Here is a 72,089-nt window from a genome sequence, read left to right on the forward strand (position 1 = left end):
ATAATCATATTTACTAAACCTTAGTAAATCATGAAGAATAGTCTTATCCATCTTTTGTGGTGGACTTTGACAAGTGTACAAGAAAGTGTACTTGATCCCTTAGTCCTTCTCTTGAGTCACATATACATATGAACATATAACTAGTCTTAATTTTCCAAAGTTGAAAATTCTCACACATCACACTCAACACCTTGTATGATTCCAAGTTTCGGTCCAATTGAAACTTGGGTGATGAGAATATTTCCTTATTTGGTAAATTTAGACACTACCACGAATGAAAGAATCAAATTCATATTTCCAATATTGCTATAAACATACAAACATCAAGTTTTCATGAATGTCATTGTAAGGAGACAAAAATAAAGTAAAACAAACTTTTATTTATTTTAAAATGCGGAAAAAAAAATTTCCCTTACAATGTAACTTGAAATGAAAACTATGTTATTACATGTTTCCTAGCAATCTATCATAACTCCTAAGAAGTAGCTCAAGAATCTGATCTTCAATCAAGCGATAGAAATCCATCTTCACGGTCAGATTCAGTATACTCTTTCTTTAAGTTTCCTTCATATTTCCTTTGATTCTTAAAACATCAACATGTGACCTAGTCACATCATGTAATAAGAATCTCGGAATAGAAACTTAATAGAGTTTGATAGTGGACTTTACCTGAAGTCGAGTCAAACTTATTGACTTTACCAGCCTTATGATCTTTCAGGTAAATTTGGCAGCTTCACAACCAATGCCCTTTCCTTTTTGGCAATAGAACCATACGGATCCTTTGGAATGGGGATTGGGATAATCTGAAACTTAGCCTTTCTATTTACCATTTGGTCAACCGAGTTGACTATGGCCGATCCCTTTCCATTGGGAAGAGAATGCTTTTTCTGGATTTCCGGTGTCACCATTTTCAATGTCCATAAAGTTTTGGGAAGTCGATCTTCTAATCAAATATGCTTTACAAGCCTTCCAACTCATTGTTGATTCAGTAGCACCAAGCAAATAGATAAGATCATTAAGGGTCTTGTCATAGTCTGTTTCATAGGAGTCCCAAAGGAACTCACTATGTGACTTAAAAAGTGATTGAACCACTAACTTTCTCAAGAATTTGACACCCAACTCTCCCGGCTTGTCAATATGTGACTACATCTCTAAGATGTGATCACACATAGACCTTTCCTTGCCAATAGGGCTTGAGCGACATTGAACTTGTGGGTTAGGTCGAATAATTGGAGGAGGTGGAGGAAGTGAAGTTCCAAGAGATTTGGGAAGATCATAGATGTCTGACCTAGACAACTTTTGGGAGATATTCAAGATAGTTGATTTAAATTCCTTAGTATAACACCCAATATGAAATATTAAGGCTAGGACCCAAAAAACTATTTTATAACATGGAAGAGGGATGCCTTAATCCAAGCTATAGAATATTTGAAGGTAGGTGAATAACGATTCACCAATTTCCACCATGAAAAACAAAATAAATTATTAGGTTTTTAATTGGATTTGAAACTCCTAGTTCTTTTGAGATTCATTGAACTTTACAATGGCATGTTTCAATCTCGAGTGTGCTCTTCAGGTTTTGTGACTGGGATGCCGAGGATCATAAAACAAGGTGTGAAGTAACCTTGCAAATTACATGGTACCCTTAAGTGTTTACCCTTCAATCGATGTGTCGGTTAACCACACACGCTCCATCGATACTATGATAAACATTAAGTTACCCTTTGCCTACCTTTTTAAATACGAGTTAGTGTGCCGGTTAACCACACACGCTCCACTAACTGACTTAAACAAAGTGTAAAGTGTAATTTCATGGATTAACACCTTATTCACATTTTCCTAAGTAACTAAGATTGGGTATTTATAAAAGGTTTAGTTACTTAGTATTTATCATTAATACTTTTAATAAAAGTACAATTTATAGTATTTATCATACCCGTTCGGCTAATGACCCTCCACCAGTTAAGGAAGCGGTGGGTGAGAAAACTTTTCATAAGAGAAAACTTGGAATTAATGTATTCATAAGAGAAGACTTTTCAAATTCCAAAACTTGAGGATAAATTTTGTAACTTTCAAAACTTTTCAATTCCATAACTTATGTGTTTAAAGTAGTTTTAATTAAAAAACTCTTCAAGTTCCATAACTTGAGGACAAGTTATGGAAGACTTTAAACTAATTAAGAAAGTGACTCTTCATAATTCATAACTTATGGAAGGTTTATGAGATTAACTAAGTTTACACATAATTTATTTAATGAAGAGACTCTTGAACCTCCACAACTTGAGGACAAGTTATGGAGTCATAAAACCATTTAATGGGAACAAGACTCTTCATTTTCTAACCTATGACAACTTTTATGAGTTTTAAGAAACTTAAATGTGACTTTTCATGTAACTTGAGGAAAAGTCACACAAACACATTTTAGAATCAAGTTTTAGATTAAAATGGATTGAAAACAACTATTCAATTAACTTATCTATTAATCTAAGCAACTCATATGAACAAAGATAATACACATCAAACTTTTTCATGTAATTAACATAACTTTTAAACTAATACAAAACATGAATCTATTGACAATTACCTTTGAAATTGGATTATCATGAACATTACCACATCAAAACAAGTTTATAAGTTCAAAAACAGCTTAGGGTAACGTTCCTAGTCCAATTCTAGCCAAAAATGTCGAATATATGCTGTCTGGGGGTCCAACTCGCCGAGTGCACGAACCAACTCGGCGAGTTGGATGTATTTTGTCTTGGACTCGGCGAGTCCATCAGTGGACTCAGCGATTCTGCTGAGCATACAACATAAAACTCGATTTTTTCAGCCAACTTTGCAAGTATAACAAGAAAACAAGCCTAGGCTCTAATATCACTATTGGGTTTTGAGCATTCTAACACTCCTATGGTGTACATGCAACCCTGTAAACCTTGGATCTATGTTTTCTCTATTATACATGCAAATAAGAACTTTCCAATGCTTTAATCCTAACTAGCATATTATGAAGCTAGCATACTACAAAGTAGTAGTTAGATGACATACCTTTTGAGGTAGCTTGATGTCTTCAAGCTTTAAGAGCTTAGCCCCAATAGTGTGGAAGCCTCAAGTGGAATCACAAATCACCAAAACACCTTGGATTCCTTTGAGAATAAGAATACTTTGGTTCTCTCTAGTGAAATCGGCTAGCCCTCTTAGTGTACCCACACTAGTGCCCATTTCACCAACCAAGGACATCTCTATATAGTATGGAGACTAGGGTTAAACCCATGACCTTTCATTTCATATGATCCAAGGGTTAAACACTCCATGGACTATCCATGAAAGCTTAGCCTAACCTAAATGAACTTGGCCCATTCCATATATATAAGAGTCCATATTTAATTAGTTCATTTTGATCACTTAATTATTCTAAATTAAGTCTTGATCAATACTAATTAAATAATATGATTCCATATTAATATATTAGAACTTATAATATATTAATATAAATCATAAATATACTATTCTTAAATGACTATCCATACAAATTGTGTCGGTGAAGTGCAACCCAAATGGACCATGCCGGGTCAGGTCAAGTACACACCAAATATAGTTATGGACTTAGACATTAATCCAACAGGAAGGTCATAAGCCCCCGACTATCTGTCTCAAACACATGAATTTGTCCGATCACCCGCTCCCTCTTGTGGTTCTCCAGTTTTACAGCCTCCGCCTAGGCCTCTCGGATGGTATCTAAGACTGGATTCATCACCGTCATCCTGATACACAAGTCTCGGATCGGAGCAGTCTCTGCTCTACGGCTCAAGGCATCATCTACCACATTATCCTTGCCCGGGTGATACAAGATCGCGCAGTCGTAGTCTTTCACTACATCCAACCACCTCCTCTGTCTCATATTCAGGTTGGGCTGATCCATGAGGTACTTCAGGCTCTTATGGTCCGTGTATATGGTACACCGGACACCATAAAGATAGTGGTGCCAAATCTTGAGGTCGAACACTACCGCCCCTAACTCCAAATCATAGGTGGGATACCTCGTCTCATGAGGCTTCAGCTGCCTCGACACATATGCTATCACGTGTCCCCTCTGCATAAAGACGGCACCATCCCTGATATAGATGCGTCATAGTAGACTACAAAGTCCTCTACTCCATGCAAAAGGGCTAACACCGGAGCTTCGCACAATCTTTGTCGAAGAGTCTCGAATGATGCCTGCTGCTCAGGCCCCCCAAATAGAAGTAATGCCCTTCCTGGTCAATCTGGTGAGAGGAATAGCAATCATGGAGAAATATCTGATAAAACTCCGATAGTAGCCGGCCAAACCCAAAAAACTCCTGATCTCGGATGGGGATTTGGCACCTCCCATCTCATAAATGCCTCAATCTTTGCCGGGTCGACCAATATCACATTCTAGTTAACGAGGTGTCCTAAGAACTGGACCTCTCGTAACCAGAAATCACACTTAGAGAATTTGGTATAAAGCCTCTCCATCCTCAACGCCCCAAGAATCTCCCGAAGATGCTCCTCGTGCTGCTCTCTGGACCTTGCGTATACCATAATATCATCGATGAACATGATCACGGACCTGTCCAACATGGGCCTGCACACCCAGATCATGGGATCCATGAACGATGTCGGTGCATTGGTGAGTCCGATAAGCATCACCACAAACTCGTAGTGCCCCTAACGCGTTCTAAAGGTCGTCTTTTGGATATGCTCCTCACAAACTCTCATATCGTGATACCTAGATCTCAAATCAATCTTCGAAAACCAAGACGCCCCAGCAATTGATTGAATAAGTCGTCAATCCTCGGTAGTGGATAACGTTTCTTGACCGTCAGCTTATTCAACTCTCGGTAATCGATGCACATCCGGTGTGAACCATCTTTTTTTTTGACGAAAAGGATCAGTGCTCCCCACAGTGAGCTAATCGGTCTAATAAAACCTTTCCCCAACAGCTGCTGGAGCTGCAAGGATAACTCCTGCATCTCAGGCAGTGCAAGGCGATAAGGTGCCTTGGCAATAAGCGCCGCACTCGGAATCAAGTCGATCCGGAACTCCGCCTGCCTCTCGAGAGGCACACCCGACAATTCCTTGGGGAGAACGTCCTGGAACTCGCACACTATTGGAACCTCGGAGATAGAACTCGGCCTCTCAGTGGCAACTCGTGTATCCATCACGTACGCTAAGATTGCTATTCCTCTCAAACAACACCAAAGCAGAGCATGCGGTTCTTGTGAATTCAATGCCTGCTTTAGTGCTGTAGACTCTCTCTCGCTCTAGCAGCAGAGCATAAAGCTTATCCAAATCTGGTACCCTCGACGTACACAGTAACCACTCCCCCACTAGGGTCTCGTATGGTCACCATCTGACGCTCATAGTTGATCATAGCTCCAAACCAACTCAACCAATCCATGCCCAGTATGACACATACATCACCCATCGCTATCGGCACCAGATTTATCGGGAACTCAACACCCAAAATATCTAATACACATCCACGGAATACATCAATAGCAAAAACCGCATGCTCGTCGGCTATAGAAACCCTAAGAGGTCGACTCAACGCCTCACGTCTGACACTAATGTGACAAATACAAGATAAGGAAACAAAGGATTGACTCGCACCCGAGTTAAACAACACCAAAGCAGGCACAAAATTCACAAGAAAAGTACCTATATACAACACAGTATAAGCACAAACAAATCTCAAAATAACAAGAATAAGGAAATACGTACCAGCCACGACATCAGGTGTTGCGCGGAACTCCTCCGCTATCAGCTGAAAAGCTGTCCCACGAGCCTCTGTTGGTTTAATGTCTAAGTCCATAACTATAATTGTTAAGACTTGACCCGACCCGTCAAGGTCCATTTGGGTTGCATGGCATCATGCACTTGGATAGACTAAATGAGAGAAATAACACACTTATGGTTATTAATATATTATAAGTTCTAGTATATTAATAATATTAATAAGATTATTTAATTAGTATTGATCAAGAATTAATCTAAGATTAATTAAGTGATCAAAAGAAGACTAATTAAATATATGGGTTGATTGTGTAAATCATCCATACTTATATAGTGGGCAAATGCTCCATGGATTATCTAGTTGGGCTAAAACCCATATGATGCTCCATGGTGTATTTGTACCCATGGATCATGGAAATGAAAGGCCATGTCAATTAGGGTTTACCTGGTGTTACCCTAACTATATATGCATCTTATTCTTGACCAAAATTGGCACTAGTATCATTCTAGAGAGGGCTAGCCGATTTTAATGATGTGTAGAATTCTATCAAGTTATTCCAAGTGTATTGGGTGTTGTGTGAACCATTTGAGGTGTCACACTTGAGGAACTAGGCACTCAAGCTTCATGAAGACATTATACATCAAAGAGGTATGTATTCTATCTTGTAATATTCATTGTTTTGTATGCTAGATTAGGATAATACCTTGAATGTTCATATTTGTATCTATAATAGAGAAAACATAGATCCAAGGTATTTAGGGTTGCATGTACACTTAGGAGTGTTAGAATGCTCAAAACCCAACAGTCGTATCAAAGCCTAGGCTTGTTTTCAATTATACTTGATGCGAATTGCTGAAAAATGCTGAAAAACTCGATTTTCTGGCTTTCTGGGCACTGGACACGCCGAGTCCACTGATGAACTCGCCGAGTCCATGAGTAAAATAATCCTACTCGTCGAGTAGGTTCATGCACTCGACGAGTAGGAGGCCCAGACAACATATTTTTGAGGTTTTTGGCTAGAAATGGACTAGGAACATTACCCTAAGATGTTTTTGGACTTATAAACTTGTTTGTGATGTGGTAATGTTTATGCTAATCCAATTTCAAAGATAATTGTCAATAGATTCATGTTTTGTATTAGTTTAAGGTTTAGACTAATTACATGGAAAAGTTTGATTTGAATTATCTTGTTCTTATGAGTTGCTTAGATTAATAGAAAGTTATGTGAAATTAGTTGATTTCAATCCATTTTAATCTAAGAGGTGATTCTAAAATGTGTTTTTGTAACTTGTCCTCAAGTTATATGAAAAGTCACATTTAAGTTTCATAAAACTCATAAAAGTTGGCAAAGGTTACAAAATGAAGAGTCAAGTTCTAATTAAATGGTTTTGTGACTCCATAACTTGTCCTCAAGTTATGGAGGACCAAGAGTCTCTTCATTAAATAATTAATAAAAAAAGAGTGTAGCCTTAATTAATTCCATAAGTTATAAAATAAAGATAAGTTAATTTTTTTTATCAGTTTAAAGTCTTCGATAACTTGTCCTCAAGTTATGGAACTTGAAGAGTTTTTGGATTAAAACTACTATAAACACATAAGTTATGGAATTAATTAGTTTTGAATAGTTTCAAAACTTGCCCTCAAGTTTTGGAATTTGAAAAGTTTTCACTTATGAATACTTTAATTACAAATTAGCTCTTAGAATTTTAAAATTTAAAATTCAACCCTTATACTTTATAATATTATAAGTTAATAATATATATATATATATATATATATATATATATATATATATGTATGTATGTATAAGAGCAAGTCAGTCTTACCGGTAGTAGGCGTCATTCACGAAGCCAGTCTATAAGGGGGTATAAGGTTACTGCCTATAAAATGACAGTTTACTGGGTGTCAACTCTCACCCACCGCTTCCTTGATTGGTGGAGGGTCGTTAGCCGAATGGGTAGGACAAGGACTGTAATTCTCCCTTCATTAAAAGTATTAATGATAAATACTAAGTAACTAAACCTTTTATAAATACCTAATCTTATTTACTTATCAAAATATGAATAAGGTGCTAATCCACGAAATTACACTTTGCACTTTGTTTAAGTCGGTTAGTGGAGCGTGTGTGGTTAACCGGCACACTAACTCGTATTTAACAAGTTAGGAAAAAGGTAAATTAATGTTTATCATAGTATCGATGGAGCGTGTGTGGTTAACCGTCACATCGATTGAGGGGTAAACACTTAAGGGTACCAAGTAATTTGCATGGTTACTTCACACCTTGTTTTGTGATCCTCGGCATTCCAGTCACAAAACCTGAAGGGCACACTCGAGGTTGAAACATGTCATTGAACAGTTCAATGAATCTCAAAGATCTAGGTGTTTCAAAACCAATTAAAACCTAATAATACATTTCGTTTATCTTGGTGGAAATTGGTGAATCTTCATTCACCTACCTTCAAATATTTTATAGCTTGGATTACGACATCCCTCTTCTAAGTTATAAAATAGTTTGTTGGGTCCTAGCCTTAATATTTCATATTGGGTGTCATATTAAGGACTTTAAATCAACTATCTTGAATATCTCCCAAAAGATGTCTAGTTTAGACGTTTATGATCTTCCCAAATCTCTTGAACCAAGCTTTCCTAAATGAAAATGATGTCCCATGGAAATCATAATTTTTTCACCTCCTCCAATTATTCTCCCTAACCCACAAGTTCAAGGTCACTCAAGCCCTATTGGCAAGGCAAGGTCTAGGTGTGATCACATCTTGGAGATGTAGTCACATATTGACAAGCCGGGAGAGTTGGGTGTCAAAGTCTTGAGAAAGTTGGTGGTTTAATCACTTTCTAAGTCAGATAGTGAGTTCCTTTGGGACTCCTATGAAACAGACTAAGACAAGACCCTTAACGATCTTATCCACTTGCTAAGATCAACTTCCTAAAACTTTATGGACATTGGCAATGATGACATTGGATATCCAGCAAGGCTCTCTCTTCCCAATGGAAAGGGATCGGCCATAGTCAATTCAGTTGACCAAATGGTAAAGAGAAATGCTAAGTCTGTGATAGTCCATGTACCATTATCAAAGATTACATATGTTTATATTGCCAAAGGAAGGGGCATTAGTTACGAAGCTGCCCATTTTACCGAAGGACGGTAAACTCAATAAGTTTGACTTTATTTCAGGTAAAATCCACTATCTAACTGTGCTAAGTTTCTATTCTGAGATGCTTGATACATGATGTGACTGGGTTACATGTTGATGTTTTAAGAATCAAAGAAAAGTAAAGAAACTTAATGAAAGAATATGCTGAATCTGATCGCGTAGATAGATTTCTATCACATAGTTTGAAGATTGGATTCTTGAGCTACTTCTTAGGAGTTATGATATTTTTGCTTAGGAATAGACAACAACAAGTTTTCATATGGATTGTAAGGATAAGTTTTTCCGCAATGTTTTTAAAATAAAAGGAAATTTTCTGATTTTATTTATTTTAAAATATCCTTACAATGACATCTGTGAATTTTTTTTGTTGCTTATAGGATTCCATTAATAGCAAGATTGGAAATATGAAATTGATTCTTTCATTTGTGGTAATGTCTAAATTTACCAAATAAGGAAAGATTCTCATCACCCAAGTTTCAATTAGACCGGAACTTGGAATCATGCAAGTTGGATAGCATGATGAATGAGAACTTTCAAGTATTGGAAAATTAAGACCAACTACTTGTTCACATGGTTGTGTGAGTCAAGTAACAGACTAAGGGATCGAGTACACATTCTTGTGCACTGATGAAGTCCACCACAAAAGATCGAAATGACAATTCGTCATACTTTACTAAAGCTTAGTAAATATGATTATACTTACAAGCTTAAGTGTAACTCTGAGACATTGGAAAAGGTTCCAAAGTATGGCAAAGCGAATAAGAAGAATCAACTTAGGCAGAAAGATAAAAGTTTCTCAAATCTGAAAAGATGGGAGAGTACTTTAGTATCAGTTTTATGATCATCTTAATGATTATGAAACCATAGCACAATTAGTTCTCAAAGGAAATCTTAGTACATTCTTATGACTAAGAAGAGGAACTTGAATTGTTGAAATGGTTAAATCAAGAAGATGAGTCATACTTCGTTCCAAAAACAATTCTTAGAGTCATACTCCGAGATTGTAACTTGAGTGACATGTCTTAGAGAAGGTTTAAAACACTTGTCAAATGTAAGAGTAAAAGTTTTCTAGTCTTGTACATTTGAAATTGGTAAGTTGTGATGTTTTGGATAAAACAAAGACCAACTTAGGCCAATTGTGTGAAGTGTTTGTCTTGATTAGAATCCACACTATCTCTTGAATATCTGACAAGAAAGTCTTATATGTCAAGAGGACAGTGGGAATCTTAAAGGTCTTGAAAATTTCAAGAACTAATCAAGAATAAAACCTGAAGTCCTTCACTAGCACACGACTTGAGGATTATAACCTATCGTGTTGACATATTATGTGCTCATTCTAGTTAAAGTTGGCTTTGCATATGAGTTCTTAGAGTTCTCAATTTGTTGCACAACAACATGGAAGCAATGGCAGGCCCTTGAGCTGCCAGGTGGCAAGAAATTAAGATTGAGTTTAGTTCATATGAGTTTGGATTTGTCATTATCCTTGTCTTGTGACTATGGTTTTGAAAATTCACATGGATGAGAACACATACACCTATAAATCTAAGTGTCATAAGGTTTCTCTCCGATTCATGAAAATGATGGTGAGGAAACACTTTCACTAAGTAGATTTTAGCTAGATAGAAATTGTAATATTTCCATTCTCAAAGTCGTTAGTGGAGCGTGTGTGGTTTACCGGCACACTAACCTGGACTTGTGAGAAGTGGAAAAAAGGTCTGACCATTATGATTACGGCATCTCTCTTCATAATTGTTTAGACACACAAGTGTGCTATCTAACGGAAGGTGTATGATTTTGATAAAGTTTTATCAAAACAATCTAGTATCAGAAATCTGAACTTTCGTAAGAAAGTCAGATGATTTATGAGTACATGTCAAAGCTAGTGGGAGGATAAGTGTTATGCTAATAATCATCATGTTAGTGGGACCATGATAATTATGATAAGTATTGCAAGTTAGCTATGTTAATTATAGAAAACAAAAAGTTTCAATTGGGAAAAAGTTGTTTGCCTATAATTAAGGGAGAGGAAATTATACTTCATCTCAAATCTAAAAGCTTAGATTGAGGTTTTAATCATATTTGGTAAAGAAGATATATGAATGTTATGTTGGAATGGCTCAACATAAGAAAATTCTATATATGGGTCCATTATTTGCGTTCTAAAATTCGATTATGATTACAACATCCCTTTTCATAATCTGAATTATGAGAACTTGCAAATAGAAATAAAAATATTATAGCAAAAGACTGGTTTAGGATCGATTACATGTGTTATATTCATCCTTTCTAAAATTTTCCAAATGCCTGGGGCATTAAGAAGGGAAAAGGTCTAGAATTGGATATGACTAAAAGGATTAAACAATTGTCGAGGACAATATAAGGTTTACCAAAGATTGGTTGCTCAAGGACAGTTGGAAGTATAGTGACAATTCTGGAAGGACCATATTGACATAATCTTTAAGGAGGCAACTCTTGTTCAGAAGTGATAGTCAAAATGGAATCTGGAAATGTTTCAAAGTTAGAAATTATTCAATCTGTGTAAGATTAGGAAACTTAATGCAAGAAGGATGTTTCCAAGGAGCTGATCTCCTTTGGAATACTTTGTAATGCTTTATGTGAAGTCCTTGTGACGTTGTCCATAATCATTACAATAGGATCAATGCATATAAGTTTAGAATCTAACAAATTTCAGTAAATGGTATGAATTTGGAATTCTTGCATTTGCAGTAAGTATTTGGGACTGTGAAAGAGGATCATTGGAGTTATGTTCAATTGATCTAATTCACAAATTGAAGATCATAGACAATCATAGTATGCATACTTGTTGTGGGGCATGACTAGTGTTTAGAAAACATAGTGTACATGCTTGGAGCATGGGACTACTATTGTTTTAAATTCAAGAATAAAGTTGATAGTTGAAATAGTATACAATGAATAAAGTGTAATCATATGGGATAAATAAAAGGTGTTTTATTTATGTTCATAGGTTTTGATACCATATTAGATTCTATTATTATTGTGTTTCATTTTGCATGTTTTGACTTCCAGAATAAACTAGGTTATTCTTCCAGAATAACTAAGTTATTCAAACCATCCACAGTCGGTCATATGTTGGAAGTAGATATGAATCAAGATTGTCCTGGGTGGGCTTGTAGAGGTGTAAGATGTTGGACAAAGGGCTACAACACTCATGAGTGCTCATAAGTTCTGAGTATTGGATTCAACCCGCGCTCATTGGAATCACTTCATGGATTTTATCACGAGTGATCATGAGACGATAATATCTTATATTCTTCAAACCTAGAGATATGAGTTGTTACTATGAGTTGGTAATACATTGATTGCACGAAAACGCATTGGTAACTCGATGTTATAAAACGTGCCTTTGTGTATGATTCAACAAGTAGTAGAACAAGCCACATGAGTCGAAGTTTATCCATTCGTTTTACCTTCGGGATAAAAGCGATATTTGTGGGCCCCTCGATGATTTGATGATGACAAATGGAAGTGCTCGGCCGGGCCAGGACTGATTTGATTTCTTCAACTAGTCAGTCGTCATAAATCGGAAATTGGGAAACAACAAATGGACAGAGAGAATGATTATAATCCATGTCTCAGTCCATATGATATCTAGAAAGGAGGAATATATGATCCCTTATCTAATGGACAATTCATCGACAAAGGTCAGAGTTCATCTACAAGGTTAGAGTTCGACAGAAGCTTTTGAGAGCTACGATTGCCAGTCGGTTCTTGAAGTCATTCACAATAATAGTTTTAGACTTATCCAAGTGGGAGACTGTTGGATTAATGTCTAAGTCCATAACTATTATTGGTAAAACTTGACCCGACTCGGCATGGTCCATTTGGGTTGCATGGCATCATGCACTTGGATAAACTAAATGAGAGAAATAAGACACTTATGGTTATTAATATATTATAAGTTCTAGTATATTAATAATATTAATAAGATTATTTAATTAGTATTGATCAAGAATTAATCTAAGATTAATTAAGTGATCAAAAGAAGACTAATTAAATATATGGGTTGATTGTTTAAATCATCCATACTTATATAGTGGGCTAATGCTCCATGGATTATCTAGTTGGGCTAAAACCCATATGATGCTCCATGGATGCTCCATGGTGTATTTGTACCCATGGATCATGGAAATGAAAGGCCATGTCAATTAGGGTTTACATGGTGTAACCCTAACTATATATGCATCTTCTTCTTGACCAAAATCGGCACTAGTATCATTATAGAGAGGGCTAGCCGATTTTCATGATGTGTAGAATTCTCTCAAGTTATTCCAAGTGCATTTGATGTTGTATGAACCATTTGAGGTGTCACACTTGAGGCACTAGGCACTCAAGCTTCATGAAGACATTTTACATCAAAGAGGTATGTATTCTATCTTGTAATATTCATTGTTTTGTATGCTAGATTAGGATAATACCTTGGATATTCATATTTGTATGTATAATAGAGAAAACATAGATCCAAGGTATTTAGGGTTGCATGTACATTTAGGAGTGTTAGAATGCTCAAAACCCAACAGCCTCGGGGTCTCGTCCTTTGCCGACTGACTGTCAGTAGCAAGTAAAACAATAGGAGCAGAACCCTAAGTTGATCCCTGAGTGAGCTGAGGGCACTCAGCCTTCCGATGGCCGTTCTAGTTTCAGTGAAAGCAAAGTGCAAATCCCTTAGGGTAGTCCTTCGCCATTTGCCCATCTTTGCCACACTTGTAGCAAATCCATGCCCGACATGATCCCTCATGACTCTTGCCTCACTTGCTACAAGTGCGGCCCTTCTCCCCAGCTCTCGTATCAACGGGCTTAGCCCACTTCTTCGATGTATGCAATTGTACTGGTCTTCGATCCCTCCCCTGAGACTCTCCCTCCTCCCTAGCCTATAACTCTAGCTCGATCTCCCTCCTCCTGGCATTGGTATGAAGCTCAGCCAATGTCTGGTATGAAAAGTGCGCCATGAATTCCTGTATATCTCTCCTCAATATGCTCAAATACCGGCTCACACGTGCCTGCTCAGTAGATACATGCTCAGGGAAACACAAGGCCCTCTCATGAAACATCCTCATGATCTCGGTCAAATTTTATGTCTTATGCTTGAGAGACAAAAGCTCTTGGGCTAATCGTTCCCTCTCCACCTAGGGAACATACTCATCTCGGAACAACCATGTAAACCTCTCCCATGTCACTGCAGCATGATTTGCAAGAGTAAAGCTAGCAGTCAAAAACTTCCACCAGTCCTTCGCTCCCAAGCGAAGCTGGTTCAACGCAAACCGAACTCTCAAATGCTCTGGGCATGAACACATGTAGAAACACCCCTCAATGTCGGAGATCCATATCATGGTCGCAATTGGATCCTATGTCTCATCAAACTTTGGTGGCTTCGTGTTGTTAAACTCACGAAGCAACAACAAGTCACCTCCATGCGGCCTAGCAGCAGCAACGTCTGTGTTGGCTACAACAACATATCGCTCATCGAATGTCTCAATCAACGTTGTCTTAATAGACCCAAACATCTTCGGCATAGCCTCCCTAATGGATACAGCCACCTCGTCCGCAATGATCCTGTAGATCTCCTCATCATTGGTCCCACTGCTCCCCGGGTTGTGGCGTGTACCCACCATAATGTCTCTGAAACACAACACGAAAATCACTAGAGACTAGCTGAATCATACACACGCTCGATTACTCGTCCCTACATGCTCCTTAGCATCATAAGGAATTTTACTTGGGTCGCATACAGATCCAGTGCTTTTAGTTGTACTGGCCCAATACAACATTCCACACTAACCTATAGTCACCCCAAGTCCTCCTCCTAGGATCATAATTCTCAAGTACTTTATCACTCACAAATATCAGACTACTCTCTAAGTAGGCTGCTCATATGCTTATCTAGGTATCTCCCCTAGATTATCCCTGACTCAAAATATTTTCTAAGAGATTCCTGCTAGATACTACTACTCATCACATACTCAGGGAAAATAACAGATAACATCGATCAACATCATCTCCTATCCTAAGGCATCACAAATCAAGTAACTCTATCCCTAAATTATGAAATACCTAGCCTATCCTCTAGCATGGATTCCTAATATCTCATAATATAAACAAATAACGGTATTTTGGGAAATCACTGTTCGGGCTCTGTCTGATTGTACACGCCGTTTCATCTCATTTTCTCTTGAAAACTCTTACTCGTTTTTGAAAAAGCATTTCTTTTTAAATTTTTTTCTCAAATCCTCAGTTTGAGTTCAGACATACCCGAAGGTACATCCGAATCCCTCAAGGCAAGGCTCTGATACCAACTTATAACACCGTAAATTTTCAAACATTTTTTTTGTTTTTAAAACTACATAATTCTCAACAATAAATTTCAAAAACCACACTGGTTATATTGTCAAAAACACAATCCGTAAATATTTGAATAAAAATCCAGGATCCTCAAAAACATAACTCCATCTTGTGTGTACAATGAAGCCGGCGCCTTCCCGCGATCCTAGGAAGTACCTGAAACACATATCACATAACACGGTAAGCACGAAGCTTAGTGAGTTTCCCAAAATACCACACACATCTCATTAGCCTCTCATGGAAATATCTCGGTAAAGACCCTCCAGTCAATGTGTCTCAGTGGAGATCCTCTGGTCCCATAACTGGGGTTGGACTCTCCGGTCTTAACTCGATAAATCTCAAAATAAGACACAACATAAATCAGAAAGACATAATGCAGGATATCACATAACTCAATATAATCATACAAGACCCTCCGGTTGCACAATATTTCCACTCAAGGTAAGTATATTAAGAAGACTCACCTCGTAACTTGTAAGTAAGCAACTAAACCTCGTACCCCTCGAACTTTCTAATCCCCGCCTACATGTCATAATCATCTCTAATTAACACTTATAACCACAACTCTAAATAAATTAAGTTAACCTCTCTCTCTAACTCTTGGAATGGGTAAAAGACCATTTTACCCCTCCATGGTCTCCATAATCCATGTCTTGACCAAACCTTAAAAGTCAAAAGAAGTCGACACTTGAGTCAACATTCCATGTTGACCTAACCCGTTGAGTGTATCTATGCGAGTCGTCGAGTTCCTTCGTTTTCTTATAATTATCGTGAAAGTCCAACTCAACTCGTCGAGTTGTCTCATCAACTCGCCGAGTTGTAACGCGTCCAGACTCATCGGGGTCGTGTCCCTCTAGACCAATTCTCATTCAAACGATTCTAAGCAGAAATATTGTCCCAAAATCTAGATCTAGCCTCCCAAGGCTGAAATACCACATAAAGCTGCAAGCTTTACGTCCATCGATGGCATCTAGGGCTCGAAATGCCAAAACAAGCTCTATATTGAGTTTAATGCATAACAACTTGCCACCAGCTTGATCAAGCTTGGATCTTTGGGCTCAAGGGACAACATATGGTCCAAATCTGAAATTGCAACTCCATGGCAAGCTCATAACACTCTAGAACTCAAAGAAGGATGGGAAAAGGCTCTAAACTCCCTATAAACGAGATCTAACCAAACAATGAGCAAGATGGTGACTTTTTATATTTAAGCAAAAGCTAAGAATGAATGCGCACCGAATCCAAAACCTCCCTCTCGTCCCAAGCCTTTTGCTCCTCAACTATCCTCAAAAAAATGCAGTAAAACACACAATATTAGCCTCTCTGTAACATCCCGAAATTTAGGTGCATCTCTTAAACCCTTCTTCTTTACCAAGTTGTCAAGTTTAGCCCATAAAAGAAAGTTATGGCAAATGAGTACGTTGGGCGTACTGAAGAGTACGTTGCGCGTACTCATGCGCTTATTTTGGACGCAGACTCGATTAGGTATGCTGGGCGTACCAAGGTTACGTCGGGCTTAACCGGCCCAAATGCAAAACCCTAAATGTGACTTGAGGACTATAAAAGGAATGATATGGTCTTTACCTCAGCCACCATTTTTAGAGAGAGAAACCCTAAGAGAGCAATATCATCGTTCAAAACTTGTGTGTGTGTTTTTAAGTTAGAAAGTTCCTTTGTGTGATAGCGAAGAAGAAGAGGTGGCTCTTGTGGAGGCTAGAAGTTGGAGTGCAAGCTTGGATCTGAGTTCTACAGAGGGCGGAGCTTCACTTGGAGGTAAAAAGCTCAAAGCTTCCCTTATCATTTTTTATTTGTGCTTAATGAACCAACTTTTAGGGTTTTTGGTCCCAAGATGGAGATTTATGAGTAGATGGTCTCCATAAGCTTAGATCTGCCCTGTTTCAGTTTTATATGTGTTATGAATTCATAAAAATCCATTCTTGGACGTTAAGATTAGGTCATGCATGAGATTAGGGATTAATGGGAAAAAAGGATATGTGTTTGAAGTGGTTGGTGACCTTTATAGCCATGGAAAGGCTTAAAGGTTTCAACTTTATGACTTAAGAGATAGTGGAGAGCTTAGATCTGAAATATGATGCTAGGTATTAAGCTATTCAGACCAAAAATGAAGAAAGTATGAAACTGGGACTTACATTACGCGTAATCCCAGTACGCGCCGCGTAGGGGGTCGAGTTCCCCAATCCTGGATGATCACGGAGTACGCCCCGCGTACAGATCTGGTACACGCCACGTACCACCCTTCAGTTAACTTTCGTTGACTTTTAGGGTTTGGTCAACTTTTGGACTTTTGGACTATTGAGGGGTAAAATTGTCTTTTACCCTTATGAGAGGACATAGGAAGGGGTTAGTCTAGACTTGAGAGTCGTTAATGATTTGAGATAATTACTTTATGTGATTAGGCGGGGCTAGGTCGTTGTTTCGAGATTCAGGGATATCGAGCACATGAATTACTAGACATCATACGAGGTGAGTCTTCTCACTATACTTTACATAGAGTGGTAATATATGTGACCGGAAGGTCTTATGTGCTATGAGGACTAGGTGATGTATGTTGTTACTTGATATGTATGTGCTATGTTATGTTATGAGTAGTATGCTATGGACCAGAAGGTCATGATGATATGGACCGGAAGGTCAAGATGATGTGAACCGGAAGGTTGCTACGGGTAGGACCAGAAGGTCTACCAGTATTGTGGGACGGAAGTCCCTTGAGACACATTGACCGGAAGGTCTTATAGAGTTATAGCCTTGAGTGGCGTATGTGCGTATGTGGTATTTTGGGGAACTCACTAAGCATTTATGCTTACCGTTTTATGTGAAATGTGTTTCAGGTACCATCGAGGATCGCGGGAAGGCGCATGCATGATTTGTACGCACTGGTGGAGCTTTATGTATTTGCGATTCTGGGATTGTGTATTTGATAACATATGATACAATGAGTTTTGAATTTCTTTTATGAAAGTTTAATATGATTGGAAATGAAAAATTGTTTTGAAAAATTCACGTCGTTACAAGTTGGTATCAAAGCCTTGGTATGAGGGATTCAGATGCACCTTCGGGGGTATCTGAACTCAAGCTGAGGATTTGAGAAACTTTTTTCATAAAAGAAACAATTTTTCTAAAAAGTAACATAATTTGAGAAAAGCAGAAAGAAGTAGTGTGTACGATCAGTCAGCGCCCGAATGGGGATTTCCCAAAATACCCTTACATTATGTGTTATGAGATATGGTATGATATGCTATGTATGCTAGAGTAGGCTAGGTATTCATATTAGGACTAGAGTGGCCTGATTTGTGATGCCTTAGCCTAGGAGATTTCTGCTGCTATGAGATACTTCGAGAATAAGTAAGTAGCAGTGAGGAGCTTATGAGTGATCTACCGGAAGGTAGCCTATGCTTAGTAGGATATAGAGTACTTGTGATTTGGGATCCTAAGAGGAGGACTTAGGGTGAATGTTGATGCGGTGAGGAAGGTAGTATAGGGCCCATACTATTGGAAACACCAGATCAGTACGCAGTCTAAGTAAGAATCCTTAGGGTACTAGGGATCATCGTTGGGACACGCCACAGACCAGAGACTAGCGGCGTGAGTGACGAGGGGCTTCGTCAAATGATCCACGATGAGGTGGTTGCGGCTATCCGCACAGAGATACTGGAGATGTTTGGGTCTATTAAGACCACTCTGATTGAGACTTTTGATGAGAGATACGTTGCGGTTACTAAGGCTGTAGCCACTATAGCTACTGCAGGTGTTGCTGATGCTAGACCTCAAGGGACTGACTCGTTGCTATCCCGGGAGTTCAACGACACGAAGCCACCAGAGTGTTAAGGAATGCAGGATCCGATTGTTTTGATGAGAAGGATTTCTGTAATAGAGGGATGCTTCTACACCTGCTCGTGTCCGGAGCATCTGAGGGTACGATTCACGCTGAACCAGCTTTGCTTGGGAGCGAAGGATTGGTGGAAGTTTTTGACAACAAACTTCACTCTTGTAGAGATTTCAGAGGTGATCTGGGAGAGGTTCACCACCCAGTTCAGAGACGAGTATGTTCCTCCGGTGGAGAGGGAACGGTTGGCACACGAGTTCTTGTCCCTCAAGCAGTGGATGGAGTCTGTAACTGTGATTACACGGATGTTTCACGAGAGGGCGTTGTTTTGCCCTGAGCACGTGCGTTCTAAGCATGCACGTATGAGTCGATATGTGAGCATTCTGAGGAGGGACATTCGTGATTTTGTGGCGAACTCGACGTACCGAACATTTTCCGAGCTCCAGGAAAATGCTCGGAAGAGGGAGATCGATTTGGAGACTCAGGCCAGGGAGGTGGCTGAGTCTTAGAGGAGGGACAGGTGACCAAAACAGGAACAGTCGGCAGCCAAGCGGGCTATGCCCGCCGATACGAGATCTGGAGGCCAGAAGGGCCGCACTTGTGGGAAATGTGGCAAGGGACATGATGGAGTTTGTCGATCAGGTGCTTGCTACAAATGTGGAAAGGAGGGGCATACAACCAAGGACTATCCCAAGGGATTTATTGTTTGCTTTCATTGCATCCAGACGGGTCACCGGAGGATCAAGTGCCCACAATTGTCGCAGGGATCAACGCAGCGATCTGCCCCTACTGCTGCACGAGCTACTGAGGTTCGGCCAGTGAAGGCCAATGTACCGAAGGCTAGCAGGAGAGCCTTCTAGTTGACAGCGGAGGAGGTCCGCACAGCGCCCGATGTCGTGGCTGGTATGTATTCTTTCATTTATTTATGCTGAGTTTGAGATATTGCGCTTATATTATGGTATGTGTAGGTACTTTTCTTGTGAGTTTTGTACCTGCTTTGGTGTTATTTGACTTGGGTGCGAGTCGATATTTCGTGTCTTTAGCATTTAGTCAGCACATCAGTGTCCGGTGAGAGGCGTTGAGTCGACCTCTACGAGTTTCTATAGCTGACGAGCGAGCAGTTTATGCTATGGATGTGATTCGAGGATGCATACTCGAGAAATTCGGTGTTGAGTTCCCATTTGATTTGGTCTAATTGTGATGGGGAATGTCTGTGTCATTGTGACATGGATTGGTTGAGCCGAGTTGGAGCTGTTATAGACTGCGAGCGCCAGTTGGTGATGAGACGAGACCCTAGTGGGGGAGTACTTATGGTGTACGGCAAGGGTACCCGTTTTGGGTCGGCGTTTTGTTCGGATGCTAGAGCGAGACAGAGCCTACAGCAGGGTTGTATCGGGTTTGTGGCCTATGTGATGGATACACGAGTGGCCGCAGAAAGGCCGAGTTCGGTTGGTGATGTACCGATAGTGCGTGAGTTCCAGGATGTTTTCCCCGAGGAGTTGCCGGGTGTGCCTCCCGAGAGGCAGGTGGAGTTTCGCATCGATTTGGTTCCTGGAGCGGCGCCTATCGCCAAGGCGCCCAATCACCTTGCGCCACTAGAGATGCAGGAGTTATCCTCACAGCTTCAGGAGCTGTTGGGGAAAGGATTTATCAGGCCTAGTAGCTCGCCTTGTGGAGCACCGATCCTTTTTTCAAGAAAAAGGATGGTTCACACCGGATGTGCATTGATTACCGGGAGTTGAACAAGTTGACGGTCAAGAACCGCAATCCACTACCGAGGATCGATGATCTGTTCGATCAGTTGCAGGGAGCATCTTGGTTCTCCAAGATAGAATTAAGGTCTAGATATCACCAAATGAGCGTGCGTGATGAGGATATCCATAAGACGGCATTTAGGACTCGTTATGGGCACTACGAGTTTATGGTGATGCCTTTTTGGCTCACCAATGCACCAACAACGTTCATGGATCTCATGAACAAAGTATGTAGACCGATGTTGGATAGATCGGTGATTATGTGCATCGACGATATTCTGGTGTATTCGAGATCTAGAGAGCAACATGAGGAACATCTGAGAGAGATTCTCAGAGTTTTGAGATCGGAGAGCTTTATGCCAAATTCTCCAAATGCGAGTTCTGATTACGAGAGCTCTAGTTCTTAGGGTATTTTGTCAATCAGAATGGGATATTGGTCGATCTGGCCAAGATTGAGGTTGTGATGAGTTGGGAGGTGACGAGTGTAGAACCTGGTTCCTGGTATGTATTTTAATCTAAGTATTTTTTTCATTTTTAGCTGGGACTCAACGAGTTGTAGGCCCGACTCGCCAAGTAGAGACGGGATATAAAGGACGTTTAAGTTGGCGACTCGACGAGCCCACATTCTGGACTCGGTGAGTCCGCCATTCTGGAGGAAACCCTAATTTCAAGGGTTTGCACCCTATTTAAACCCCCTTTATGCGCCCCAAGCTCGCCCCCTTCACCCTCCGAGCATCCTTTACCAAATCCTAACCCTCATCTTTGTGATTTGAGTGTTTGTGTGCTTTTCCTTGAAGTTTGAAGAAGAGAAGGAAGGATTGACCAAGGAGAAGGAGAAGAGCAAGGATCTAGAACTCAAGCCAGAGTCCATTGAGGTATATTTCAGATCTTTTTTATTGCCATGATGATTTTCTATTAGAAACCCCATTTACGCCATCTTTACCCATTTCCTAGCTTGATTGTAATATAGAGATCATATTAAGTGGAATGGCCTATGAATCTAGCTAGGTTTGAGCTTCAAGAGCCCAGATCTATTGCCTTTATGGAGCCATATTGCATGAAAACCCTAGATCTACTCTTTTAGTGTGATTTGAGCCTTAAAACCTTCATTGGTGTTTATCGACACGTAAAGTTGGAAACTTAACGTGATAATTGAACCCTAAGAACCCAGATCTTTGGATTGAATGCACTGGATTCAAGCAGAATCGAGTATATAGTTATTGCATGCATGGGACTCGGTGAGTCATTCTTCAGACTCGCCGAGTCGAGTCATGAGTCCCCGATTATTCCCTTTTGAGTTATACCAAGTGGGATCAATGAGCTATAAGTGGACTCAGTGAGTCGGAAGCCAGACTCAGTAATAGAGGGACTCGGCGAGTCAATGCCCTGACTCGGCGAGTCCAAGGCAATTTTCTTGCCTCTAGAACAGACTCGATGAGTTGTTCATACAACTCGGCGAGTCAAAGACCAGAGTGTTCTTCGGATGAAGATGAACTCGACGAGTTGTTCATACAACTCGGCGAGTCGAATGAAGGACTATTGGATATCTGTATAGAAGGAGAATTCATCAAGTCAGTTCCTAACTCGACGAGTAGGGACGGGAGTGAGGACAACCGACAGGATTGGAACTCGATGAGTTAGTGAGCCAACTCGGCGAGTCAGGTCAACTGGAAGTTGACTTTGACTTTCACTTTTGACTTGGTCAGGGGTAAAATGGTCATTTTACCCTAAGGACAGTTAGCAGTGTTTGATTGAGTGTTTCGTGGGAATTACAGCCGGAGGATTTTCGGAGCAGCAGCAGCAGACAGGCAGTTCTCGCGCAGATCAACAGCTACTTCGAGGTGAGTTATCTTCCAGTAGCGGTGGGTCTACGGCCACAATGCCGGCCCACCGGTAGGAGTTGTATGTTAGATGATTAACTTTGTGATATTCATCTAGGTATGTGAATACCTGATGTGTTCATGTGCTAGTACGTTCTAATGTTATGTGATAGTGGTACTAGGGGTGAAATAGTCCCCGGTTACCGGTCGATAGGACCGAAGGGGTAGTTTAGTACCCAACCATGCTAGCCAGATTATGATATATGTGATATGATATTATGTGGTAGTAGTAGGGGGTGAACTAGTCCCCGGTTACCGGTCGACAGGACCGAAGGGGTAGGCCAGCACCCACATATGCTAGGCAGTATGTGAGTTATGTTTATATGCTACGGTTTTATATGGTAGGACTAATAGTCCCCAGTATCCGGTCGAGAGGACCGAAGGGGAGACCAGCACCCAGATATGCTAGTCAGTATCCGGTCGAGAGGACCGAAGGGGAGTCCACCACCCAGATATGCTAGGCAGTATCCGGTCGAGAGGACCGAAGGGGTAGATCGGGCACCCAGATATGCCTGAAAATATGTACATGTTATGTGATTATATGGTATGTGGTATTTTGGGGGAACTCACTAAGCTCCGTGCTTATAGTTTTCAGTTTTTGTTTTAGTTACCTCTTCTTCGAAGGGGAAGGAGCTGGCGCGGTAGCTGCACATCATGCACACACCCTATTTTCCACCTTCCTAGATTGTTCTGGGATTTGTACTCTGAATTTTGGATGATTTCGTATTTTGGTTTTCAAACACGATGTATGAATGTGAAATGATTTGATCAGACAATGTTTTATTTACAAATGTTTTCCAAAGTATTGATTTAAAAATGAAATTTTTGGCCTGTATTTTTGGGGATGTTACAAGTTGGTATCAGAGCCCTGGTTTGAGGGATTCAGACACACCTTCAGGGGTGTCTGGACTCAAATCGAGGAATTAAAAGATTTTATAAGAAAAAGGATTTTCTAAAGAAGAAGACAGAAGAGTTTTTTAGAAAGAACAAGTGTGTGATGTGCGCGACCGGCCGAGCTCAAGTAAGTATTCCCCAAAGTACCCATATAATGTTATGTCATGTTTATCAGTTCAGTAGAACAGCATGCTAGTATAAGACTAAGGATCTAGGAGTGATGCCTTATGTGCCTGATTTATGTGCTTCAGCTTATGTGAATTGCATGCTAGTATTGAGTAGACAGAAGTAGGATAGACTGTTTAGGTTATGTCTGATAGTATGAGCTTAGCATTGTACGCTAGTGCAGTTTCTCACTATGAGAACAAATTTGCTTGAGTAGTTTTCCTGCATCCGAATGCTGCTTGCTTTGTGCTTTGTGGGACTCTGAGTGATGGTAGTTAGCCATTAGGTGAATACGTCACGTCACATGTGGTCAGGGTTGAATAATCTCAGAGTGCTAGATTTGGCCGTATTGCATAGCTCTTGTCTAAGTCTAACCGTTGTAGGGACGAGTCTGTTACTCGAAGGATTATTTGAGCCTCACCACATGTGACGGTATTCAGGTAATGGCTAATTGGCATTACAAGGAGGCCTTCAGCAGCTGAGGACCGGTTTGGGTGGGGTCAGAGATTTTCCTTAGGGCAAGCCTAGAATGGGAATAACAGAGAACCAGCAATAGTGAAAGGGACTTGGTGGAGTCAAGGCAAACCTTGAGGAAGGTAGGGATAGATGTGGAAGGTAGTATGGGCCCATATTACTGAAAGCAGAGGATTCGTACCCAAATTAAGCGAGGCTGCGACAAGACTAGGGAACTTGTAGTGGATGTGATCCCTCTAGAGGTATCGGTATCCCTAACGGTTGGTATTATGTTTTACAGAATGGTGGTACTACGACAGAGGCCAGTAGTTGGCAGTTCAGGAGAGGGATCATGTTCGGGATCAGGTTCCGCACCAGTAGATGAGAAGCTACGCGAGTTCATCGTGTCAGAGATCACTAGAGGCATCCTTGAGTCGACACCCATCATCTTCGGGTCGATCAAGGAAGGGATAGTTGAGCTGATGGAGGATCGCCTCAGGGCGTTCAGGAGTGACATGGCATCTGGCTAGTCAGGATCTCGCACACTGTCCTTTAAGGACTTCAGGGGCAGTGGTGCGCCGTATTTTCATGGGGTGAAGGACCTCATAGCTATCAGACGATGGATTGTAGACATCGAGTCTACACAGTTGACTAGCTTCTGCCCCGAGGGGTCGAAGGTGAGGTTTGCAGCAGGGTGTTTGAGAGACAGAGCTAGAGACTAGTGGGAGTTTGTTGGTGACTCATTGGGAGCCTCGGCTATTGAGGCTATGACATGGCCAGACGTTGTGACCCGGTTTCGAGCGGAGTTTACCCCTGCGGTGGAGCTCTAGCAGTTAGCTAGAGAGTTTCTGAATATGAGGCAGATGACGAAGACTGTGGTGGAGATCACCGCCAAGTTCCGGGAGAGGGCGTTGTTGGTGCCCCAGTACGCGGGTGACGGGGATATGAGGAGGACCTGCTATCATGACATGCTACGAGCTGAGATTCCGGAGCATGTCAGTTTTTCCGCTTGCCCTACTATGGAGTCCATGATTGCCAGGGCAAGGGAAAGGGAGATCGACCTGGAGCACATCTGGAAAAGGAAGGCAGAGGAGGGGCAGGTTACGGGGGCTTCGGGGAAGAAGCCCAAGGGACCAGACGCAGGGCCGAAAGGCCAACAGGGGCGAGGCCGCTGCAGGAAATGTGGCAAGATGCACGAGGGAGCATGCAAGTTGGGATCGTCAGGCTGCTATGAGTTCGGCAAGATGGGGCACTTCAGCAGGGATTGTACCGCCCCTGCACCTATGATACAGACGTCAGAATTGTTGTGTTTCCAACACAATATTCTACAACTCGGGAGAGGGATGCCGTAACCCAAATTGCAGAACATTTGAAGGTAAGTGAATGACAAGTCACTAATTTTCCACCATGAAAAACGAAAAACCGATTAAGTTTTAAATTCTTTGAAAAACCCTAGATTCTTTGAGATTCATTGAACTTTTCAATGGCATGTTTAAATCTCGATATGCCCCTCTAGTTTGTGACTGGGATGCCGAGGATCACAAAGCGGGTGTGAATAACCATGCAAATCTACATGGTGCCCCCACATGTTACAGTCACCTATTCGATGTGCCGGTTAACCACACACGCTCCACCGAACTATGACAAACATTGAGTCACCCTTTGCTACCTTTGCTTAGAACCATTTAGTGTGCCGGTTAACCACACACGCTCCACTAACATCTTCGCAAGGGCACAAAGTGTAATTTCATGGAATTGCATCAATTCACTTTTGCCTAAAGTAACTAAGATTGGGAATTTTATGAAAGCATTTAGTTACTTTTGTACTTCATTATACTTGTAATGGAAGGCTTCTGTCCTATCCAACCCATTCGGCTAACGACCCTCTACTAGTCAAGAGTGCGGTGGGTAAGAGTGGATACCCATTCACTCTCCATTTTATAGGCAATTTCCTTAAACACCCCTTATAGACCAGCTTCGTGAATGAGGCCTACTAACGGTAAGACTGACTTTTACTCATATATATATATATATATATATATATATATATATATAATGTTAGACTTTTAATGTTATATATAGTATAGGGTGTATTTTACACTTTTAAAATACTATGACGTCAAATTTAATAATTATACTTTTAATTCAATTAAATTGCAAACCAAAACTTTTATGGATTTATTAAATCTCTTTTAGTTATACACTTTAATTAATTAATGAAACCATAAGGGTGTAATTTGAACTTTTCAAAACAATACTAGGGTTTTAGAATTTAACATTCCTAAATTAACTTTTAATGAACTTTTAAATTCAAAAAACTTGAGGACAAGTTTTGAAACATTTCAAAACATTAGGGTTTAGAATTTAAATATTTCAAAATTAAACCTTTTAATCAAAATTTAAATTCCAAAACTTGAGGGCAAGTCTTGAAACTTTTCAAAATACAAGGATCAAATAGAAAATAACTTAAATTAAACAATTAATCTAATTATTATCTAATTTGACCTAAAATCAATTTCTTGCAAGATAAGTCACCCAATTAATACAAATAATCAAACTTTAATCAAATAAGGAAGTTATTATCTAATCAATTGGTAATTATCTTTTGTTTAATCAAGGATACACTCAAAATATGATTAAAATTCGAATTTTAATGACCCAAAACAGTTAAGGCAAGTATCCATGACCAAAACAGCAAGAAATCCCGAAACTGCCTCCTTCTGACGCTCGAACTCGCCGAGTTCCTCTATGGACTCGCCGAGTAGGAGCCAACTCGCCGAGTTCAGCAGTCAGAAAGCCAAATTTTCGATTTTGCAACAAGAATGAACATGCAAGGCATCAATACAATAGAAACCAATCAAGGCTCTGATACCACTGATGGGTTTTAGCAATAAGAACATCCTATGTGCTCATGCAACCCTAATGCTTGGATCTAGCTTTCTCTATTGTACATGCAATTCATCCAAGACTTTAAACCCTAGTTCTAGCATACAATTAATCATATTAACATGTGAAAGGGTTTTAGATCTTACCTTGATTGTTATGTAGCAATAATGTAGGGTCCGCTGGGTGTTGCGTCTTGGGCTCGTTCTTTAGTCCAATTTTGTTTCCGGATTGGGCCTGTCCATCCGTGAGTTATATTCTAGGGTTTAGTATTTATTGATGCTTGCATGCATCTTAGTACGTAAGATTTGAAGTCGATCATTCATAGATATTATTTTATTGTTTGTAACCCTAGTAGCCTCTACAGCGGAAGTTCTTTGTCGAGCTCTGCTGAGGCTTGAATCTATTGAATCATTCGACATATTTTGATTCACTCTTGTGCTTGATATTTCTGTTTTATGTTTTCGTGATTAACCTGTTTAAAGATCTAAACGATCAAGAGTTATTCAACTCATCAATTGGTATCAGAGCAGGAGACTGTGTAATTCATACACATCTCTTCTGTGAAAGAAGTGATTAGGGTTAATTCCGCAATCATTGATATTTATTGATCTGTCACTCATAATTGACGTATCTCATTAATTATTCATCTTGCCCTAATATTATGTATTACAAAGTCTGATCTTATAACAGGTTACACGATCAAGCATGGACGATTCTCAATCAAATCCCATCAACATCTCTATCAGCATCGGATCAACCAACAAGATTCCAATTCTCTATACTCAAGACTATGAAGTATGGACGCACCACTTTGATGATTACGTTATTGGATCTGAAGATAACGGGTATCTGATATGGGAAGCTATCACTTCTGGCCCATTCGCTCATTCAAGCACGTCCAGGATCATTAAAACTCAAAAGGAGTATAATGATCTATTAAAAGATGTGAAAGACGTCACTCATGATGAAAAGGAGAAGTTTCAATGGAACATTAAGGAATTGAGACTAATTTGATTCACTCTTCAGTCCGACACGTTTCGATTAGTTAGTTCTTGCAGTACAGCAGAAGAAATCTAGGATCGGCTGCGAGAGCTATACTCCACAGATGAAGATCTAGAGCATTCGATTTAGACCCTACTTCTCTCTGAATTTGGAGAATTCAAGCATATGTCGGATGAGGTTGTTACACAAACATTTGATCGGTTCAATCATCTTCTCAGGAAAATGATCAAGCATGACATTGAAAGAAAGCTTATCGAACAGAAGGTCACATTCTTAAATCGTTTGAGACCCGGATGGAGGGCTGTTGTGTCGACGGTTAAAGCGCATGAGCAGTTTAAATCATATTCCTTGGCAAAACTGGTGGGGATTCTGAAATCCCAAGAAAAGATTGTGCTGCAAGAGAAAAGCATGGTTTCAAACTTGGGGTGTTTGGCGCTTTTGTCCAAAGGAAATGCAAAAGAAGAAGAAGATTTGAATCTTGGAGATTACGATTTAACAGCTGAAGACTATGCTATGATGGTATCAAATCCCAGAAGGTTCATTAAGAAGAAGTTCCCTACCAAGAAGAACCGAAATTGGCAGGGAAGCTACAATTCTGAGAAAGTGAAAGAGGAGCCGAAAGTTGAAGAATCAAAGAAGGAAGCGAAAGGTGAAGCTGACTCTGGTGTCAGTTGCTTCTATTGTGGTGGGAAAAATCATTACGAAAAAGATTGTGTGTTGAAGAAGATGGCAGAGAAAGATGAGGAGAAAGATGAAGAAGCAAGTCTTATGAAAAGACTGGAAGAGATAAAGAGGAAGAAAGTTGCTACTAATCCCTCTATGAATGCTCTTATTGTGTAGGGTTCGGTAGATGGTGATGAGTTCGGTGGCGTACATGTGTGGTCAATCGACTCAAAGGATGATGAAGTGAGAATGCCTTCTCATGGAAAGGCATATGTGGGGAAGAATAGTGATGTGAGTGGAAGATGTCTGATGGTGTCAGATGTATCCCAGATGAGAGGATACAACACTGATGGTGGAAACGAAGAGGCTAAGGAGCGAGAGGACTTGTCCTTTACAGCGAAACCTCTCAGTGTACAGATCAGTGAGCTAGATGAACTGATCAAGAAGGTACAATCTATTTTTGTTTCATTTAAAATTCCACAAAAATCATATGAAAAGGAATTAAATAACTTGAATTCAAGAATTTAAAATCTAGATAGTTATTTAACTCAAACACGGTTCACGGATTCTAATCTAACTGACCAAATAAGCAGGGTGTCATCCAAGATTGAGGAGCGAAGGATACGGATAGAGCAGAAAGAGTTGGAGCTGGTTATGTCTAGGGATGAGAACATTTATTTGCAAAGAGACAATCTCAAATTATTAAAACAGAGGAATATTTTTTGTTTAATTGTCAAAAGGCTTTATGCTAACATTACTCAGCTGCATTTAAACTGTGAAATAGGACAAAAGATACATCGCATGATTTTACCCTTCCTTGAGTTTAAGGAGGATGAAGTTGATGTCGAAGCATAAAACTGTGAAAGTGTTGTATCTTCTGATGATGTTAATCCTACTTATATGTATGGTCTGGACAAAATTGAGTCTTTTATAAAGTCCAAAGACCATAAGGACATGCTTAAAAATCTTTTGTATGAAAATGATAAGTTGAAACTCAGGGCCGAAAACCATACAAAAATTTGACTCATTGAGTACCAAATTGAGTTTAGAAAATAAAATTGATGTTGAAAATGCATCTGAACTTAATGAGGACGATGACATGAGTGAAATTTCTGTAGAGGATGAAGTTGACTGTTCCGAGTTCATTAGAAGCGAACCTGAAAACCACAAAAATCTGATTTCTGAAAATTTTGTGGAATTCGCTCGTTTATCCAAAACTAAGTCCCCAATCCTTAAAGAAAAGGCCGTTGTGTTTCAAAAGGTTAGAACAACTCCCAATCAGGTTTATAAGGTCACATGAGTAACCGAACATCAGACAGCCGAACTCACTGCTATAGTGAATGAAGATAATGTAGATGGCTGTGATGAGTTTTTCTGGTCTGCACCGATAGACAACGCAGATGAAACAGTCGGTTTGTCGGAGCAAACATCATGGAAGGCCAAAGGAAGATATGTGCCCGGACCTCTGAATAAGCCTACCAATTTTGACGTACCAAGTTCCAGTGGCACAAATGAGATTCCAGTGGAAGAAGTCACCTCAACTAGCGAAACCTCTTCCATGAAGAGTGAACATGTTGCTAAGAAGCCGAAACAAAAGGAAAATATCCACAGACAACCGAAACAGGTGAAAAATCAAAAGCAGCAGAGAAACTTGAGATACAAGAAAAATCTCTTAGAGCGAAAGTAGTTTTGGCGCTCCCAAAATCCTCACTACACTCTCTTTGACAAACATTCTAAGTCAAAAGGAGAAGAAAACAGGAGTAAAAGGAACTTCGAATCACCAATTCAAAAGAACCAGAGGAAGACTTTCGGGCCACAGGAAGAACAAAACCAAAAGGATAGGTTCGGTCCTGAAAGCAACAACAACCGAAGAGCTAGTTTCGGTCCACCAAACAACAACAGGAAAAGACCAGATTTCAGCCCGTCGAGCTTTTACAATAAAAGACCCAGTTTCGGGCCACCAACCTACAACACCCGAAAATCAAGCTTCAGTTCATCATCAATCAGCAACCGAAAGTCCAGGTTCGGTCCCTCAAATAACCACAACCGAAAGGGTCATTCCGTACCTCAAGTCAGGAAAGATTCTCATTCTAATTTCTTTTCCTCTAATTCTTCTCGTTCTCAATCTTCTTCTAAGCCTAATTCTGGTCCTACACCAAAATCAAGATCATCAAAGGATTTGAAACAAAAAAGGAAAATTGCCTCAGCTAATGAAGATCGAAAGAAGGCTAAAGTCCAAACAACAGAACCTAAATCCAAAACACCTGCATCTAATTCTAATAAAATCAAAGTCCTTACTATTAAAAGAAAAGATGAAACAACCTTAATAAAACGAACATATCTCTTTGATGTTTCTCTTACTATTCCTGTTTCTGTAAAAGGCTCACGTCGACCAAAGAAACTTTGGGTTCCTAAATCTGCCTATTTTTTGCAGGTTATTAGTGATGAGCAGTTTGATGACGAATAGTACATAGACAGTGGCTGCTCACGTCACATGACAGGAAGGAAGGAAGAGCTAAGGGAGTTTCGGTCTCTTCAAAATGGTGGCAATGTCAAGTTTGGTAACAACTGTTATGGAACGATAAAGGGTTATGGGATGATAACCAATGGAGATTTTACAATCAGAGAGGTGGCGTATGTAGAGGGGTTGCAGCATAACCTCATCAGTGTGTCTCAACCGGTGGGAGGAACAAGTCTCAAATTCTCATTCGATGACAAAGGTTCAGAGATAATAGAGAAGAAATCCAACAAAGTCATTCTCAAGTCTGAACGAAAAGGTGAAATGTTCCCTCTGAATCTCAAACAATCAAAGGGAATCCAACAATATGTCTTTTATCCAAAGCTCACTCAGACGAAAGTTGGTTGTGGCACCGAAGGCTCTCACATCTCAACTTCAAAGACATCAACAAGCTAGTTATCGGTGGTCATATTCAGGGACTTACATTACTCAAGTTTGATCGTGAACACTTGTGCGCTGCATGTGAAATGGGAAAACAAAGTCGGCAAAGTCACCCAACGATTGTAAACACAAAAGTTGTCGAACCACTTGAGTTGCTTCACATCGACTTATGTGGTCCATCATCAATCGAGAGCATTGGCGGTAACAAGTACATTCTTGTTATTGTTGATGAATTCTCACGTTTTACATGGGTGTTCTTTCTAAGGCACAAATCTGAGGCGACTCCCAAACTGAAGATCTTTATCAAGCAGGTCGAAATGCAACTGAGGAAAGTCTTTCGAAACATTAGAAGTGACAATGGACTGGAGTTCAAGAACAAAGAATTCGAAGACTTCTTGGCAGAAAAAGGCACCAGTCACAACTTCTCAGCCCCTTATACACCTCAACAGAACGGAATTGTCGAAAGATGAAACCGATCCCTGTGTGAGGCGGCCCGAACCATGCTATGTTTTGCTTCCCTTCCTTTATATTTTTGGGCTGATGCCATTGCTGCAGCGTGTTTTACTCAGAACAGGTCTTATCTCAACAAGCGATTCTCTCTCACTCCTTATGAGATAATCAACAACAGGAAGCCAAATGTCAAGTTCTTTCACGTGTTCGGTTCCAGGTGCTTCATCTTCTACTCCAAAGAACATCGCAACAAGTTTGATGTTAAAGCTGATGAAGGTATCTTTCTGGGATATTCTCTTACTTCAAAGGCATACAAGGTTTTGAATAAGCGTTCTAAAAGAATTGAAGAAACCTATTATGTGACGTTCGATGACAATTACGTCAAGAAGTTGAAGTCCACTGAAGAAGCAATAGGAGAAATCTTCTCTCAAACAGGTCAAGTCACTGCTTCTGTCGCCAATCTCTTTGATCAGTTCATGTATCTATTTGATGAACCTGAGAAAGCAACTCACCCTGAAGCCATGGCAGCAGACAACAAGATTGATCACCTTAAGAAGATCGTTGAAGATGCAGCCAAACAAATGGGAGCGGAAGAACCAGTTCGAAAAGAACCTCCCCAGAGAGGTACTTCGGTCGAGGGGGAGAATCTATCCTCTTCAAATAAGCAGGACTCACATATTCAGGGGGAGAATCCAATTTTTGACGCACCCGAAAGCCCCTCTGCACCCAAAAGTCATGTTGCACCCGAAAGCCCCTCTGCACCCAAAATTCCAGTAACACCCGAAAGTCCAGTGACAACCGAAAGCCTGGATAAACCCGAAAGCCCAGTTGAAGAAATATTTCTTAGCTCATCATCTGTCGAGGGGGAGAATTCAGATATGCTCTATGACGATGATATTCAACCAGAGTTGGAAGAAATGGTAAATGTTGAATTAGATCCATCCTATGATGCAAACTATCATCCTCTCACCAAATGGACCAGAGATCATCCTGTATCTCAAATAGTGGGTGATTTATCTAAAAATGTTCTAACTCGATCTCAACTGAAGGCAAATCAAACTTCATTATTCTCCAAAGTAGAATTCTGCATGTTCAACTCTTTCCTCTCCAAAATTGAGCCGAAGACCGTCAATATTGCTCTCGATCATTCTGATTGGGTTCAGGGAATGCAAGACGAACTCAATGAATTCGAAAGAAATAAAGTCTGGAGACTCATTCCAACACCAAAAGATGCCTCGGTTGTCGGTCTCAAGTGGGTGTTCAGGAACAAAGTGGACAAGGAGGGGAATATAATCCGGAATAAGGCTCGGCTAGTGGTAAAAGGATACTTCCAATAAGAAGGAATTGATTACGAAGAGACATTTGCTCCGGTTGCAAGGCTGGAATCCGTTCGAATATTTCTTGCCTATGATGCACACAAGAATTTCGAGGTCTACATGATGGATGTGAAGTGCGCTTTTCTGAATGGGGAACTTGAAGAAACTGTGTACGTGGGGCAACCTCCTGGTTTCGTGAATGAAAAATATCCTAATCACTGCTACATCTTAGATAAGGCAGTTTACGGTCTGAAACAAGCACCTAGGGCCTGGTATGAAACACTAACTATGTTTTTAAAGATGTCTAAATTTAACCAAGGTTCGTTTGACCCAACCTTTTTTCGTAAAAAGGAAGGTAACCACCTTATGATAGTTCAGATCTATGTCGATGATATCATCTTTGGCTCAACGAATCCTAGCCTAACAGCTGAATTCAGAAAGTTGATGGAGACAAATTTTGAAATGAGCTCAATGGGTCCGATTAACTTTTTCGTTGGTTTAAATATTAGACAGGGACCCGAAGGCATCTTTATAAACCAGGAAGCATATACCAAGACTCTTCTTGCTAAATTCAGCATGATGGGAGATTCAAAGGTCAAGGTCCCTATGGCGTTCGGTACCAAGGTCACACCATCTTTGGAAAAACCGACAGTTGACATAACACTATATCGCCAAATGATTGGTTCACTGATGTACCTCACAGCTAGCAGTCCTGATATAATGTTTTATGTGTGCTATTGTGCCAGGTTTCAAGCAAATCCTCGTGAACCACACATGCTGGCAGTGAAGAATATACTTCGGTATTTGAAGCGAACCACCTCTCTCGGTCTCTGGTATCCCTCAAACTCAGGTTTCTTTGTTCAAGCCTACTCAGATGCAGACCTTGGAGGATTTGGTTTAGACAGAAAAGCACTACAGGAGGCTGTCAATTCCTCGACAGGAAGTTGGTGAGCTGGCAATCTAAGAAACAAACATGTGTTTCTCTGTCTACAGCCGAATCAGAGTACATTGCAGCCACCTCCTGCACATCTCAATTGATTTGGATCCAAAGCCAACGTCGGGACTATGGACTCAATATGAAAAAGATCCCTCTATATTGCGACTCAGAAAGTGCAAAGTGAATCTCTACGTTTCCGTCTTACACTTTTTTATTTATTTATTATTTAATGAAGAGACTCTTGGTCCTCCATAACTTGAGGACAAGTTATGAAGTCATAAACCCATTTAATTAGAACTAGACTCTTCATTTTTGTAACCTTTGCCAAATATTATGAGTTTTATGAAACTTAAATGTGACTTTTCATATAACTTGAGGACAAGTTACAAAAAACACATTTTAGAATCAACTCTTAGATTAATTTGGATTGAAAACAACTATTTCACTCAACTTTTCTATTAATCTAAGCAACTCATAAGAACAAGATAATTCAAATCAAACTTTTTCATGTAATTAGTCTAAACCTTAAACTAATACAAAACATGAATCTATTGACAATTATCTTTGAAATGGGATTAGCGTGAACATTACCACATCAAAAACAAGTTTATAAGTTCAAAAACATCTTAGGGTAATGTTCCTAGTCCAATTCCAGCCAAAAAAGTCGAATTTATGCTGTCTGGGGGTCCAACTCGTCGAGTGCACAAACCAACTCGGCGAGTTGGATGCTTTTTGCCTTGGACTCAGCGAGTCCATTCATGGACTCGGCGAGTCTGCTGGGCAGACAACATCAAAACTCGATTTTCCAGCTTCTTTTGCAAGTATAACAAGAAAACAAGCCTAGGCTCTGATACCACTATAGGGTTTTGAGCATTCTAACACTCCTAAGTGTACATGCAACCCTAAATACCTTAGATCTATGTTTTCTCTATTATACATGCAAATAAGAACTTCCAAGGTATTATCCTAATCTAGCATACAAAACAATGAGTGTAACAAGATAGAATACATACCTCTTTGATGTAGAATGTCTTCATGAAGCTTGAGTGCCTAGTGCCCCAAGTGTGACACCTCAAATGATTCACACAACACCAAATACACTTGGAATAACTTGAGAGAAATCTACACTTCATGAAATCGGCTAGCCCTTTCTTACACACACACACACTAGTGGCCAATTTTGTCAAGAATAAGATCTTTATATAGTGTTACAATTAGGGTATACCCTAATTGTCATGACTTTCCATTTCCTTGGATCCATGGGTTCAAATACACCATGGAGCATCCATTGACCATCCTATGGGTTTTAGCCCAACTTGATTATCTATGGAGCATTAGCCCACTATACAAGTATGGATGATTTACACAATCAACCCATATATTTAATTAGTCTTCTTTTGATCACTTAATTAATCCTAGATTAATTCTTGATCAATACTAATTAAATAATCTTATTATTCTTATTATTAATATACTAGAACTTATAATATATTCATAACCATAAGTGTCTTATTTCTCTCATTATAGTCTATCCAAGTGCATGATGCCATGCAACCCAAATGGACCATGTCGGGTCGGGTCAAGTCTTACCAATTATAGTTATGGACATAGACATTAATCCAACAGTATGTCGATGACATACTACTCATAGGAAACGTCGTGCCAACCTTGCAGGAGGTTAAGTCCTGGCTTGGGAAGTGTTTCGCTATGAAGGACCTCGGAGAGGCTGCTTATATTCTGGGGATAAGAATAGTAAGAAATAGGGAAAAGAGACTGATAGGACTCAGTCAGGATACATATTTGGATAAGGTACTAAAGCATTTTAGTATGGAAAATTCAAAGAAGGGGGAGTTGCCAATCCAAAGTAATACCAAGCTGAGTAAGACTCAGAGCCAAAGTACAGAGGCAGAGATTGCTGATATGAGCCGAGTACCTTATGCTTCCGTAGTTGCCTCGATCATGTACACTATGACTTGTACTCGCCCTGATGTGGCCTTTGCTTTGAGCATGGTCAGCAGATATCAGGGAAACCCTGGAAGGTCACATTAGATTGAAGTTAAGAATATTCTTAAGTACCTGTGAAGGACCAAGGAATGGGTTCTAGTCCTCGGTAGGGGTGATGACTTAAGGGTACGAGGGTACAGTGACGCTAGTTTTCAGACGGATCAGGATAATTATCGATCGCAGTCGGGCTGGGTCTTTACCCATAACGGAGGAGCAGTGACTTGGAAAAGTTCCAAGCAGGAGATTGTAGCTGACTCAACGTGTGAGTCAGAGTACATTGCAGCAAGTGAAGCGTCAAAAGAGGCTATATGGTTAAAGAACTTCATTGGAGACCTTGGAGTTGTGCTATCCATAAAGGAGCCCATGGAAATTTTCTGTGATAATGAAGGAGCGGTTGCCTTAACAAAGGAACCAAGGGATCACGGTAGATCCAGGCATATCGACAGAAAGTACCATTTTATCAGACATGGGGTAGAAGATGGACTCCTCGTTGTGAAAAGGGTATCATCAGAAGAAAACCCAGCAAATCCCCGTACGAAGGGACTGAGCAAGGTTAAGCAGTTGCAGCACGCTAGGAGCATTGGGCTGAAGGATGATATAAGTTTGGATTAGATAGGAAACGTGTAATAGATATTTTCTACTTAACATTTGGTGAATAAATAAAGTTGTTTTACTTATGAGTAAAGATACTATCTTGTGTTGGTAATTTATCTATTGTTTCTGTTTTGTATGTTTTGACTTCCTGAATAATAAGATTATTCAAACAGTCCACAGTCGTTCATATTTTGGAAGTAGATATGAATGAAGACTGTCACGAATTTGTTTGTAGATCGTCTAAAAGGTTTTGGGCATAGAAAAAGCTTGCTACAAAGTTCGTGAGTGCTTATGAATTATGAATTGAGCATTGGAGTAAATCCGCGTTTGCTGGTATCACTTCGTGGTGTTTAACCTTAAGTGGTCGCAAAGCGATAATATCATATAGACTTAGAGATATGGTTTTTGTTTATAAAAAGGTGTGAAGATCCGTAAATATATGCATGATGATCTCAACACATGTATAATTGAAAAACTTTGTATCAACTGCACAAGTGCCAAATGTTGAACTTCCCTCGGAAAACCCAATGTTTTCCAAAAACATAAAATACAGTTATTTCTCAAATTGTGATACCGCCACGATGAATGATTTTTGATTACTCTTCCTTGATTACTCGGGTGGTGTTGGGTTAATTAAGGGTTGTGATTCGTTATAATCATGCATTGATAATGACTCGTTATAACTACAGACTTACGAACGATCCTTAGAGGCGTCGCCCGTTATCTCTCACTTAATTCAAACAACCTTGATTACTATTGATTGATTACCTAAATTTGTTTACTTTGATTGCTCATAAGCCTAACAAATAAGGAGAAGAGGAGTATGAAGTCCTGCTACTTCCGTGAGTTATTTTAGGCTATCGGGGATGCGAAAGATACGTTGGCCAATTCGCGTTTGATTACTTTGACCTTATGACAACACTAATGGATCATTAGGGCCCAATAGTATTTAAAAAGACATTTTAGGTCCCTTTACATGGAATCAGGTCATAGAAGCCCCAATAACATATAATCATTAGCCCTTGGGCCCAAAGATCATGTTAATGGACTTGCAAGGTCCAACAAGCATGATTTGAAAACATTCAAGCCCAAGTGTTGAATGTTTACTTGTCTTAGGTATCGCGTATCTACTAGAGAGTTCGATTCAACGATTGTTATTTTGTATCGACTCGAGACCGATCGATTCGTTTATAACAATGATTTGGAGTTCTACGTGTATTTGTATTTCGATTTTTGGTAAGCTGTAGGTTGTTATTTTTGACTCAATATTTTATAAATAAAATATGTGGTTTGACCCTTTTCAGCCCCTTTTCTTTTTATAAAATAACAATTTTAGTCCTTTATATAAGAGAAAAGTCATTTTAAGCCCTTGAAACATTTTTCTTAACACTTTTGCATCATAGATTTGTTGAAATGATATTTTTAACCCAAAACTTATTTTGTTGACAGTTTCAATCCTTCAGAATAGTATTTTTCGGTTAAAGCCCAACTTTTGCAATTTTTACACTTTTAGCCTAAAATCCAAACATTGTTCATTTTCGATCCTTTTTGGAAATGAAAACCATCTTTAACCCTTGAAATATTTTCGTTACACTTTTATTCTCTGTTTTGAAGAGTTTACCACTTCAGCCCTTTTAAATGTCATATTTTCGCAATATTGGGCCTATTGGGCCGAAAAGCCCAAATTTTAGCCCATAAAGCTAATAATTACATTTTAGGTCCTTTGAAGATTATAATTTTTAGAAAAATAATTATTTTAACTGTTTTGTATAACTTATATCATGTTTTGATTTCCTTCTTATGTCATAGATCTCGAGATTTCTTCCCTTTTTGTTCACATTTTCAACACAAAAACACATAAAATCATATATACATGCATAAAATCATACATAGCATACACATACACATAGATCTACACATTTTGCTTGTATTCTCCCCCATAAAACTCATGAAAACAGAAAAGAAAGGGGTATGAAGCTCACCTTGAGTTGTGGGTTCGGTTTTGAAGGAAGAAATGAAGAAAGTTTCGATCCTAGCAAGTCTTCTTGGAAGATCTCGAACTTAGAGGCTTCTAAGAGAGTGATCATGAGTTTGAATAGATTAGGAAGAGATTTTGATGAAACAAAGAATCAAGATCGTAGATCTAAGCATGATCTTACCTTAGATGATGAATTTGTGTTATAATCTCCTTGATAAGCTTCCTAAATCTCAAAAACTTGATGAAGAATGGAGAGAGTTTCTTTGAGAGTGTTTAAGTGAGATGTGTGTGTGTTTCTTTGTGGTTCTCGGCCGAAGATAGAAAAGAGAGAGGAAGAGAGAGTGTTGAAGTGATGTGTGCATGGAAACATGAGTTATTGCATGGAAATCCAAGAGGAAATAATGAGGTGGTATATGGAAGTCAACTCTCTTCCATTTTGGGTTGTTGGGCCGAGAAAAGGAGAGGGGAAGGAAGGATTTGGGCACTTTAATGCTTAAGCCCAAATTACAAACCCATTAGGTGATTTTTGACCCAAATAAATCAAAGGATGATTTTTTATGACCCATTAGGGCTAATTAAATTTGTTGTGATTCAATGAGGTCCATTAGTGTATTTTATTTCATTCTAGGCCCAATATGGCCCAAAATGTTAAAATAAATGAAGGTGCGTCCAAATTAGAGCCCATATAAGAGTTCTAAGCCCAAAGTAGTCAAATTGGAAGCGTATTGGTCCATTAGGCCCAATAAGGAAATCCTAGCCCAAAATGGACTTAAACCAAGATTTCTAGGGTTTCCAATTCTTTTTTGACTATTTGATGTGCTTGTATAAAGTGTTTGATTGAATTTTTGTTGTTACAGAATAAGCATCATACATGCATTCACATTGTTGCCTCACATTTGTTATCATTGTTCAATGTTTATAAGGCATCAAAAATTCCTAGCTGTGACATCATCCCCCCATTAGAGGGAATTTCGTCCCGAAATTCTTTTGAAAGATAGACTTGATAATGCGAGAATAAGTGAGGGTACTTCTACTTCATCTGGTCTTCGCGTTCCCATGTAAATTCTGGCCCACGCTTCGCGCTCCAGTGTACCTTCACAATCGGAATGCGACTTTGCTTGGTATGCTTCACCTCCCTGTCCATGATTTCGACTGGTTCTTCGACGAAACAGAGATTCTAGTTGATTTCAATTTCTTCTAAAGGAATGACGAGGGTTTCGTCATATAAGAATTTCTTTAGAATGGAAATATGGAACACGGGGTGTACGCTGCTGAGCTCAGCGGGTAGCTGCAGTCTATACGCCACTGGACCAATTCGGGCAAGAATCTCGAAAGGTCCAATGTATCATGGATTCAATTTTCCCCGTTTTCCAAAACAAATAACCCCGTTCCAGGGAGAGACTTTTAAAAACACCCGATCCCCGACTTGAAACTCCAAGGTCTTTCGCCGTTTATCTGCGTAGCTCTTCTGTCGGTCGCGTGATGCTTGTTGTCGCGCTCTGATTTGAACTATCTTTTCTGTTGTTTCGCATATGATCTCTGGTCCTGTTAACGTCTTGTATGATGTCAGTTCTTTTGCTAGCTGGGTGTCACCTACCTCAGCCCAACACAACCGTGATCTACATTTACGTCCATACAACGCCTCGAAAGGAGCAACTTTTATGCTTGTGTGGTAACTGTTGTTGTATGAGAATTCGACTAAGGGTAAGTGGGTATCCCACGACTTCCCAAAATCTATCACACACGCGCCCAAAATGTCCTCAAGTGTCTGAATAGTTCGTTCGCTTTGACCACCCGTTTGTGGATGATAAGCTGTGCTCCTGTCGAGATGGGTTCCTAGTGCTTTCTGAAGCGATTGCCAAAAACATGAAGTGAATCTACTATCTCTATTTGAGATGATAGAAACTGGCACTCCGTGAAGTCTCACGATTTCTTTGATGTATATCCTAGTCATCCTCTCCATCTTGTAGGATTCTTTTATTGGCAGGAAATGAGCGGATTTCGTCAATCTGTCAACTATTACCCATATGTTGTCCAGTCCATCTAATGACTTGGGTAGTTTTGTCACGAAGTCCATAGTAATCCTTTCCCATTTCCACTTGAGAATTATTGGTTGCTATAATAATCCCGATGGCTTCTAATATTCCACCTTTACTTTAGCGCAAGTAAGGCATTTGCTAACAAAGGTGGCAATCTCTACCTTCATGTTGGGCCACCAATAATGTTGCTTAATATCCAAATACATTTTGTCTGAACCCGGATGGATGGTGTATCGCGTCTTGTGGGCTTCATTCATGACTACCTCTTTGAATCCCCCAAGCTTAAGGACCCAAATGCGGTTCATGAAATAATATGCTTCGCCCTCTTTCACTTCGAGATTCTTTTCCATACCACGTAATGCTTCGCTTGTTTTGTTTTCTGCCTTCATGGCATCGAACTGGGCTGCCCTGATCTGAGAGGTTAAGTGGGATTGGATGGTTATCGAGAGGGTTTTCACACGACGATTAGAGTATTCTTTCCGACTCAAGGCATCAGCTACCACGTTAGCCTTGCCTGGGTGGTACTTGATTTCACACTCATAATCGTTTAGTAGTTCCACTCATCTTCGTTGCCTCATATTCAACTCTTTTTGATTCAAGATGTGTTGGAGACTCTTGTGGTCGGTGAAGATGGTGCATTTGGTACCATAAAGGTAGTGCCTCCAAATCTTCAGGAAGAAGACCACAAATCCCAATTCCAGATCATGGGTTGTATAATTCACTCCGTGTGTCTTTAGTTGTCGGGATGCATAAGCTATCACCTTCCTACGCTTCATGAGTATGCAACCTAAACCCTAATTCGATGCGTCGCAGAAAACTACGAAATCTTTTATCCCCTCTGGTAGCGATAGTACCGGTGCGCTACAGAGTGCTTGCTTCAGAGCTCGATATGTAGCTTCTCGCTTGTCCGTCCATTTGAAGGGTACGCCCTTTTGTGTAAGCCAGGTAAGTGGCTTGGCGGTCTTAGAGAAATTTTGAATGAACCTCCTGTAATAACTTTCTAGTCCTAGAAATTGACGAACTTTTGTGGGTGTTGTTGGGACTGGCCATCCTTCGATGGCTTTGACCTTAGAAGGATCCACGTGCATCCCTTCTTGACTAACAACATGACCCAAAAAGTTCACATTGCGGAGCTAGAACTTGCACTTAGAGAGTTTTGTGTATAGCTTCTCAGTTCGTAGGGTTACCAGGATTTGTCGAAGATGCTGGCCATGCTCTTCTTCAATTCGAGAGTAAACTAGGATGTCGTCAATGAAAACAATGACAAAGTTGTCGAGGAATGGTCGGCAGATTCGATTCATTAGGTCCATGAATGCGGCAGGGGCATTCGTTAGACCGAAGGGCATTACGACAAATTCACAATGTCCGTAACGAGTTCGGAAAGCATTTTTGGGGATATCCTCTTCCCGGACCTTGAGTTGATGGTACCCATATCGCAGATCTATCTTTGAGAAGTTACTAGCTCCTTGGAGCTGGTCAAATAGATCGTCGGTTCGAGGAAGTGGATAGCGATTTTTGACAATGAGCTTATTTTGTTCTCTGTAATCAATGCACATCCTAAAAGATCTGTCTTTCTTCTTAACAAAGAGAACTGGAGCTCCCCATGGCGAGAAACTGGGTCGGATGAATCCTTCGTCCAGAAGTTCACTGAGTTGGCTGGACAATTCCTTAATCTCCGCAGGAGCCAATCTGTAAGGCGACTTGGCGAGGGGAGTAGCTCCTGGCACAAGGTCCAATCAAAACTCGACTTGTCTTTCTGGGGGTATCCCCAGAAGATCTTCAGGAAAGACATCTGGGAACTCATAAGCTACAGGAATGTCTTGAATGTTGACCTCTTCCTTGGATATATCCACTATATGCGCCAGAAACGTCAAGTCCTTCTTTCGCAGATATGTATGTGCCTTGACGCACGAGATAAGATGAAGGTTCGTGCTGGGTTTATCTCCGTAAATAATTAGAGTTTCGCGATTTGGAAGGTGAAGGCGAACATCCTTCTCGTGACACATAATTTCAGCATGGTGGGGGCTTAACCAATCCATGAGAATAATCACATCAAAACTCCTGATGGAAACACGCATTAAGTTTATTCGGAAGACGTGTTGGTTCAAGGTTAGGGTACATCCGATATAGACTTCCCAGTGGATTCTGTTTTCCCATTGGCCATTTCCACCGTAAAGGTTTCATTGAGCTTCTGGGGATGTTGTTTTAACAAGTGCTTGAATTTATTGCTCACAAAACTTCGTTCTGCTCCGATATCAAATAGGATGCATGCATAAGTGTGGGTTGGGAGAAACGTACCAGTGAAAATAGCGAGATCCTGAACCGCTTCTCCCTGACCCATGGTCAGCACTTTTCCTGTCCCTCCATTCCCAGGGTTGTTGTTGTTGGGGCAGTTTCGACGGAAATGCCCAGTCTTTCCACATCCATAGCAGGTGTGGTTCGGTCTTGCATTGTTGTCGTTGTTGGTGTTGTTGTTGTTGTTGTTGTTGTTGCGGTTGCTGTTGTTGTTGTTTCCTTGTTGTTGGTTCTAGGAGGATAGGTCCTGCAATACCTTGTCGTGTGACCCTTCTGATTGCAACTGGTGCAATGCATTTCTATGCATTCTCCATTATGATGGAGACCGCACTTGTTTCACTTTGGAAGAGTTCCAGAATAGTGTCTAGGAGCACTTGGGGAAGCTGAGGCCGGAGCATGTGGTGTGGATGGAACTTGGGTGGATGCAGCATTAACCGTCACTGTTTGTTGCTTCTTGGACGATTCCGAGCCTTGACGGCCTTTCCTCTTGTTGCTCATTCCTTTCTTGTTGTCACTTTCCTTTTTGCCTTCAGCCTCCACTAGCTTCTCACCCTTCTTGTTGTTGTGGTCATACAGTTTCTTGGCCAATCTCTTGGCACTGTCGAAGGTTTCGGGATTTGCATCTATCACGTTTCCTTGGATTAGGGAGGTTAGTCCCTAGATGAATCGCTCGATCTTCTTTCCTTCTGAAGTGATCATGTCAGGGCACAAAAGAGACAGTTCACTAAACCTCGATATGTATGCGTCAATGTCGGAATTTCGGATAATGAGATTCCACAGCTTTTGTTCCATCTTCTGGATTTCGCCTCGCGGGCAGTACTCAGCCATCAACATTTCTTTCATCTCTACCCATGGCATAAAGTTGGCTACGGGAAGAGTCATGGTTTCTACGTGTCCATTCCACCAAGTGAGAGCTTGATCGACGAAAGTGCATGCGGCAAACTTCACCTTCACTTCCTCAGGGCATTCGCATATCTTGAACACCGATTCCATCTTCTCAATCCATCTTTTCAAAGTTAACATTCCCCCAGTGCCATTAACGGTTCGTGGCTTGGCGTTGGTGAAGTCTTTGTAGGAGCATGCCTTAGTAGGTCCTTGATTCATCCTGTATTTTGAACTACCAGCCCCTTGTCCATTGACTCCTCCATTGTTCACTTGGTGAATTTGTGCCATTGTTGCGGTGACCGCAACAGATACAGCCGCTTGGAATGCAACTGAGTTGACTTCGGGTGGGGTTGGCCCAGGGTTTCCGCGGGTTGGTCGTTGAGGCATCTTTCTGTCATAGAACAGAAAGATGTTGAGTGTCTGTGGTTTTTGTGAGATTGTGGTCCTATAAACTAGGTGTGTGGCGCGACTTAAGTAATTTCACAACCTAGCATACAATCATGGATATATAACACATAGCATATTACAACATCACAGTAGAACAATTAAAATTTTCATTAATATTATCCGCACTTTGATACATGAAAATTTTGCTTGAAAGAGCATACATAAATGGTGCAAGTTCGGCAGCATAACGGCTCTATGAGTAGTGTAACCACTTAAACATAGATTCGATGGTACATAGCATAGATCATAGCAACATAATACTAAAGATGGACACAACTGGTTCTAGTCATGGTGGGATGTGTCAAGGGGTGGTGCAGAGGAAGTGGACGCTCCCTGAAGGCGAGCCACCTATCGTTCCGCATCTCGGAGTCGAGCCTGCCACCTTACCTGTCTCATGTGGAACTCTCTGATAACCTCTCGTGTCTCTTGCTCTGCCCGCTCGAGTCTAGTTCGCATCCGGTGCATCTGATCAGCAGTGCTCTGAGCTAGACACCAGTGTTCTGCAATCGTCTCACCGTGATCGGTAGTGCGCAATCAGCCGGTCCTCCTTCCCTCAAGTCATAGAACTCGTGTGACATGTCGAACGGGGGTCGTTGTCCCTGCTGCTTGCTCCACCTCCAAAGGTCGATACCCCAGGGGGTGTAGGATCAGTTGGGCCCACCCGATAAGCGGGCACCCTAACCGGATAAGGGGGGTTGATGACTTCGGACTATGCGTCCGAATCACCATCTTCGTCTTCGCTGGGTTCCTCATCGATACCTCCTTCGGCTTCCTCTTCTTCCTAGTCCACCACTGGCTCGGCAGGTCCGCCTTCGGCTTCCGCCTCAGGTTCCCCTTTGGATTCCTCCTCGGGGTCTTCCTCAGGTTCCTCTTCAGACTACTCCTCAGGGTCCTCTTCAGGTTCCTCTTCGGATTCTTCCAACCATCCGTTATTTCACTGATTAAGGAACAAAGGATCTCTGGGGTGATAGAAACCAACCAAGCTGTCTGCAAGGGTGTATAAATATGCTAGTATTATTCCTAAGACGTTCTCATTATTGTATAGATTGAATTGATGTTCTCTTCTTGGTGATAAAGGGGTATGTTTTTAGGAATACCTACCATCGCGATTTCCTCGGGACGTGTGATAGTTTTACCTTGGAGGAAATGTAGTTGATCAGGCAACATTCACTCCTTAATACGACTATGAACAGTCCTGGTGTAACCGAGATGCTAGCATTATCTTGTTTGGTTTGGTATTATGTTCTTTTTCCTGTATCAAACAAGTAAAGATGTCTTTATCGTTGTGTTTTATTTGTTTTTTTCAGAGTTGTTTTAGTCCCTCTTTGGTTTATATTTGCATATCAATGTGTGGTTAGACATGCTCGTTCACTATAAACAGAGCTCTGATACCAACCTGTCACACCCCCGAGCCAGACGGCGGAAACATTTGAGGGCTCGTGTGACTTAAATTGAATATCATCACAATGAATATACATGAAACATAACATCAACATCAGCATGCATTAATGTATTACAACTGATATTGTTTACATCCAGTATATTGTTTTAAATATTACACATTCATGACATAAATTGTTCGAGAGTTTCCAACAACATAACATCCTAACATTACTTGATATTACCCTTCTGTTTACTTGTTACCTGAGAATACAAGTTATTTTGGAAAACGTCAACATATGAAATGTTGGTGAGTTCATAAGCAATGTTGTTTATAAATGATTTGGGTGGTTTGTAAAACCCAGAAAATCAGATATTTTCTGAAGAGACCATTGTTTATAAAAAGGTGTGAAGATACGTAAATATATGCATGATGATCTCAACATATGTATAATTGAAAAACTTTGTATCAACCGCACAAGTGCCAAATGTTGAACTTCCCCCGGAAAACCCGATGTTTTCCAAAAACATAAAATACAGTTATTTCTCAAATTGTGATACCGCCACGATGAATGATTTTTGATTACTCTTCCTTGATTACTCGGGTGGTGTTGGATTAATTAAGGGTTGTGATTCGTTATAATCATGCATTGATAATGACTAGTTATAACTACAGACTTACGAACGATCCTTAGAGGCGTCGCCCGTTCTCACTCACTTAATCCAAACAACCTTGATTACTATTGATTGATTACCTGAATTTGTTTACTTTGATTGCTCATAAGCCTAACAAACGAGGAGAAGAGGAGTATGAAGTCCTGCTACTTCCGTGAGTTATTTTAGGCTATCGGGGATGCGAAAGATACGTTGGACAATTCGCATTTGATTACTTTGACCTTATGACAACACCATTGGATCATTAGGGCCCAATAGTATTTAAAACGACATTTTAGGTCCCTTTACATGGAATCGGGTCATAGAAGCCCCAATAACATATAATCATTATCCCTTGTGCCCAAAGATCATGTTAATGGAATTGCAAGGTCCAACAAGCACGATTTGAAAACTTTCAAGCCCAAGTGTCGAATGTTTACTTGTCTTAGGTATCGCGTATCTACTAGAGAGTTCGATTCAACGATTGTTATTTTGTATCGACTCGAGACCGATCGATTCGTTTATCACGATGATTTGGAGTTCTACGTGTATTTGTCTTTCGAGTTTTGGTAAGCTGTAGGTTGTTATTTTTGACTCAATATTTTATAAATAAAATAATTGGTTTAAAATATGTGGTTTGACCCTTTTCAGCCCCTTTTCTTTTTATAAAATAACAATTTTAGTCCTTTATATAAGAGAAAAGTCATTTTAAGCCCTTGAAACATTTTTCTTAACACTTTTGCATCATAGATTTGTTGAAATGATATTTTTAACCCAAACTTATTTTGTTGACAGTTTCAACCCTTCCAGAATAGTATTTTTCGTTTAAAGCCCAACTTTAGCAATTTTTACACTTTTAGCCTAAAATCCAAAAATTGTTCATTTTCGATCCTTTTTGGAAATGAAAACCATCTTTAACCCTTGAAATACTTTTGTTACACTTTTTATTCTCTGTTTTGAAGAGTTTACCACTTCAGCCCTTTTAAATGTCATATTTTTGCAATTTTGGGCCTATTGGGCCGAAAAGCCCAAATTTTAGCCTATAAAGCTAATAATTACATTTCAGGTCCTTTGAAGATTATAATGTTCAGAAAATTAATTATTTTAATTGTTTTGACCCTTTAGACCTTTAAGAAACGTGATTTGGCAACTTTTAACCCAACTTTTGTATATTTGACAATTTAAGCCCATAAATGAGTTTTGTGGTAAAATATGTTTATCACAATCTTACAAGTTATTATTCTTGACTAGTTTAGTTTAAAATAACTTAGATCATGTTTTGATTTCCTTCTTATGTCATAGATCTCGAGATTTCTTCCATTTTTGTTCACATTTTAAACACAAAAACACATAAAATCATACAAACATGCATAAAATCATACATATCATACACATACACATAGATCTACACGTTTTGCTTGTATTCTCCCACATAAAACTCATGAAAACAGAAAAGAGAGGGGTACGAAGCTTACCTTGAGTTGTGGGTTTGGTTTTGAAGGAAGAAATGAAGAAAGTTTCGATCCTAGCAAGTCTTCTTGGAAGATCTCGAACTTAGAGGCTTCTGAGAGAGTGATCATTCGTTTGACTAGATTAGGAAGAGATTTTGATAAAACAAAGAATATAGATCATAGATCCAAGCATGATATTACCTTAGATGATGAATTTGTGGGATAATCTCCTTGAAAAGCTTCCTACATCTCGAAAACTTGATGAAGAATGGAGAGAGTTTCTTTGAGAGTGTTTAAGTGAGATGTGTGTATGTTTCTTTGTGGTTCTCGGCCGAAGATAGAAAAGAGAGAGGAAGAGATTGTGTTGAAGTGATGTATGCATGGAAACATGAGTTATTGCATGGAAATCCAAGAGGAAATAATGAGGTGGCATATGGAAGTCAACTCTTTTCCATTTTGGGTTATTGGGCCGAGAAAAGGAGAGGGGATGGAAGGATTTGGGCCCTTTAATGCTTAAGACCAAATTACAAACCCATTAGGTGATTTTTGACCCAAATAAATCTAAGGATGATTTTTTTATGACCCATTAGGGCTAACTAAATTTGTTGTGATTCAATGAGGTCCATTAGTGTATTTTATTTCATTTTATGCCCAATATGGCCCAAAATGTTAAAATAAATGAAGGTGGGTCCAAATTGGAGCCCATATAAGATTTCTAAGCCCAAAGTAGTCAAATTGGAAGCTTATTGGTCCATTAGGCCCAATAAGGAAATCCTAGCCCAAAATGGACTTAAACCGGGATTTCTTGGGTTTCCAATCCGTTGTTGACTATTTGATGTGCTTGTATAAAGTGTTTGATTGAAGTTTTGTTGTTGTTGAATAAGCATCATACATGCTTTCACATTGTTGCCTCACATTTGTTATCATTGTTCAATGTTTACAAGGCATAAAAAAATTCCTAGTTGTGACAATTTATACGTCCAATAGCAGAAAACGATGCGCATGCGATCGCATGGGCACAACCTACGGTTGAAGGTTGTGAAGAAAAGGCATCACGGGCCTTTTTAATGAAGTAGAATTCCATTTTGTCACTTTTTGGCCAAGCTGCAATCACATGTACACAACCTGTGATCGCATGTTTGTATTTTTCAATTCCGGATGAATTTGTGGCACAAAAAACCTCAAATCCATGCTGCGACCTAACCTGCAATCGCATAAACGCTCCATGCAATCGCATAGAGACAACATGGGATCGCATGTTGTGGCTAAGACGTCTGAAATTTTGTTTACTTTTCATATCATTTTGAATCGCGTCAATCGGAGTTACGGTTCTCGAGATATGGTCAAAATACTGACAGGTGGTCAAAGCTGCCAACAACATCCTTTAACTTTAGATTGTAGATTCTATCTTTGTGTGATCAACTCGATCGAATGTTTCTTGACCAACGTATCTTTCAAGCATTCCTCAACATACTTCTTTAGTCATAAGCTCCACTTTAAGCTCCAAACACGCATCCAATTGCTCCCAAAGCACTGCTCCACTGGAACTACTCCAAATTGACATAAAAACATGAGCAGTACGGGAATTCTAACGAAAGACATGAGCTACACATTATTTATATAAATGACATGCAAATGTACAAAATTTGATGCTAAAATGATAATAAAAGCTACCATATAAGATGCATAAAATGACATCTACCAGATAGCAACTTTATGACTCAAGGACCAAAATAACACCAAAAGTGGCAACTCTAAGCTTCAGAATCGATTTGAACTCATAAGATCTCATCAATGGAACCAAAAAGGTTCATAAACCCAAAACAAAAGAGATATAAGCTAAGAAGCATCAAGTTCAATACTTTATACCTTAAATGAGTGTCAAATGCTGATGGGATTCTGGATCTATAAGCCTTCACTCATGTAACATCTCGGCTCCCATGTATGATATTTAATTTATTTTATTCATTTTGAGAGGGCAACTCGATGAGTTGTAAGCACCAACTTGCCGAGTAAAGATTGTTATGACCGCGAGATTTTTAGAGTCTACTCGACGAGTCGAAGGACCCCGACTCGAATAGTAGGAGCCGTGTGAGAAAACCCTAATCATCCGATGTGACCCGTCCTTCTTCCTCACAAACAGAATCGGGGCTCCCCAGGGAGAACTACTCGGCTTAATGAATCCCTTGTCTAACAGCTCCTGCAGCTGTGTAGACAACTCCTGCATCTCAGGAGGAGCCAACCGATACAGTGCCTTGGCTATCGGAGCCGAACCAGGGACTAGGTTGATCCTGAACTCCACCTTCCGCTCCGGAGGTATCCCAGGAAGCTCCTGTTAGATTAGTGTATAAGTCCATAACTATTTTGGTATGTACTTGACCCAATGGTGCATGGTCCTTTTGGGTTGCCTTCACCAAAGGAACTTGATAGGATGAATTATAGAGAGATAGAGGATTAATTATGATTTATTAATATATTATGAGAATAATATATTAAAGGAGAAATCATAATGTTTAATTAATATTAGTCAAGATTTAATAAGAATTAAGTTTGTGGCTAAAAGACATTAATTAAACTTAAGGGACTAGAACTGTCAATTGTGTGATAGTTGAATATTGAGCTAATGGACTCCATATTAGAGGGGTGGGCGAATTCTATGGGGAAACCCATTAGAAATCGTCCTAGGCCTCTAAGGAGGAACTCCATGGGTTGCTTAGGGCTTAAGCATCCAAATTAGGGTTTCCTTGTTAGATAACCCTAATAGCCTCACTATTTAAAGGATCCTTAAGGCTCAAAAACGTGGTGAACTTGTTCCTTAGGGTTTCCACACGTTTTGGGTAGCCTCCTCTCTTCTCTTCTTCACCCTCTTGCTCTTGGTGTTTGTGAACCATTAGAGGAGTGACATTTGTGACTCTAAGCTTTCTAAAGTCATTACAAGGAGGATTTAAGATTGTTATTTGATGAGTTGAATCACTCTTTGATCGTTTAGGTCTTTAAAAGGTTAATCATGAAAACATAAAACAGAAATATCAAGCACAAGAGTGAATCAAAATATGTCAAATGATTAAATAGATTTAAGCCTTAGCAGAGCTCAACAAAGAACTTCCACTGTAGAGGCTACTAGGGTTACAAACGATAAAATAATATCTATGAATGATCGACTTCAAATCTTACGTACTAAGATGCATGCAAGCATCAATAAATACTAAACCCTAGAACATAAATCACGGATGGACAGGCCCAATCCGGAAACAAAATTGGACTAAAGAACGAGCCCAAGACGCAACACCCAACGGACCATACAATCTCCACCTTTGCGTCAATTGGAGCGAGACTCTACTTCAGCTTGCTGGGTCTAGCTGCAAGAACTTTCTTCGTGGTTTCGAACAGACGAGGAATGAGAGCTAGGATGGTTTGTCTGAACCGAATGTACCACTGGATCATGTCATCAAAATATTTCTTGTCATCTGCAGAGTTCTGCTTGCATCGATTGATGATTCCCAAAACATGTTCCAAGCATGTAGTGGTATACAGATGCTTGTCTGCGAAGGCGAACAGGCATTTTTGGCCTTCGTTCCTTGTGAACATGACAGAGTTCCGCTTCGGGTCAATTCTTCCCATTTGCATCATATTTAAATCACTTGCAGAACCAACACGAGAAATGGTAGGCTTTTTCTTGAAAATACTTGCGATCTCCTGATCCATCTTGGCAACCTCCATGATATAGCAAACCGGCATCCTTTTGAAGTGATCTATGATTGGCCCATACTCAACTTCGTTGGTGAGGAGGATGTTGTGCAGAATGATCCAATCATGTGGATTCATGTTAGGAAGATCGGAAAGTGAAATAGCATGTTCTGTTTTGGCAGATACCCTCAGCACTTTGAACCGAACATTCATGAAGGTACCCTCTCGAAAGGGTTTCAGGACCCGAACGTTTATGATCTTCTGAGCACTCCAGGTTTGATACTGAGGCTGAGTAGACCTCGGAAAGAATTCAACCATCTCCCTATCAACCTTTGGGTGAGGATGAGGGACATCAGCAATATGAGAGAAAGCATGAAAAATGAAGGCCTTTCGGGTCAAGGGCATGTCAAATTGAGAGTCGACAGAATTGACCCTGTCCAAGGAAATCACCGGTTCGAGCCATAGAATGCTAGGAGTATCAATGGCTTCTTTGATAAGCTTCTCGAGAGTCCACAGAGGGAATAGAATTTTGCGACTCTCAAGGAGATCATGAGCCTCCTTCATTTTTCTTTCGTTCGCCTCTGCCTCTCTGGCGACACGAGCACTCATATCTGAATCCTTTTGCCTGGCTTATTTCTTCAAGAGATCAACAATGGTCTCTTTGTCATCATCATCATCACTGTCTTCAAGAATCTTCTTCCCTTTATCTTTAGCACCCGAACCTGAAGGTGGACCCATTGGAGGAGGTTTGGTTGCTTTAGTTGATGTAGAAGTAGGAGGCGGTTGAGACACATCTTCTCCACCTTGTTTTGGATAGGCCACGAACTCAGGAAGCCCTTCAATTTTTTTGAGTAGGTCAAGGGCAGGAGCAAGCTTCTCAACTAGAGTGCGCCTCACAGAATAGTTCAGGACAAGTTGGATAGGGCGACATGGACATCCGAAACACACATGGAAATGACCGCTCGCTCAGATCGGAGAGACGCAACCTCCTTTTCTGATTGGAAAAGTTGAAGACTCTTGACCTTTAGAGCAGTGGTTTTGCGAGCAAGAGCATCCATCACGGAGTTTTCTGAAGCGAGATCTTCTTGCAGCTTTGTCAAGCGCTCGTCAACAGTCGCCTAGAAGGTTTTATTGTCAGCCTCAAGAGACTGACGAAGACTGGCAAACAATTGTTGTTCTGATGCGAATGAAGTGGCCAGCTTTTCGACAAGAGAGTCAACCTTCGCTGCATTGGAATCAGCGGCTCCCTGTAAAGACTGTAAAAGATTGTTAGCATCGACAAATAGTTTTTCGACTTTTTCGGTCGCAGCAACACACGCCTTGGTAGAGGCTTTGATAGCAGCAGTGGCGGAGTTGATTGAGGCTTCATGTTCCTTGGTGAACGAATCAACTAGCCCCTGAATGGCAGCCTCTGAGATAGTGGACCGAGAGGAAGAGGAGGAAGCGATGAGACTGTCGATTTTCTCATGAAGTTCCTTGAGATACTTTTTAGTGATAGGAGCATCATCGTCATCATCACTTTGAACCTGGTACGGACTATAGTAGACAGAGTCAAAAGTCATGTCTTCTCCTCCAAGAAAAGTTTCATCATCTGCTGAGTGGTTGGGAGATGAAGGCGAGGGTGGAGGTTTGGTTGTGGTAGTATGATCTGTAGTGGGTGTGGGTTCGGGTGCTGAATTACGAGCCCCCGTATCAGATACGTTGGTTCGAACTTTAGTGGTGGTTGTTGTCGTAGCTTCTGACAAAATAGGGGTGGTATCGGAACAGAGGGGGGTGGTATATGAGTAGTGGAGGTTATGGGGGGAATGGAAATAGAGATTGGGGGAGGAGAGACAGGTTTAGATGAAACGGGTACCTCAGGTGAACGTGAACGGGGAGGAGTGTTACCTCTAAGCAACTCCTCTGAGTCTGAACTCTCATCCTCTGATTCACTGGAGGAAGAGGCAAGAATGAGTTTGCGCCTGGGCTGGGTTTTCCTCTTCTTTGGTGGAGGTGATTGAGCTGCCTTCGAAGGTTTTCGCTTCTTTGGAGATGGACCTTTCGCTCCTTTGACAACTTTCTTGTCTTTCCCCTTTTCTGGTTTCTTGCCCCTGGGAGCAGGCTTGTCAGCGTCGTGGATAGATTGAATCATTTCTGGAGTGAGCTCTCTGGGGCCTGAACGAAGAAACTCCTTGTAAGTATTGATGATGCGACTATCCCTTGGAGCACACGCATACATTGACTCAGGAATTAAGCCAAAAAACTGAAACTTGGAAGCATCAGTTACGATAATCTTCGTTGTGTGGAAAGCTGTGATTGAGGAGAGTGGAGAATTAGCTACAACAGGAAGATGATATTTGTCCATTGCCCACTTGGTGACAAGTGTCCAGAATCTGGCATAGGAAATCTCAGAATGGCGAGAAGTAGAGGCAAGACTTTGGATCAACTGCTGCCATAAAACAGAGCCATAGTCAAGATTAAGGCCGTGGTATAACCCGTAGATAATCGTCATAAACAGACGGCTAGCCTCGTCAGAACCTGCACTTCTTTCTGACAAACCCTTGAACAGCACCGTGAAGAAGCCATTCCACTGTGGAGGAAGACGAGATTTCTTGAACTTTGTGACTGTGGTTAGAATCTCAGTGTATCCCATGTTGTAAAACATGGAGAACAACTGTCCCACAGGAATAGACTCATGGTTAACCCTTGACTCATCAGGTTCGAACCCTAGAAGCGAACATAATCGTTGTTTGGAGATGGAGGTTTTGATATCAAGAATGTCGACGAAAATGCGATCGACAGACTTGTCATAGTGGGTAGTTGAGAAGATCTGCGACAAACACTCCATTGGAACAATTTCAACCTTGGTTAATGCTAGAACCAGGGGAGAGTGTTAACACTCCACAATTAGGAACATGAAGGTGTCGTAGGCATGTGGGGTGAGTTCAATGATCAGGCTTTCCTGAGGTCGGATAGGCAGAATGTGGGAGGTTTCATGAACTGAAGAAGAATCCGCCATTGAAGAGAATTTTGGAGAAGAAGATGAACAGTGGGAGAAAATAATCGTTTCTTGCTCTCTAAATTCCGGGTGCAGTAAAGAGGTAAAAGACCTTAGGGTTTACCATTTATACCGTGGGTTAAAGGATAGAGAAGAATCCGCCCCCAAATCTTCATGAAAATCAAAACGTTTCCTGAGTTGATTGACGCGTGACAGTTTAGCAACCCCTATGATTACGCATGAGAGAGAAAAACTCTTCCGTTTTGCAAGCTTTCCCATCAAATGCCCTTTTGAATTCCTTAACCGATAATCTCCCGGCTGAGTCAGCAGTTTATTCTTAAAATTAGATGTCTTCACTAAATAAAAGCGAGCACGTGGAGCATTAACAACAACATCCCGTTTAGAATATAGTATTAAATCCCGGAGCCAAAAAATAGCTTGTAATGAATGAAACTAGATTTTTGGAAAATCAAAAAGATTTCCGTGCATATAGTCAAAGATAAAGAAATAAAGCAACATATATGTGGGAATTTGTGATGTCAATAAAGACACGGAACTATGGATCCCGGGAACGAATCTCTTCCTTCAGAGTCAAGTGAGACTCTAAAGTGTTTGTGTGGTTTCTCGTTGAATTACGATCAATCACTTGTTTAAGAAGTGTTGAAAGGCATCTTTTAAAGAGGTTGATAAGGGTGGCTTTCGCTTCGGTTCAGAGTTCCTGATCTTGACATCAAAGAGAAACCGAATGAAGTACTTGTGAGACCAATGTGGTCTGTTGAACAAGTAGGTTTGGATAATATTCAAGTGACATGTTGGAAATACTTGGTGTGAAATATCAACAAAAATTAAAATTGGATTCTAAGGGAAGAAATGTTATGGTATGTAACAATTTCATAAGAATCACACAAAAAGAAAAATTAGAGATTTCATGGTACAACCACTTGGGTGTATTCATTAATTCATAAGTGAAAGCTAGAGCAAATTTAATTTGTTCACCGTCAATGCATAGTAGGTATTGAATATTGGGTTTCACTTGGCACGTAGTGACACGAAGCTAAGATCACAAACACAGAGATTGTGTAACCATAAACCTCAGTGGTAATTTCTGATAGTCTCAAGGGTTACATGTATGAGGCGAATATGATGGAGAAAAATGTTTGAGATGGTGTAAGAAAACCAAAGTACCTCTGCTAAAATTATAGTGACAAAGCAGAAAACTCCTAACTCATATGAGAAAAGAGTAAGGTAGCTCATGATTAGAATAAATGTAGCAGCCTGATTGGGAAGACAAGGTTTGTATATACCAAGTCAATAAGGCTTTTATTCAGAATCAGTTGAGGCTTTGGACGACATACAGCAGCATGCTTCTAGGGACACTTAAATAGTAGAAAGTGTGAGAATGATACCTGCCCTATCATTAATCGGTAAACTATTTATATAAACAAAAGAAGAGACAAAAAGAAAAAGAAAATATTTTTGGAACTTTTTATATTTTTGTAAAGAGAAAAACAAAATAAACCAAACAACAAAAAAAAAAATTTGGAACCGAACCCGAAATAGACCAAACGCTCGGTTCATTTCGGTTTCTAAAAAAAATGTTTTAAATTTTTGGAAAAAATATTGTACAAAAGGGTACAACCAAAAATATCACCTTGTTTAGATAAGCGAAAAAAGTGCAATGGGACCGAACTCAAAATAGACCGAGCGTTCGGTACATTTCGGTTCCCATGTGAACCGAGCCCGAAATAGACTGAGCGTTCGGTTCATTTCGCTTCCATCATTTAGTTCTGAAAATGTATTTTTGGTAATGACTCCGATTCCATCATACCTAGGCCTTGTAGAATTTTATTAAAACTTGTTTCAGGAATGGATTTGGTGAATCTATACGTTTCCGTGGTTCGAACAAAGTGAATCTATACGTTTCCGTCTTCCACATGATCCTTAATAAAGTGATACCGCAATGCAATATGTTTGGTCTTGGACTGTTGCACCGGGTATAGGGTTGTTGCCTATAAAATGGCAACTTAATGGGTGTCCACTCTCACCCACCGCTTGCTTGACTGGTGGAGGTTCGTTAGCCGAACGGGTTTGACAGGACTATAATTCTCCCTACATTAAAAGTATTAATGATAAATACTAAGTAACTAAACTCTTAATAATACCCAATCATAGTTACTTAGGAAAATGTGAATAAGGTGCTAATCCATGAAATTACACTTTTCACTTTGTTTAAGTCGGTTAGTGGAGCGTGTGTGGTTAACCGGCACACTAACTCGTATTTAACAAGGTAGGCAAAGGGTAACTTAATGTTTATCATAGTATCGATGGAGCGTGTGTGGTTAACCGTCACATCGATTGAGGGGTAAACACTTAAGGCTACCAAGTAATTTGCATGGTTACTTCACACCTTGTTTTGTGATCCTCAGCATCCCAGTCACAAAACCTGAAGGGCACACTCGAGATTGAAACATGCCATTGAACAGTTCAATGAATCTCAAAAGATCTAGGAGTTTCAAAACCAATTAAAACCTAATAATACATTTCATTTATCTTGGTGGAAATTGGTGAATCGTCATTCACCTACCTTCAAATATTTTATAGCTTGGATTACAGCATACCTCTTCTAAGTTATAAAATAGTTTGTTGGGTCCTAGCCTTAATATTTCATAATGGGTGTCATATTAAGGAATTAAGATCAACTATCTTGAATATCTCCCAAACAATGTCTGGTTTAGACATTTAAGATCTCCCTAAATCTCTTGAAACAAGCTTTTCTAAATGAAGATGATGTCCCTTGGAAATCATACTTCATTCAACTCCTCCAATTATTCTCCCCAACCCACAAGTTCAAGGTCACTCAAGCCCTATTGGCAAGGCAAGGTCTAGGTGTGGTCACATCTTGGAGATGTAGTCACACATTGACAAGCCGGGAGAGTTGGGTGTCAAAGTCTTGAGAAAGTTGGTGGTTCAATCACTTTCTAAGTCACATAGTGAGTTCCTTTGGAAAACCTATAACACAGACTATGACAAGACCCTTAATGATCTTATCTATTTGTTAACATCAACTTCCTTAAAACTTGATGGACATTGACAATAGTGACACAGGAAATCCAGAAAAACATTCTCTTCCCAATGGAAAGGGATCAGCTATAGTCAACTCGGTTGCCAAATGGTAAAGAGAAAAGCTAAGTCTGTGATAGTCCCGTGTACCATTATCAAAGGGTCCATATGTTTATATTGCAAAAGAAAGGGGCATTGGTTGTGAAGCTATCAAATTTACCTAAGGATGCTAAAGTCAATAAGTTTGACTCTACTTCAGGTAAAGTCCACTATCTAACTCTGTTAGGTTTCTATTCTGAGATTCTTGATACATGATGTGACTGGGTCACATGGTGATGTTTTAAGAATCAAAGAAAAGTGAAGAAGCTTAGAGAAAGAATATGCTGAATCTGATTGCGTAGATGGATTTCTATCGCATAGTTTGAAGATTGGATTCTTGAGCTACTTCTTAGGAGTTATGAGATATTGCTTAGGAATAGATAACAACAAGTTTTCATATGGATTGTAAGGATAATTTTTTCCACAAAGTTTTAAAATAAAAGAAAAATTTTGATTTTATTTATTTTAAAATATCCTTACAATGGCATTTGAGGAAAAATTGTTGCTTATATGATTCCATTAATAGCAAGAGTGGAAGTATGAAATTGATTCTTTCATTTGTGGTAATGTCTAAATTAACCAAATAAGGAAAGATTCTCATCACCCAAGTTTCAATTGGACCGGGACTTGGAATCATGCAAGTTGTATAGCATGATGAATGAGAACTTTCAAGTATTGGAAAATTAAGATGAATTACTTTTCACACGGATGTGTGAGTCAAGTAATGGACTAAGGGATCGAGTACACATTCTTGTGCACTGATTAAGTCCACCACAAAAGATTGATAAGACTATTTGTCATAATTTACTAAAGCTCAGTAAATATGGTTATGCTTACAAGCTTAAGTGTAATTCTGAGACATTGGAAAAAGGTTCCAATGTATGATAGAGCGAATAAGAAGAATCAAATTAAGCAGAAGGATAGAAGTTTCTCAAATCTGAAAAGATGGGAGAGTAGTTTAGTATCAGTTTTATGATCCTCCTAATGATTTAGAGACCTTATCACAATTCATCCTCTAAGTGCATTCTTATGACTAAGACGAGGAATCTTGAATTGTTGAAATGGTTATATCAAGAAGATGAGTCATACTTCGTTCCAATACAAGTCTTAGAGTCATACTCCAAGATTGTAATTTGAGTGACATGTCTTAAAGAAGGTTTACAACACTTGTCAAATGTAAGAGTTAAAGTTTCCTACTCTTGTACATTTGAAATTGGTAAGTTGTGATGTTTTGGATAAAACAAAGACCAACTAAGGCCAATTATGTGAAGTGTTTGTCTTGATTAGAATCCGCACTATCTCTTGGATGTTTGACAAGGGAGTCTTATAGGTCAAGAGGACAGTGGGAGTCTTAAAGGTCTTGAAAGTCTCAAGAACTAATCAAGAATAAAACCTGAAGTTCTTCACTAGCACACGACTTGAGGTTTATAACCAATCGTGTTGACATTTTCTGGGCCATTCTAGTAAAAGTTGGCTTTGCATATGAGTTCTTAGAGTTCTCAATTTGTTGCACAACAACATGGAAGCAATGGAAGGCCCTTAAGCTGCCAGGTGGCAAGAAATTAAGATTGAGTTCAATCCATATGAGTTTGGATTTGTCATTATCCTTGTCTTGTGATTATGGTTTTGACAAATTCATATGGGTAGGAACTCATACACCATAAAAATCTAAGTGTCATAAGGTTTCTCTCCGATTCATGAAAATGATGGTGAGGAAACACTTTCACTAAGTAGATTTTAGCTAGATAACAATTGTGATATTTGCATTCTCAAAGTCGTTAGTGGAGCATGTATGGTTTACCGGCACACTAATCTGGACTTGTGAGAAATGGCAAAAAGGTATAACCATTATGATTACGACATCCCTCTTCATAATTGTTTAGACACACAAGTGTTCTATCTAAGGGAAGGTGTATGACTTTGATAAAGTTTTATCAAAACAATCTAGTATCAGAAATCTGAACTTTGGTAAGAAAATCAATGAAGTATTGATTTCTAGAAGTCTAGTTGGTTTCTGAGTACATGTCAAAGCTAATGGGAGCATAAGTGGTATGCTAATAATCATAATGTTAGTGGGAGCATGATAATTATGATAAGTATTGCAAGTTAGCAATGTTAATTATAGAAAACAAAAGTTTCAATTGGGAAAGAGTTGTTTTGCTATAATTAAGGGAGAGGAAATTATACTTCATCTCAAGTCTATAATCTTAGATCGTGAGGTTTTAATCATTTAGTCAAGGATATATATATATATATATATATATATATATATATATATATATATATATATATATATATATATATATATATGAATTTCATGTTGGAATGGCTCAACATAAGGAAATTTTGTATATGGGTCCATTATTTGCGTTCTAAAATTCTATTATGATTACGGCATCCCTTTTCATAATCTGAATTATGAGAACTTGGCAAATAGAAATGGAAATGTTATAGCAAAAGACTGTTTTAGTCTTTATGTGAGACATCATGAATAGTTTCCCATATGCTTCGGATATAGGATCGATTACATGTGCTATATTCATCCTTTCTAAAATTTTCCAAATGCCTGGGGCATTAAGAAGAGAAAAGGTTTAGAACTGGATATGACTAAAAGGATTAAACAATTGTCGAGGACAATCTAAGGTTTACCAACGATTGGTTGCTCAAGGACAGTTGGAAGTATAGTGATAATTCTAGAAGGGCCATATTGACATAATCTGTAAGGAGGCAACTCTTGTTCAGAAGTGATAGTCAAAATGGAATCTAGAAATGTTTCAAAGTTAGAAATTATTCAATCTGTGTAAGATTAGGAAACTTAATGCAAGAAGGATGTTTCCAAGGAGTTGAACTCCTTTGGAATGCTCTGTAATGTTTGTTGTCAAGTCTTTATGAATTTGGAATTCTTGCATTTGCAGTAAGGATTTGGGACTGTGAAAAGAGAATCATTGGAGTTATGTTCAATTGATCTATTTCACAAAGTAAAGATCATAGACAAACATAGTATGCATACTTGGTGTATGACATGACTAGTGTTTAGAAAACATAGTGTACATGCTTGGAGCATGGGACAACTATTGTTTTAAATTCAAGAATAAAGTTGATAGCTGAAACAGTATACAATGAATAATGTGTAATCATATGGTGATAAATAAAAGGTGTTTTATTTATGTTCATAGGTTTTGATACCATATTGGATTCAATTATTATTGTGTTTCATTTTGCATGTTTTGACTTCCAGAATAAACTAGGTTATTCTTCCAGAATGACTAAGTTATTCAAACCATCCACAGTCGGTCATATGTTGGAAGTAGATATGAATCAAGATTGTCATGGGTTAGCTTGTAGAGGTCTAAGATGTTGGACAAAGGGCTACAACACTCATGAGTGCTCATAAGTTCTGAGTATTGGATTCAACCCGCGCTCATTGGAATCACTTCATGGATTTTATCACGAGTGATCATGAGACGATAATATCTTATATTCTTCAAACCTAGAGATATGAGTTGTTACTATGAGTTGGTTGTACATTGATTGCACGAAAACGCATTTGGTAACTCGGTGCTACAAAACGTGCCTTTGTGTATGATTCAACAAGTAGTAGAACAAGCCATATGAGTCGAAGTTTATCCATTCCTTTTACCTTCGGGATAAAAGCGATATCTGTGGGCCCCTCGATGATTTGATGATGACAAATGGAAGTGCTCAGCCGATCCAGGACTGATTTGATTTGTTCAATTAGTCAGTAGTCATAAATCGGAAATCGGGAAACAACAAATGGACAGAGAGAATGATTATAATTCATGTCTCAGTCCATATGATATCTAGAATGGAGGAATATATGATCCCTTATCTAATGGACAAGTCATTGACAAAGGTCAGAGTTCATCGACAAGGTCAGAGTTCGACAGAAGCTTTTGAGAGCTACGATTGCCAGTTGGTTCCTAAAGTCATACGCAATAATATTTTTAGACTTATCCAAGTGGAAGACTGTTGGATTAATGTCTAAGTCTATAACTATAATTGGTAAGACTTGACCCGACCCGGCATGGTCCATTTGGGTTGCATGGCATCATGCACTTGGATAGACTATAATGACAGAAATAAGACACTTATGGTTATTAATATATTATAAGTTCTAGTATATTAATAATAAGAATAATAATATTATTTAATTAGTATTGATCAAGAATTAATCTAGGATTAATTAAGTGATCAAAAGAAGACTAATTAAATATATGGGTTGATTGTGTAAATCATCCATACTTGTATAGTGGGCTAATGCTCCATGGATAATCAAGTTGGGCTAAAACCCATAGGATGGTCAATGGATGCTCCATGGTGTATTTGAACCCATGGAGCCAAGGAAATGGAAAGTCATGACAATTAGGGTTTACCCTAATTGTAACCCTATATAAAGATCTTATTCTTGACAAAATTGGCCACTAGTGTGTGTGTAAGAAAGGGCTAGCCGATTTCATGAAGTGTAGATTTCTCTCAAGTTATTCCAAGTGTATTTGGTGTTTTGTGAACCATTTGAGGTGTCACACTTGGGGCACCAGGCACTCAAGCTTCATGAAGACATTCTACATCAAAGAGGTATGTATTCTATCTTGTTACACTCATTGTTTTGTATGCTAGATTAGGATAATACCTTGGAAGTTCTTATTTGCATGTATAGTAGAGAGAACATAGATCCAAGGTATTTAGGGTTGCATGTACACTTAGGAGTGTTAGAATGCTCAAAACCCTATACATACAACACAAGGAAGCTTATTATACTCCCACTGGCTTTGACATATACACATGACTCATCTTCACGTCGTAGAAATCCAAACTCTTTGACCTTTTCTCAAAGCAAAGATTCCAGCTGCGAGATGTTTGTTTCAATCCATAAATGGATTTCTCAAGCTTGCACACTCTATTTGGATGCTTCGCATCGACAAAACCCTCTGGCTGATTCATGTACAAATTCTCAGCCAACTTTCCATTAAGGAAAGCGGTATTTACGTCCATCTGCCAGATTTCATAATCATGAAATGAAGCTATTTCAAGCATTACCCTAATAGACTTTATTTTAGTAGCTGGTGAGAAGGTCTCATCATAGTCAACTCCAAGAGTGTGAGTAAAGCCCTTCGCAACCAATCGTGCTTTATAAGTGTGCACTTTCTTATCCATGCCCATCTTCTTCTTGAAGATCCATTTGCATCCGACTGTCTTACGACCCGGTACGTTATCAACCAAATTCCAAACTTGGTTTTCGTACATGGACTGAATCTGACTATCCATAGCCTCTTACCATTTAGCAGACTCCGGGCCTGCCATGGCTTCCTTGTAGCTGCTAGGTTCGTCCAAATTTATCTGTGTTTCATCACTAATAAACATATCCCCTTTAGTAGTAATATGAAAACCATAGAACTGGGGTTGAACACTAACCCTACTAGAACGTCTAAGAGGTAAGGACTCGTCAACGGGTTCAACAGGAATTTCCTCCTCAAGTTGAGTGCCAGTGTTAGAGGTTCCTTCATTGTTTTGCTCCTGAATCTCTTGAAGATCAGTTTGCCTCCCACTGTCTTCTTGTCTTATTAATTCCCTTTCTCGGAACACTCCTCTTCTAAGAATGAAGACAACATTGTCACTCTATCTATAGAAGAGATAGCCAAAAAACTTATGTGGATAGCCGATGAAATAACACTTCTTACTACGAGGTTCAAGCTTGTCGTGAGTCTCTCGTCTTACGAAAGCCTCGCAACCCCAAACCTTTATATGTGCCAATGAGGGAGCTTTCCCTGTCCACATCTCGTGAGGTGTTTTGGAAACCTTCTTGGTGGGAACTAAATTAAGGATATGGGCGGCAGTCTCTAAGGCATACCCCCAGAAAGCTATTGGTAACGAAGCCCGACTCATCATAGAACGAACCATGTCCAACAAGGTCCAATTACGTGTCTCAGCCACACCATTCAATTGTGGTGTCCTCGGAGGCGTCAATTGCGAAACAATTCTGCATTCTTTTAAATAGTCGTGAAACTCAAGACTTACGTACTCTCCTCCTCGGTCCGACTGAAGAATCTTGATTTTCCTGTCCAGCTGATTCTCCACTTCGTTCTTAAACTCGTTGAACTTTTCAAAAGTTTCCGACTTTTGCTTGATTAAGTAGATATATCCATATCTGCTATAATCATCCGTAAAAGTCACGTAGAAGTGGCAAGCATCCCTTGCGGTGGATCTAAAGGGCCCACACACATCGGTGTGTATGAGATCCAATGGACCCTCTCCCCTATCACAAGTGTCAGTGAAGGGTGCCTTGGTCATCTTCCCAAGTAAAGAAGATTCACACACGTCATCATCCCTAAGGTCGAATGACTCCAACACTCCATCATTTTGGAGTTGGGCTATGCATTTCTTGTTCACATGGCCAAGGCGACAATGCCACAAGCATGCCTTGTCTAGACTAGTAGACGAATCAATATTCAAAACATCATTTCCTAAACTATCAACAACCATCACAGATTCATAAATCCCATTACAACGTAATGCATTGAAATAAAATACACCATTCAATTAAACGTTAATAGAACCATTACTATTATCAAAAGAATATCTGAAACCTTGTCTAAATAGTCCATGAAATGAAATGATGTTTCTTTCCATATTTGGCGAATAGCAACAATTATTTAAATCTAGCCCTAACCCATTACTCAACACTAAATAATAAACTTCGACTTTGGTCACAGGCGACGATCTTCTGTTCCCCATAATCAAGTTCATCTTTCCATGCTCCACTTCCTTACTTCTTCTTAGGCCCTGCAAATCAGAACAAATGTGGAAACCACACCCTGTATCAAGAACCCATGAAGTAGAAATGATGAGTTATTAGATTTAATAGAATACATACCTGTAAAGGTTGGCTTTATCTTCCCATCCTTTATGTCTTGTAGATACTTGGCACAGCTTCGTTTACAGTGGCCCTTTTCGTGGAAATAGAAGCACTCTGCTTCATTGGGGTCGGAGGAGGGTTTAGCAGGGCCTGCTTTGGTCCCACTAGAGGATGAACCATCATGGGACTTTCCCTTTTGGTGGCTCTTTGAGAGAGCCTTCCTCTTCTTTCCCTTCCCTTGGCCGATTCCCATCACAGAAGCAGCCACAACAGGGGACGATGCAATAGATTTGTCTTTGAGGTTGCTCTCAGCAGTCCTCAACAATCCTTGGATCTTGCTCAAGGAGACCTCTTCCTTATTCATGTGGTAGGTCATTCTGAACTAGTTGTAGCAGGATGCCAAGGAGTGGAGGATTATATCGATAGCCAAATCCTCATCAAACTTAACATTAAGTTTGAGAAGACGATCAACATACCTCTGCATTTTCTACAAATGAGAGGTTAGGGATTCTGCACTCCCCATCTTAGCAGTGATCATGTTAGTAATGATCTCATAGCGCTCTTGCCTCGTGCTTTGGTGGTACCTGTCTAGAAAATCCTAATGCATTTCATATGGATACATGTCCTCATAGGACTTTTTGAGTTCGAGCTTCATGGTTCCCAGCATGATGCAATGAACTTTCGTAGCATCACGATCGTGGGCCTCAAAGGCAGCCAACTCTTCCGAAGTAGCAACATCTGGGATGATCTTCTCAAGCTTCTCATCGAGGACATATTCTTTGTCCTCATAGTGTGTGATCATGTGAATATACCTCATCCACTCGTTGAATTTTGACCTATCAAATGTCACTTTTTGACATAGGTTCATCAACGAGAATGACCCAAAAGCGTTGTTGTTGTTGTTTGCAGACATCTGAAAAAGTAAGGAACAAAGTTTGACTAGAAAATTAGTCCCTAATTAAACACCCAAATGCAAAATTAGGGTTAGGACCCAACAACATTATTTATAACTTAGAAAGGGATTTCGTACTCTAAAAGTAAATAATTTGAAGGTAAGTGAATGACGATTCACTAATTCTCAACATGAAAAACGAATAGGCGATTAAGTTTTCAATGTGTTTGAAAACTCCTAGATCTTTGAGATTCATTGAACTTTTCAATGGCATGTTTAAATCTCGATATGCACTTCAAATTTGCGACTGGGATACCGAGGATCGCAAACAAGTTGTGAATAACCATGCGAATCAACATGGTGCACTCAATGTCTCTATCACCTAATCATTGTGCTGGTAAACCACACACGCTCCATTGATCTATGACAAACATCAAGCCACCCTTTGCCACCAATGTCAACCCCAAATTAGTGTTCCGGTTAACCACACACGCTCCACTAACGTTTGACAAGGGTACAAAGTGTAATTCCATGGATTAGCATCATTTTCACATTTTACCCTAAAGTAACTAAGATTGGGAATTTGTAAAAACATTGTAGTTACTTTGTATCATTCATTATACTTTTAATGAGGAGAGGATTGCCCTATCCTACCCGTTCAGCTAACGACCCTCCACCAGTCAAGCAAGCAGTGGGCGTGAGTGTACACCCATTAAGCGCCATTTTATAGGTAGCAACCTTATACACACCTTATAGACCGGCTTCGTGAATGAGGCCTACTAACGGTAAGACTAACACTTTTAAGTTATACATATGCATATATATATATATATATATATATATATATATACACACACACACACACATATTAATTAAGCTTGTAATTATATAATAATACAGGGTTGAATTTTAAACTCGTAAAATTCTAAGGGTTTGAAATTTAAATTACTCAAAATTAAACCTTTAATCATAAAATTTAAATTTCAAAACTTGAGGACAATTTTGAACTTTTCAAAATATAAGGGATCAAATAACAAATAATTTAAATTAAACAACTAATTTCGTAATTATCTATATTTGACCTAATCCAATTTAGTCATAAGATAATTACCAAATAATTTAAATAATCCATATTTATCATATAAACAACTAATATTTAAATGATTTGAAATTATCTATTGTTTTGGCAAGGATAATCATGCAAATATTATAAAATTCGGATTTTATACTTCAAAAACGATTTAGGCATTAATCCCATGACAAAACAGCAACCAAAATCTCGAAAATCTTTCTGTCAAACACCAAAACTTGTCAAGTCCACCTTGGAACTCGTCGAGTTGCTCATGGAAACTCGTCGAGTTCATCAGACAGATAACACAAAAAAAACGATTTTTCAGCAATCAAACAGTTAAAGCATCACATACGACTTAAACCAATCAAGGCTCTGATACCATTGATAGGTTTTATGCATAAGAACAATCCTATTTGCTCATACAAACCCTAATGCTTGGATCTAGGTTTATCTATTGTGCATGCTTTGAATCCAAGACTTGCAACCCTAGATCTATCATATATATATATATATATAATTCGAAAATATCATGATAAAACAGATCTAAGTGTTTTACCTCTTTCAAATGGCTTGAAATCCTTGTAGTCTTCTTAATCTTGAGCTCAGAGTCACAATTGTAACTCCTCTAATGGTTCTTAAACCCCACAAGCAAGAAGGCAATATGAGAGAGGGTGAGAGAAGCTAAAATCGGCCATAGGGTTCCCTTGGAATGAAGTGTAGCCGATTTTCATAGCCTATGGGTGATATTTATATTGTAGGCTGCTAGGGTTTAGACTGAAACCCTAATAGACAGCTTAGCCACCATGTAGCTCAAGGAATCTTTTGGAATTAAGGCCTTGGACGAAAATATGATGATCCTTCATCATAATTTCGTTCCCCCCTTAGTCCATTAGGCCTCCTAGCCCAAAAATCAACTATCACACATTTGACAGTTTATGCCCCTTTATTTACTTAATCTCTTTTACTCACCAAATTAATTCCTAATTAATTTATGACTAATACTAATTAAATAAATATGATTTCTCCTTTAATATATTATTCTTATAATATATTAATAAACCATAATATTCTCTCTCTCTCCTTAAATCACCTTGTCATGTTGCGTTGGTGAAGGCAACCCATAAGGACCATGCACAACCGAGTCAAGTACATACCAAATATAGATACGGGCTTAGACAGTAATCCAACAAATGCTTCATATGGTGGCATTTTGATTGAAGTGTGGTAACTGTTATTATACGAAAATTCAATAAGAGGTATGTACTTATCCCAGTTACCACCGAACTCCAAGACACATGCACGAAGCATATCTTCCACTGTCTGGATTGTTTTCTCCGTTTGACCGTCTATCTGGGGATGATAAGCAGTGCTGAGAGTAACTCGAGATCCCAATTCACGTTGCATACTCGCCCGAAAGTGATAGGTGAAGGGAGCATCATGATCGGAAATAATATTTAGTGGCACACCATGTCTCGCAACAATTTCATCCAAGTATACTTGAGCATATTTCTACGTTGGAGCCGTTTCACGCATGGCGAGAAAATGTGCACTGTTAGTCATTCGGTCGACAATTACCCAAATAGGAACACTAAGACTTTCTGGAGTTCCCTTAAGGCTTTTGGTGTTCTGTTTTGACTTGTAAGCACACTAAGCATTCCTTCACATATCTTCCAATGTCTCTGTTTAATCCAGGCCACCAATAATCAGCTCTTACATCATAGAACATTTTACTTGTACCAGGATGTATTGACAGTTTAGACTTATGGGCTTCATCTAAAATCTTTTGTCTTAATCCACCCATCTTTGGAATCCATAACCGAATCTTAATTACTTTTAATCCTCGTGGATCATCAAGTAAAATATTAGCATAATGTACCATCCCTTCCTTCTTCACATTTTCTGGCTTTAAGGCCTCTACTTGCCACTTCTCTGGTTCATCAAGAATAGTGAACTTCACTATAGTGTGAGTAATAGCATAACACATATTATTACGATAAACCTTTCTGCTAAGTGCATCGGTACCTACATTGGCCTTCCTAAGATGATACAGGATTTCATAGTCATAGTCTTTGATCAGCTCCATGGCTCTCTGTTGTCTCATATTCAAAGTTTGCTGACTGAATATACTTGAGACTTTTGTGGTCGGTGAACAATTGGCATTTTGGACCAAAAATATAATACCTCCAAAGTTTTAGGGGAAATACTACTGCAGCGAGTTCGAGGTGATGGGTGGGATAATTCTTTTCATAATCTTTCAGTAGTCTTGAGGCATAGGCTATCACTTTACCATGCTGCAACAACATACAACCGAGTGCTAACCTAGAAGCATTGTTATAGACGGAGAAATCATTATCACCTTCTGGAAGTGATAAGATGGGAGCATGATTCAAAAGATCTTTTAAAGTCGAGAAAATATTTTCTTGGGCTTCACCCCATTCGAACTTTGCTTCCTTTCATGTAAGACTAGTGAGAGGTATAGCTATATAAGAAAATTCTTTAATGAACCTTTGGTAATATCCCGCGAGACCCAAGAAACTGCGAATTTCAGAAGCATTACGAGGCACTTCCCAATTTTAAATGGCTTCGATTTTGATAGGATCTATGGATATACTGTCAACAGAAAACACATGGCCAAGAAATTGAACTTGGCGAAGCCAAAATTCACATTTCGAGAATTTAGCATACAGTTTCTCCTTTCGAAGAAGGTCTAATACCGCACGAATATGAATGGCATGATCAGCTTCAGATTTAGAATAAATTACAATATCGTCAATGAATATGATGACAGATTTATCGAGCATTGGGCGGCATACTCGATTCATCATATCCATGAATACAGCAGGAGCATTTGTCAAACCGAATGACATGACAAGGAATTCGAAATGCCCATAATGAGTACGGAAAGCAATCTTCGGTACATCCTGCTCGTGTACTTTCAACTGATGATAGCCAGATCTCAAATCAATCTTTGAGAAATAGATAACACCCTGAAGTTGATCGAACAAATCATCAATGCGAGGTAGTGGGTACTTGTTCTTGATAGTCACTTTATTTAGCTCACGGTAATCAATAAACATTCGCATTGATCTATCCTTCTTCTTGACAAACAACATTGGAGCACCCCAAGGAGAGGTACTCGGTCGAATAAAGCCTTTGTCAAGTGATTCCTGCAGTTGGATCATCATTTCCTTCATTTCAGTTGGCACAAGATGATAAGGAGTCTTTGCAATCAGAGCAGCACCAGGCACAAGATAAATTTGAAATTCTAGTTGCCTTTCCAGAGGAAGTCCAGGCAAATCATCGGGGAAAACATCAGGATATTCATTAACAACGGGAACACCATTTACAATTTTCTTCTCCTCTCTTGAGATATCAACTGTGTAGGCCAAATAGATAGGGCACCCCTTCGATATAAATTTACGAGCTTTGAGGAAAGAGATTATTTTTAAGATTCTTTGTTCACAGTAGACATAAATAGGATCTTCCCCTTCAATAGGAGTGTGTACCATCTTTGTGTAACACAAGAGTTTTGCGTGGTTCTATGAAAACCAATCCATGTCGAGCATAATATCAAAGTTGGGCAAGGAGATAGGGATCAGATTAGCAAGAAAATTATAGCCTTTAATTTCTACGACACAATCCCTATAGATTTTATCAGCAAGTAATGATATACTTCCCACAGTATCTACGTGAAACGGTTGCGCGAGTGCATAGCAAGCAGTTTGAAAAAGAATGCACAAATTCATGAGACACAAAAGAATCTGAGGCACCATAATCAAATAAGATGTGAGCCGGTCTAGATTTTACAAGAAATGTACCCATCACAACATTTGGGTCCTCGTGTGCCTCCTTCGTCGTAATCTGGAATACACGGTCATTAGCTTTTGGCGCCTCCTCCTTTTTAGTTGGAGTATTCTTTGGTTTTTGGACAGAAGCTTGACTTACCGTCACTTGGCTAGTAAGAGTAGGGCATAAACGCTTCTTGTGGCCAATAATACCACATGCATAGCAAGTAACATCCTTCCTTGGGCAAGCTCGCTTTATGTGACCCATTTCTCCACATCCATAACAGACGATGGATTGCTTGTCTATTTTTCATTGGCCTGGATGATTCCTTCCACAAATACGACATGGAGGCGATTGAATAGAAAAAGATTGTGATCTACCGCAACCACGAAAAGCACTCTAAGATTACGCTTGTTTGCTAGGTTTAGATGGAACAGATTGAGTTGGTGGAATAAAGGGAACAGGAACAGTTCCTTCAGTACGTGGATGCTTCGGAACAGTATGTGACAACTCGAAATTTCCATTCTGTACAAACCATTTGAAGCCAATAGAAGTAGAACAGTTACAGTGAAAATTTAGACTTCGAGTATAAGTTTGCAGGTTTTCAGGATTTACACTTAAGGAGACATTAGGAGAGTGGATGCACTAGGATTTTGTGCAACACCGTTATTCCAATACTATAGGATATTAGAGTTCATTCCGGGAATAGAAATATTTTCTGCCAAAAATCCCAGGACTATATATAGAAAACTGAACCAAATAGTTCATTAGTTACATTTCCAATTAGAGAAAAGCCAAAATTCTCTCTCATGGATCTTCGGGTATTTATCCCAAATTGTGAGTACTTCTATCTAGTTATGTTATATATCTTAGATTGTGTTTAGAAACATCAATTTCATAACAAAACAACTAGATTCGGGAGTTTACCGCCCAAGAACGTTCTTGGAGAGTAAACTCCAATATGTGGCTTAAATGCTACCTAGTCCTTTCCCCGTGATTTGTAACTACCTTAGACTTGTATGCTAGTGTGTATATGACTAGAAAACATCAAAATCGGAACAAGACACCAAGATTTGGGAGTTTACCGCCCAAGAACACTTGGGGAGTAAACTCCATTTTAAGGGCCAAAAGTGTCCCAATGACCCTCAAAGCTTTAGAACTCGAGCTAAAACCCACCATTGCACGTTTAGGACACCAAAAGCAATTGAAATCAATGATGAAAGTGAGTTCACGGCCAAGGAGGTTCTTGGGCCATGAACTCCATGTTTAGGTGTCAAAATTCCTTGAAACACTTCCTAAGGCTTAGGCTTGAATTAGGACAAGTACCCTAGTGTGTTTGGAGCAAGCAAACATCATTAAAACACCAAGAAAAAGGTGTTCATGGCCCAAGATGTTCCAGGGCCGTGAACTCCATTAAATGGTGCCAAATGGTGCCATAAATCCCCCTAAAGCCTTGAATAATTGCCTTG

Source organism: Lactuca sativa, chromosome 1, assembly GCF_002870075.4.
Source record: "Lactuca sativa cultivar Salinas chromosome 1, Lsat_Salinas_v11, whole genome shotgun sequence".
In the NCBI taxonomy this organism is placed as follows: domain Eukaryota; kingdom Viridiplantae; phylum Streptophyta; class Magnoliopsida; order Asterales; family Asteraceae; genus Lactuca; species Lactuca sativa.